This window comes from Arvicanthis niloticus, chromosome 15 (genome assembly GCF_011762505.2).
Source record: "Arvicanthis niloticus isolate mArvNil1 chromosome 15, mArvNil1.pat.X, whole genome shotgun sequence".
NCBI lineage: Eukaryota > Metazoa > Chordata > Mammalia > Rodentia > Muridae > Arvicanthis > Arvicanthis niloticus.
This window is the reverse complement of record NC_047672.1, coordinates 55,869,291-55,941,379: the sequence shown is the minus strand read 5'-3', so window position 1 is coordinate 55,941,379 and position 72,089 is coordinate 55,869,291.

Below are 72,089 nucleotides of genomic sequence, written 5' to 3'. Positions count from 1 at the left end.
AAGGTTCAAAAGGGCACAGACATACTGATCAGCAATGGCTTCATAGAAATCAAAAAGCCTTTCCTCCTGGAAGTCTTTTTGTTCAAGAAAGAAAGCCCATCCATCTTTTCTCCAGTACAGGGCTCATCTTTCACTAAGAAAAGCTGAGGTACATTGATTGACAGTTCCACCAAGCCTGATGGTCCCAGAGACTTCCTAAAAAAGAAAAGGCCTAGCGTTACCACTCACAGAGAGAATGTGGATCTGGAAGAAGAGAAGCCTACAGACAGAATAGTGCAGGGTGGCATTCCGACTGTACTGATTCATTTCACTTGGAAAGTTGCTCTCACCTTAGAATAACAGCAAAGATAAGCTTAAAAATATAACTCTTGCTGTAAACGTATTCAAATTCATAATGTATCATGTTATGCACATTGAATTAACTAAAAGCTAATATTTAATATAAATATTTAAGATGGTAAGATAAAACTCATTACATGAAATAATGTTCATTTGAAAGGCTAATTTATTCATGTACAGTGGATATTTTGGTGTCCACTTTCAAAAGCAGCGAGGGTAGTAATAAACATGTTGGCAACACTATTAATTCACTGAAAGAAATAGCCAGCAAATATTTACTACAGCCCTCAACATTTTCATATTATTTTCATTAATATTTCACTTAATAGTTTTCCTCTACTATAATAAATTCAGTGTCTTCATGCTTAATATTTTAATTGGTTTTCAATTTGAAGAGATGAAATAGGAATTTAAACTTGGGATATAAAATTATAACTACAAGCCAAAGAAGAAGGTAAAATATGTAAAGCCCTCAAGAAATGGAAAATTATCTTAAAATGCATGCCATAAATTTTATAATAAATGAACAATGAATCACAAATGTTACTTCTTTCAAATCTTTAATATTCAACAATTGTGTCTCTCCGTAATACTTTTTGGCATGAAATTTAATTGAGCCTGGTTGTGTCAATTAGAAGCAGTTATATTATCTATGGAATTTATATGAATTATCTTCATCAGGTCTGTGGAGCCTCAGGGCACTTTCTCCTTCACCATCAGCATCATCAAAGCCCCATCTTAAACTTCTGGAATTTCCAAATCACTGTAATCCAGTGAAACATCTATCCTTGAGGGTTACTGGGGATGGAGAAGGCTGTGCTCACGTGGAGAAGGAGAGCACGGAAATTTCTATCTTGTTCTCTAAAAGTGCTTTGCCAAATAAGGTCTCGAATAAAGTATTTGACCCTATTTTCTAATACAGGTGAGAATATTTTAAGCTAAGATGCATGTTATACACATTGTGGACCAACGTGGCATGTGGCGTCTCTGGTTTTATCTTTTCCTTTATGATTAACCAAATACACTATTTGTTAATAATAGTTAAAGGGAGAACAAGTTACAGGCTATATTTGGTTCATGGAATTGGCTTGCCTCTCCCTTAACATGTCATTCTACATGATAAGCTATCACAAATACTAAAGCTTTAAGGCATATGAAAACATCTCAGTAGTAATTCAGAAGCAAACACACCAGGCATCATTGAACTTCAGAAGTTAAAGGACATCTGTGGGGTCCTCTTGTTTGTTTTCTCAATTTAAAACAAACTAGAGTCACAGGGAAGAGGGATGCTCAGCTGATGAATGATTTCTATCATACTTCCTTGGGCATATCGTAGTACATTTCTTTAAATGAAGATTACTAGAGAAGGAGCAAAGCTCTCTATAGTCAGCGCTTGTCTGGGCAGGTGGTTGTGGATTGTATAAGACAGCAAAGAGAGTGAGCCAGTAAGCAGTGTTCTCTCATGGTCTCTGATTCAGTTCTTGACAGGTTTCTGCACAATTTCCTACCTAACTTTTCTCAGTGATAGACTGTGATCTTGGAGTTGTAACAAGAAATAAACCCTTTGCCCTCTAATTTGGTTTTGGTCAGTGTTTTATCACAACACAAAACAAACTAAGACATCCTGCAAGCTCCCCTGTTTCAACTTCCAGAGTCGCATCTTTAGATATTATTTTCCAAGGAAAAATTTACTAACATAACTCCTTTATAATCTAATAAATTTGTCAAAAGGCATGCGTTTAAAATGCCTTATGTTCCAAATAATTTTTGAGATTCCCAAAGGTTTAGGTTAGTGGCATAAATAAATACCAACATTGGTTGCTAGGCAGGTGGGATGAAAATAATATGGCAATATTTGGTGTATATGTTAAAAAATCACATCATCTAAAACTTGATGAATAAAAGTCTTAAAGTATGTTAGATTAGGGAAAGGGATTGGGGTATGAACAATGCTCAGTGAGTAAAGGTGATTTCTGTCAAGACTCATGTCCTGAGTTGCCTCCTCTAGGACTCACATGATTGTAGAAGAGAATGGGTTCTTGCAAAGTGTCCTTAGGCCTCAATATGTGTGCCACAGCATGCACATGTCTGTAGCCACATATTTTCCCCGAAAGTTGGGAGGAGCTAAGGTGGGAGGACTAAGGAGAGGAAGAGGAGGAGTAAGGAGAGGAAGAGGAGGAGTAAGGAAAGGAAGAGGAGGAGTAAGGAGAGGAAGAGGAGAAGAAAGAGGAGGAGCTAGGGAGGAGCAGAGCTGTAGAAGCTATGGATGACGACGCATGTACCAAGAGCAGTCCTGGGTAACAACTTATATCTAGGTTACTTAATTGGTTAACACTTCCAATTGTGTGGGCATCTTGTTTATTGAGCATTATCGAGGTTGTAAAGCCTTTGGATAATCTAAGCATTAGAGTCTCATTTCTACCGGGTATCACATGGATGGCAGTATGGTCTGGGCCCAGCCCAACCTTGTGGAGTCAGCGTGGAAAATTGGCAGAGCCATCTCCCATACTGGCATCTCGTGAGTGGCAGGGCCAGTGTCTCTGGCTGCCTGAGCTGGCGGCCTGAGCTGCAGCAGCAAGAACACGGTGCTGCTCACAACCTCAGGCCTAGACTAGTCAGGAACATGAAGGCTGATTAAGAACAAGCAAGATCCGGTGCCGCCATTTAAAATATTACCACAACACATGTTCAACATACATACACACATGTGCACATGCACCCCACACACACAAACACATACACACACATATACATACTTCCAAGCACCCATATGCATACACAAATAAATTTAATATGTAACTTAAAAAACAAGGAAATATCAAAGATGACTGAACTGCTGTATCATTTACTGTTGCGATGAAGATTTTGTGACAAGTTTCAGGAATGATTTTTAGTTGTGTTAAGGATTATGTTTACTGTATGTCCTCATGGAAATGTAGGCAGATGAATGCTCAGGACTGGAAACATTCAGACCCTCAGGGTCAGTTGTGCTCTGCCAAAGAATCCCTGGAGAGCAAGAGTAGATCATGAGAAGGGGAGGACCAGAAGCAACCCCTGGAGTGATGAAACCAGCAGAAGTCTCATGGAATATGAAATGTCACAGAAAGACACAAAGACTGTATCTAGTCATGTCCTATAAAACAAAACCACACACACACATACATACACACACACACACACACACACACACACACACATATACACACACACACACAACAGATTTGAGGCTAAGTGATGGTTCTTAATGATGAGTGGTAAAACAGAGCAAGAAGGAAAGAATAGTCAGGAAAGATGAAAACAAAACCAAAAGAGAAACAAATCTCAAACTGACCCAGCTAAACAGCTAAACAAGGGTGCGGAAGATGGCCTATAATGTCTGTAGTAATGGCTGTGGAGTGGTAAGTACAAAAATCCAAACTAAGCTTAGCATAGGCTGAGAAGAATGACAGACTTGCTCTTCAAAGGACCTTACAGGAAAGGGGACTGAGAAAGAAGGTTACCTTGAAAGAAGGTTATATTGAGACAGGTGTGAATTCAAAGGAATGGTCCCCCCTTAAGCTTCAATCAGCATGCAAATTATTAGTTACCATCAGAGCATTGTCATGAAAAAGTTGTTTTCATCATTTCTCCCATCTTGCCCATCATCTTTCCTCCTGCCTGCATCCTTTCCTCTGTGCAGCCTCTTTTCCCCTGTCAGATTGCTCATACAATTTTGCCTTTCTACACCCATCCTTCCCCTGTCATCTGTTTTCCTCCCTCTTGGTCTCCTTTCTAGTTTTTTTTTTTTTAAGTGTTTACACCCAGGTTTATTTCTGCTCTATTTACAATGGCAAGCAAATAGACCCAGCTCAGATGAATAAGATGTCTATCGGCTAAAGAGTATATGATGAAAACGTGGCTTGTGTACATAATGGAATTTTACTCCGCACTTAACAAAAACTAAATTAAACTATGAAATTATTAGAAAGATGGATGGATCTGGAAAGTATTACATTAAGCAAGATGTATTTTTTTAAAAATTGGTAATGGTATGTAAATTTGAGAAGAATTAAAAATGTAAAGGTCCTAGAAATATTCTATTGATGTTTCCCTGACTGTGTAGACATAATCTAAACCTGTCTAACAAAGGTTGCAATAGTTCTCCGTCTAAAAGGAACTCTTGTTACATTCATAGAATATAGGGGCCGGAATTCTGGGTAAGATGAATAGAATATAACCGTGCATGATGGAAGCCACCACAAGGAAAAGGCACAGAAAAGCAGGCCTTCAGTGAAAAAGATACAAGAAATGAGAAACCTGGGATATGATTTCTATGGCCTGCAGGGTAGAAGCAGCAGGTGTCCCTCGGTACTTGAGTCAGCCACACTGGCCAGTGGATGCTCCAGTGTGCTGTTCATTCATTCATTCATTCATTCATTCGTCATGAGCAGTGAACTGCCTTCTATCCCCAGCGCTCAGGATGGAGCAGAATTGTTCCTGACAAACATACATGAAAGGGCAAGTCTTGTGGAATATCACCATTAATTTTAATTAAATGGGAATACATAAAATAGCTAACTACTAGTTAGAATTGTCTGTGGATATTTTTACATGAGAAGCTAATAAAAGGCTCAGAATTCAGGCAGATACTGTTCAGGCGCTTTGTGTCTAGGCATCTTACTAAAACTTCACATGTCTTGGTTGCCTTTTTGCTAGAAGAGATAAAGCAAATACTCTAGAACACAGATGCTGGAACAGAAGTTCTCAGGTTTGAGTCCTGGATTCACTATTCATTCATTTGGGGGTCAACTCAATATCTCTGCACCTCAACTCTCTCATCTGCAGAACAGGCAGCAATGTTATCTGCCTCATCTGGATCTCCCAATAAAGTGATAAGTTAGCAAGACTGTCTTTCCACTCCTTGTAAGCCCTCTGGTAGTGATTTGATTGAGTCAAAGGATCACAAACTTTCTTCGACCCTTGAAGTTGCTAAGAAAGGACATCAACCCTCTGCAAGTGGCTGAATTTTTTCAGGTGATGACATTTTCTGGCCTATTATTCTCTCTGCTTACTTTTCCAGAATCCCCATGGTGATTTTCTACTTACCAACCAACAAACAAAGCCAGCACTCCCCCTGTGAAGGCCTTGCAAAGCCACAAGCTGCAAATAAGTGTTAGCAGGGACATGGCCGTGAGGGCCCGACAGCCTGTGAGTGAGAAGAGAGTTCATAGACATGATGGGAAATGACGTGGGTCCCCTCCACTTCTAAATCACTTCAAAACCTTACAGCCTGGGGACATGCTGTGCATGTGAGTCACAGCTATTACCTTAGGCTGAAGAGGTGAGAAGCATACTGGCTTTTGCCTGTTGAAGTCCAGATCTAGTCCTAACAATATTTGTAACAGGCAAACAAATCAAACTTTCTTAATCTAAATGCAAGACAGTTTCACTGGATCTTATGTGTATGTAGGCATGTATACACACATATATCTGTATACATATATGCATACATACAACCATTCTTTGCAGTCTAATTATGTAGCAAGTCATACTTATGCTTGGTTACATAGCAGACTGTGATAGGAGTACTGCCAGACCAGATATAAATGGATATGCTTTTAGTAGGGAATAGAATCAGGGCTACACCAAACCTATCTTCTTGAGCTTCTACTGACTCAACGTTCTACCTTCTATTTCTTCTTTTGGAAATCAAGACCATTTAGTCATTTCTTCTGGCAAATCAAGCATATTATAACATAAACAAAATAAATATTTTCTAATATTTCCAAAGAATGTAGATGTATAACATATAAAGGACTGGTGGCATGGCATGGATAAGAAGATATTGAGAAATGATTTCACATTGAGCCAGAACCTAACAGGAGAAGCACTGCAGTAACTGGTAGAACCAGAGACAGGTATCATATATGAAAGAACAGATGCTGTGACAGACTTAGAGAGCCATTGGAAAATAAAGAATAAATTGTCAAAATGGCTCATCAGGAAAGACAAAAAAGACTAGAGACATAAAGAAAGTTCTAGAGAGAGGTTAAATATACCATGTTGTAAAAAAAAAAAAAAAAAAAAATCAGTCAAGGTGGTAGTCTAGACTTGATTACATTTGCAACCACAGACAGATTATTAAGGATCCACATTTCATGGAGACAAAACTCAAAAGGTTGAACTTCACTTTACAAGAAAAGAAATATGATTTGCTAGTTAAAGTAAGTCTAGCTTACTTAAGCAAAGACTGTAAGTCACTCACTTAAAGATATACTTTATAAACATCAATATATCAGAATAAAATAAACAAAGCTAAAGAAGGGTTTGAAAATGTGCTCTATTTTAAAAAATAACTTTAAAAAAATATCTTACATGGTGTGTGTGAGTGTGTGTGTATGTGTGTGTGTATGTGTGATTGTGTGTGAGTATGTATGTATAAATGTGTGTGTATGTGTGTGTGAGTGTATGTATGTGTGTGTGTGTGTATGAATGGGTGTGTGTGTGTGTGTGTGTGTGTGTGTGTGTGTGTGTGTATGTGTGTGCCTCAGAGAGTATGTTAAGGTCACAGAACAGCTTTGTAGAGCCCATTCTCTCCTTTTTTCTCTTTTCACCATTATGTGGGCTCTGGGAATCAAACCTAGGTTGTCAGGTTTGCATTGTCAGGTAGCAAGTGTCTCTCCCCAATGAGTCTCACTCTTCCCAAGCCTTGATAGCAGTAGCTTCAGATAAACCAAAATCACTTTAAACTTTTGCATTCCAAGTTACTGATAGACTTCAATACAAGCTTATGTATCTGCATGGAATGTTATTAATTTAGTATGGTTACCTTTACCAGAGATGCCACAAGCTGAGAACTTTCTAATTCTTTTTAAAGTCACAAATGTCTACATGTCAAGTTCAAGTCTACCATTGACAATATTACTAGTGGAGATCAATTGTGCAGGTACAACTGGTATGCTCACCATATTTCTTTCCTTAATAATGGCACGATTATTTTTTGAGATGCTGACAAGAAAGATTATGACAAATCACCCAACAAAATGCTCATTTCTTTCCTTAATGTCTTGGTGTTTGATGATTTTTTTCATTGTCATTTTTCTATAGAAAATAGATGAAATTCACTTATCGAAATCTAGTGGATGGTGTGATTTTATGAAGAATCATTAGACATGCTATAAAAATGGGAAGGTGTTCAAAGGCAGGGCAACATTTGTTTCTACTTACTCTGTCAGATCCCAGTCATACTTATGTCCCTTTCGTTTTAACTAACAGTTTAATAGTATTTTACAGAGATAATTTTTTTGAACATGATATAATTCATCATTATTCCTGATGATTCCTGTCTGCCACATTACACTGCACACTTCTCTAATATCTTATTCTAGAAAAACAGCCAGGTAGCTGCACTCACCTCCGCCTGGTAGGTATTTCTTAGGCACATACTTGTTGTACCAACTTTTAGATAGAACTGGGCTGTAAGGTAAAATGAATAATATTCATTGTAAGCCTAACCGGATTTAGAATCTTTGGATATGTCTATGAAGATGTTTCTAGAAATGTTTAACCAAAGAAAGAAGATTCATTGGCATTTGTGATGGAATCTTAAACTGAATATGAAGACAAAAGGAGGCTGAGTATCAGAACTTATCTCTCTGTTTCCTCATTGAGGATGCATGTGATTGACTGCATCCTCCCATCCTGCTACCATAGAGATGGCCACCACCTCCCCACAATGATTATATCCCTTGAAACTGTAAGCTAAGATAAACTCTTCTTCTCTTAAGATATTTTTGTTAGAAATTTCATCACAGCACTAAGATAGGTAACTAATGTAGGAAGATTCAACAATGAATGTGATTTAGTCCCTGTTTTTAAAATATTGGTTTTTAATAATATATTAAGACATATAGACTGATAATATAGTATGCCTCAGATAATAAAATTAATTGAACTATAAGAAGGATTGCTAAATCAATGCATTGTCATGGGTTATACATTATTTTATCCATAAGTTCTTAAATGGATAGTGGGATTCTCTCTGTGTGTGTCTCTCTCTGTCTCTCTGTGTTTCTCTGTCTCTCTCTCTCCCCCTTTGTGTGTGTGTAATTGTGTGTCCTTCTCTCTTGCTTATTCTTTTCTCTCCTCTTCCTCCCTCCCTCTCCCATGGGTTCAACATCAGGTATACGTAGTTTAGGAAGTAAGACACTTAATGCTCACATAAGTGATCACACAGTCTATTAAGCCAGATATGTAAGTTTTCTTTTCTACTCAGGATTGGATTAAACCATAGAACATTAAGGATCAAAGAGCATACCTAATTGATTCATTTTGTAAGTGAAGAAAATAAGACCCAGAAAACTTTAGGGCCTGCCTTAGCCTTTGTAGGGATAGAATAACACGGTTTCTCCCCTTGGGACAGGGTCGACAGGCATGGGCTTCCATGAGTATCACTGGCTGCTGTGAGAGTAAGGCTTGTTTGTATAATGGTGTACATATTTTTCTGTTTTTCCTCCAAGGAATCTCCTCCTTGATAATGTTAATGACTTCATGATAATCAGAGATAGCATAAGTCTAGGAGGTGAAGGTGTGGCTGATGTCTCAGCAAATTGGTAAATGCTGGGACCTTCCGGACAGCCCAGAAGGCCGTGGAAAAGAACTCTAAAAACATGAGTTCAAAAATATGTAATTTCTCTATTACGCAAAATATAAGGATGCCATATGAATTATGAGGGGCTTCATGAATGTAAAGGAACAGACTCAGCTGTGCTGTGAGTTAACTTGTCAGAAAAATACTAAGGAAGGAGACAGAGATTTAGGAAGTGGTGATCACAGGAGATCCCACCCAGCTAAAGTTTTTGTTTATGTTTACAAGGGCAGGCTGATTTCAGAGTTCAGTGTTGACCTGGGACAGAGCAAAATTAGGCCCATGTGTGGTAGGAATGGTAATTTCAGGGCAAGGTCCTACCTAGCTAGTTTATAGGCTGTGTTTAACAGAGGGAGGCAGATCTCTGACTTCTTTTGCAAAAATTTAAAAAAAAAAAAAAAAAAAAAAAGATGTGCTTACTCTCTCCTAAGAATAAAGGAACTGGTGTCTTGGGAAGCTGATTGATAAGATAATCAAAAGGGAACCTGAAGCAAATGACTGGATTGATATGTAAAATAAATAACTGGGCTTATGATCTGCAAGGCATGAGCTATCCAGAGAATTTGTTTAGAATAGCAAGAGAGAACTGTGTGGAGAGCTGTCTGGAGCAGAACATAGAGAGAAGGGGCAGTCTGTGGATCTCCAGAGAAAGAACAGACAGAAAGCAGTCTGGAAAGCTGTCTTGAAAAGAACATAGGATGCCGGGTTGGACCTACAATTTGACTTCGAGTTGTTTGTTTTGCCTCTTCCAGACGCCCCTTCCTCAGAACCCCTCCCTAAGCTGAGGCTGATCCTCCTCAGCACTAAAACTACATAGATGTAAAAGGCCATTACAAACGAATGCTGATTTGAGTTCTCCTAATCCGTGACACATCATCATCTTTTCTCACAAAGGAGAAATCTATTGGGTTTTGCCTGACCGGATCTATGTCCAGGCTCAGGGCTCAGAACTGATTTTCTGGCATCTGATGTGCTGCTGTGTCTAGGCCAACAGTCTAGTTGATGCTCCCTTAGAAGACAGAAAGGAATCTGCACTTCCCTACAGTGTCTTGCATCTCATTTTCAAAGTGTAGCCATTAGCTTGATGTCAACACTTGCTGGGCAGGAATCTGTCTTTCTTATTCTGGTCCACAGAAAGTGGGCTTGTCTTCTAAAGTTCCAGTAATGCATTATCAAACATGTTAGGTTAAATCTACTGAAATTATTCTCTCACAGTTCTTGAGGCCAGAAGTTCAGTTTTATGATAAAATTGGGGTATTAGGAACAAGGCTACAGGGGGAAATCTATTCTCTGTTTTTTCTAAATCCTGGTGGTTGCTGGCACTCCTTGACTTGTGGCCCTGTCCCTTAATGTCTTTCTCTGAGACAATGTCATCTTCTTCTCCAGTTTTTGTTGCCCTTGTATTACTTGTGCTTGTATTTTGAGTTCACCAAAATAATGCAGGATGATCTTCCCTTTTCTAGACCCTTAAGCACATCTTTGTTGTCTTCTACCAACAAGAAACAATCAGAGTTTAGGATTTAGGGTGGGTTTTTTTTTGTTTTGTTTTTCTTTGTTTTGTTTTGTTTTGTTTTGTTTGGGGTGAGGTACTGTGTTTAGCCTAATACTTGGACATAGGTAACTGGTTATCTTACTCTTAACTCAGAGACAGTGGCACATAGTTAAGTCCTGTCCTCAGGTCATCTGTTTAGTACATAAAGAATATGTCTTGAAATCACAGAGAATTTTATTAGATTTCCTTTTGCCACATCTCTTATGTATAAAAAGGAAATGTTTTACAATTTTTCTCATGGATTGTTAATTTATGTTTTTCTATGCATGTTTATCTGTCAGTTTTGCTCGGAGCTCTGGAGTACACACAATAATGGAGGACATGACAGAAAACTCAGAAGAGAAGTCATCATCAGACCATCATGTTCGTCTTTGCAGAGCTGAGATGCTCATTCTGTCTGATTTTAGAGTCCAAGGAAATGTGCTGACAGTTATTGCCATGGTCAAAGAATCTTCTCAGCTATGTAGTCAGACAAGGTGGCTGGGGGATCTGATAATCACCATTGATTATCTGTCAGATGTGTCCAGGTTTATGACATCTTTTCAATATTACAGACTTTGCCAAAGAAACAGGCATCTTGAATTTCTGTGTTCAGAAGAAATAATGATGGCCAGAAACCCTGTGGCAGAAAGATAAATATGAATGTAGCCTTCTGAGAATCGCTGTGCTAGAGTTGGTGTCTTCAAGGCATGTAGTCTGATTCTGATTCCGCTGATATTTAGACAGTCAAGGCAGCTTTGAGGTGGAGCCGGAGGGTTCCACAATGTTATGTTTGAAATTTAGCATTAAGCAGTGAAGCCACACGGGAATGACTCTTAGTATTGGTCCGGGGAGTAGGAGATCTAAACATTCCTGGACTAGCTTTCTAAGTAGAGTGGCTGGGTTCCATCCCCACAGGCAAGCTCTGTCCTAGTTATCTGCAAGTAGCAGCCCTAGAGACTGAGTGGAAAGGACAGAAGCCCTGCACTTTCTTACTGAATGAGTCCCCACAGCTGTGTTCCTCAATACGCAGTTGACAGATTCTAACAAGTGAGCTGCATTCCTCACTAACAGAAACTAGAGCAAATTTGTCTTCTTTGGTGGCTGTGAAACCTATTTGTTAAAATCTACAGAACTACTCTTTGAATCTCTGACATTCTTATCAAATGTGGCTAGAATTCTATTCATTAAAGGAAATGAATAGTTCTGAATATTAATTAGTATTTTTCCTGATGATGGAGAGTAAATGAAAAAAAATCATTTGGAGTCTATCTTCCATGACTCACAGATATGATTGTTAACATCTTTCCTGCATTATAATTATGCTTATTAATTATATAATTTATACATATATAATATACATAAGTAATAACATATACTTATATAAGTATAATTATATTATAATTATACTTAACCTTTTCTTTAAAGATAGAAATTTAATCATATTCTCTTCTTCCATTTCAAAGGTAATCACATTATCCTTAGATTATAGGTTATAAGTGGTTTTTATACTTAACAGCCTTGCACAGAATTGTGAAAGACAAGTATTTTTATTTTGTACCATGATAATCTCTCAAGATTAGCAAATAATTATTTGAACATTAGATCTGCAAAGAGTTTTAATATGCAAAAAACATCCTCAAAGGCTCAGATCAAATGGATGACTAAAAGTTTAAATGGGCATCAGTATCTCCATCAGCAAATGTAAAATAGAACCTAACTTGCTGCATTGTGAAGACAGTATCTATTGCAATCCGGAAAACCTATGTTAGGCGATCTTATTCACTTGGCTATTACAACCCAGAGGCATGGTTCAGTTGCATCCAAAATTCCTACACATGAGTCAACTAAATTAACATTTACATTCAGGTTCTAGCGTGTCCATTTCTTTTCCTGGTTCTCTTTCCAATTCAAATGTGGCAGTGGTTGTAACTGAGTCAGTAACTTCTCAGATAAGCACACTTCTGTTGGTTTGCTCCGGTCACCTTTCTAAGACTAAATGTCACAATCATTTATCTTCTTCAGCATTGGTGGCCACTCCAGAATACTTCCTGGACTTGAAGAAGATAGCAAATCACAACAACCCTCAGAAGGCTTCAAGGCCGGCCCACTGACATAAAGCTATCAAGCTAAGGACTGGGAATAAAAGCCTTTAGTCCTACTCCTTCTCTGCCTTTTGTCTTATTCCAAGAGGTAAGAAACCTTACACCCACTGTTAGGACCTCCCTCACATCCCATAGCAGATTTTTAAACCTAGATTTTGTATAGTACACAAGGCCTTTCTGACCACTAAAGTACAGACCTTCTCCTAGAGTGGTGCGCAAATAACTTCTGCCTCATAGACTGAATGACAGCTGGTGGCAGTTCCATTTACGGTGGTCCCATCCTCACATCCAGCAAGGGAAGGAGGTTGTTCTGACACAGCAGGATATGCTAGCTGCTCAGTGCTTGCTTTGTTGCTGAGGGATGATTTGATCCTCTCTTAACTGTGTCTCATTTGAGTCTCAGGGTAATGGAGAAGATAGACTGTTTTTACCTGAAAATCTTTCAGTTATATTCAAGAATTTAAGAGTGATCAATAATTTCCTATGTCCCATATATAATTCTAGGAATTAGTGTATTAATGATTGTTTGGATTCCCATTTTGTAGATATTGCAGGAGAGCTCAACTCAGGAAGCCTTGCTTTAAAGAAGAAAATTTTCACAAGCTAATCAGGAATGCTTTTTTAAAAAAAAAAAAAAAAAACCCTTTATAGCATGTTAGAAGTCAGGGGCCAGCTTTTCTTTGGAGCTTAATTCTTCATCCATGAAATCATACTTTATATGACTGTTTTTGAGAAAAATATCTTTTGTTAGTTTAAAATTTGCATATCATAGAGGCTTTTTAAGTCTTATTTCAAGGAAAAACACACACACAAAAAAATCTCTCTCCTCAGCGTCATATTTGCCTCCTTGCAGCACTGAATTTATGAACAATGAATACTTCTTAATACTGTATTGCACGTCAGAGGACAACCCGTGAATCTCCAGATGCCACAAAATATGCAAGTATACTGTGAGGTCTCTGATAAGAATTGTATGTGGTGTTCAGCTAATTGGTGTGCTGTTAAGAGAATCCCCAGTAGAATACAAATTAAATAGGCTTTCTGTCCATAAACAACGGGGCTGTAATCTCAACTTTCTGAAACCCACAGGCAAGAGAAAAGAGCTTTTTGACAATGAGTAGCTGTCGCCACAATGAGTCATGTTCTTTTCTGTTTGTTCTAAGATTGAAAAAAAAAATCTTAGGAGAAAAGAATGCTTTGAAAAGCTGTAGAAAGCAGCTGAGCCCAAGTCCTTAGAGACATCATCTTAAGATCATTGTGTTGTTATGGGGGTGTGGGGAGACGGATGAGTAAAGAAGGCTCTGTGAAAAGGAGAGGAAAGACAGAGGGGAGGGAAATGGGGGCCAAAGCCCTGGACAAGGAAGAGGCATGGCAGCAGAATGAGAGTGTCCACGCAGTAAGTCCCAGGCAGTATGACTCATCTTGCTGAGCAAAAGCTATGGAAAAAACCCACACATTCCTCATGCTTTCATTTACCTGCCTGTCAAGACATTACAAAACAGCTTTGAATGTTTCATCTCTTTCTGTCAGCCCACCTAGGCTGTGTGTTTGTGACACATACTTCCGGCCATGTCACTTCTCACAGAGACCCTTTGGTACCAGTGAGCAGAGTGCTTTCCTGTCCCCATGGTCCCTCTCAGAGTAGCCAGTAGGTCTCTTTGGTGAGAAAGCCACTTGTGGGTACAGGAAGCCTGTTGCTCTAGTTTTAAAGGGATTGTTGAACTTATGTTGGGTTTCCAGGCTAGCCCAAGACAAAGAGGGGTGGCTAACTCTCTGTTGGATGTTTTTCAAACCACAACGTGGATTGTTGGAGTCTAATAACTCTTACAAGTGATGTAATTGTCCAAATGGGATGTGGGGTAAGAAGTTGCTTAGAGCTAGAGTTGAGAGATACATTTGTATCTCAAGGTGCCATTCTAGTGGTTCTAGTAAAGTAATAAAACTGGTTCTGGTAAAGTTGTGTGAGGCTGAAAATGTATGTAGACATAGATTTTCAACATTATGACAAACAATTATAAGACTTAAAGACTCATTAAGGATTTGCAATCACAAGCTCATGGCAGATATCTAGGGGCTTTCAGACACAGATGTTCTTATCCTGGTGGAATTTTGAAAAAAAAAAAATCTTCTTTTATGATTATGACTGCTGAGCTCAGCCCGATTGAGATAGTCTAACTGACTTACCAATTCTGTGTCAGTAGATGCCACAAAGAGGATCTGATTCAGGTGACTTGTATGGCAAATGAAGAAAAAGAGGTGCTTAATATGTCCCATTGTTTTCACATTTTTGTTTTCGTCCATGTGTTTGTCTCTGTGGCAGAATTGGCACCAGAAGCTACAGTCCCAGTGAAAACATAGCTTGAAATTAGTGTTTAGAAGTACGGTAAAGATGTCAAAAGGAGATTGGCCTGGCACTCTCATCAACCCATGAGACATTCTCAAAGGCATGATTAAAAGAGCTTAGGAGTCACATTGATCACCAAGGAAAGAACACCCCCAGGAAAATTTCTATTGTGGAGAAAGATCCAAAAAGAAAGACAGGGTGGTTTTGTATAGTCAGCATCATATGTGTTAGAACTACAAAATAATGCTAGTAGGAACTGTTTGTAGAAATCTAGTGAGAGGAGATTGGGAAGAACCAATATGGGGGTACAGATAGTGATTAAATAGCATTATCAGCAACAAGTACCTTCAACTTGGCTTTGTGGGGAATTATGGGGGTTGCAGAGGAAATAGATTATTCTTCTCCAGTGACTTGGACTATCATAGCAGGAAACCCAGTTAGCCTTCTCCATGCTACCATTGTTTTTTCTTTAAAAGGAAAACAGTTCTTTGTGTCTGAAACACCAAATGAATTACCTCATTTGATATATACAATATTCTCTGTATATATTTTAGGGGAAAAAGATCCTTTGAAAGGAACATGAAGAAGGAAAAAGCTTATTTAATTAAAACCCTTATAAAAACTAAAGTCAGCAAATAATACTTTAAGAAATATACCAGTAAATGTTTCATTTAGACATGCCAGATAGAACCTTCCGTCAATAAAAAAAAAAAAAAGTAGCTAAATAGAATATATCAATTTATTGTTCACATTTCATTTTTCAAAAATCATTTTGAAATTCTCTTTGTATTTCATGGTTAGCTGCTTGTCATGGAGAGACACAATGCCTTTAGAGCTGTCAGTGTGCTAAGGTGGAAACCAGAGTTCAAATCAAGCCGCCCAAGCATTTGAATCATCCTTAATATCCTCAACCTGTCCTCTGTGCTGCTGACGGCTGTCTTTCATTCCGTGAACAGAGAAAAAGGAGATTCAATAGGCTCCACTCTTGAATACTTGTCAATTGAACAGGGATGCTTCCTCCTGCCAGACAAGCATACAGATTCAAAAAGAAATCACAGAATGTATCTCAGAAAAAGTTATTATCACTGTGACCTTTTGTAACAGGCAAGAACTTCACTCAGACTTCAGTAGCAGTTGGTCAATACCTGCTCAAATGGGCCACTGCATTCATGTGGCTCAAGTCGTTTTTTTTTTCTACAAGCAAGTATCACAAAACCACTTGCAGTTCAGACTTCTGTTGAAAATGCCCAAATTTCACTCAGTCAGAACTTGTGAAAATGGCTCCTGGAAACTCAGCATGCCGCCGGGTGGTCCACAAGCTCACCGAAGCTTTAGAACTTCTATACTAATTTTTCTACTGCTCAGCTGATAACATTTTAGGAACGTGAAAGGCATTGACCAGCAGTCTTGTCTTCCCTGGTAACGTGGTACAACATAGGAGCAAACAGTTTTCTGTGTCACAAATACATGGATATAAGTGTGGGCTTTATTTAACACAAGCCGTAAGTTTAATGTCCCTATGAGAAAAAGCATACTTTCCCCTGTAGTGAGTCGTGCTCTGCAAACAATAATCGTTCGTGATAGTAGTGGTTATGGCTTCCTCCTTCTTTTAGCCTTGACATCATAACTATTGTGTATGCTAGGAGGAGATAGACTAAAATGGAGGGAGGAAAGAGAAAGAGAGAGAGAGTGAGGGAGAGAACCACCAATAATAAATCCTTATCCCTTGTTTTCTGGTAGTTATTTGAATCAACACTATCTGCCTTTGAGACAAGAGTTCCTTCTCTAATTCTCTAATGTACTGGCCAGTACTGCATGTGTCCACCCTGGTCTCATACTCATGGCAACCATCATACCTCAGCCTGGGCTTATAGATATGAGCCAACATGCTCAGTTTCCCCACTGTTTTCAAAGAGAAAAGGTCATGTCCTGAATATTCCAGATTGTAATATGGCTAGCTTCTTCACTTCTTGTATTGCTTTTCTATTAGTTTTGTTTTCATGTCTTTATTGTGCTATACTGGATATTAAGAATATTTCTAAAATTTTCTGACTCATCTCATAAAAACGTATCTTTCCCCTTGAATAAAAAGTGAGAGGCTAAGAGGCTTGTTGACAGAAACAAACAACAGTCATACACTGGCCATGTGACCATGGAATTAGCATATACACAGGACATCCAGCTGGAGAGTCCAGATTTCCTTTTGAAGTCAACAAAGCACCAGCCTTTCACTGATGCTCTGTGAGTATAGAGGACACTGTCAATCAGTGCTTTCAGAAGCCTTTGAGCTTTTAACAGACAAATTTTGTGTACACCGAGACCAGTGATAGAAAAGGAAGATCTATACTCCCAGGGACACACTGGACAAAGCAATGTACCTCATCTTCTCTGGACTTTCTGTTTTGGCTTAGAGGTGTTAGATTCTATACAATTAATATATCCACCAGAAATGCAAAGGAGTCCTTTCAAAAACCTAAGTATAACAAAAGCCTAACAAGCTAGGAAGGGAATGGCTATCACTGGAAACAAATGACCTTGGTAATCAGGTGAAAGGAGATTTCCAACAGGAACATGAAGGCCTACAGGGAAGTGATCCCTGGAGCATTTCTTATAGTTCCATGCAATTTTGATAGTTAGTGCATGAGTAGAAGAGAATAATCTGGAAAGATGTCATGACCAGAGACTCAGATCTATTATGGATGAAAGAGTTTATGGAGATCCAAAGGAAATATCAATTGGTTTCCTTAGGTTAACATCAGCAATGAGGTTAGTGTTTTATGCCAGTAATCCTCTTGTAAATTCCTGTAGCAAAGGAGATTAGCCAGAATCCTAGAGTGTGTGTATGCATGTGTGTGTGTGTGTGTGTGTGTGTGTGTGTGTGTGTGTGTGTGTGTGTAGCAGGGCAGTTTTTACATAAACAACTGAGTAGCACAAAGACTGGACTCTAGTGGACACTGCTGTATGAAGATCTCCCTTCCAGATGGAGCCATTGACTACTGTCTAGTCTCTGCTTTTACTAAAGTTGTTAACTAGAAATTTCTTTCAGTCAAGAATTCTGTCCCAAAGTATATATCCCCTGTACTCCAAAGCTACCTGCCTTCAGTGACTATGCAGTTCAGAATAAAAGGAATGCAAAGCTGGCTACTTTGCATTGGTTGGAACAAGTTTAAAAGGTTATCCCAGGTTATAGCTAAGGCTCTGTGATGACTACATACTTAACAGTTCAAATTCTTCCTTCACTTCATCTTTCTTCAGTTATCAAAGATACTGTTCTTTTTTAAAAAAAAATTTTATTGGATATTTTATTTACAATACAAATGTCATCCCCTTTCTCCATTTTCCCCTCCTAGAACACACATCCCATCCCCCTCCTCCTTTTTGCTTTTATACCATTTTAATTACATGCATGTATTAAGGTCAGCTCTAGGTAAAGTGTCTAGCAATACAATAGATGCGAATAGTCAAGGATCAAGCAAGACAATAAACACAAATAGTCAAAGAACAAGCAAGGCAATAAACAAAATTCTGTGAACACTCCCATGATCACAATTTCTAAGGGGTTATCAGGATGACCAAAGAAAGATACCATTCTTTAAGACATGAAGACCACCAAATATCTATTTCAAAATCTGCTCCCAAAGAACTTAAGGTAATAGGATGTATCTATGATACTCCAAAGTGGGCTTCATTTATGTTCACAAGAAGACATTTAAAAAGCAACAAAATACATAGCTACTCTTCCAGTGTGACACAATAGATTGTGGAAAGCCTTAAATTATGTAAAAGGCTCCTTTGACAAGATGTGCTGAAGAAATCAACATAATGCTACTTGCAGTTGTCATTTACAGAAGTTTTTTATAAAAATTTCATTAATAGGTAAACTTTGAAAAGAACCAGTCTCTCATTGGATCCCGTATGATTCAAATAGCCCTCAGACTGTTCCTGCAAGATTATCTTAATTTTCCCCAAATGATAGAGTCTGAAACTCTCACTGTTGTATGGAGAAGTCCACAGTAGGGAAAACTCACTTCTCAAAGTATCTAAAAGTATGTATGTGACGGAAGTTAAATTTAGGGCTTTTTATAAAAATATCCAGGATTGTTTGTAGTTTCAAAACGATAAATGGATAAATCTCACAGTGTGCAATGTTTAACATATATTCCACACTGTCTTTCAAATTGACTGCAGATACAAACACAAAACCTTAAAAGCTACTGTAAGCTGAGTCTTGGTGACTCTTTTTAAACATAATACATACAGACAGTGATAGCTTTTTAAATATCTGGGACAATTTGAAATATTTCAAGGGGGAAATTGGAAAGATACTTTATACCTTTAGGCAAGAGTGAATTATTTCAAACACCAAGTGGTTCCAAACCCCACTGAGATCAAGAGGCTGAATTTTCAGAGATTTCCAGTGGGCACAGCACTTGGCATAATAAACTTTCTCTTCTTCCTTCCCTCTACCTCAAATAGCCACATGCCCTCTAACCAGCCCTTGAGACAAACCTCAGTGTTGAATGATGGATAATAGTCATTTTCCCAAATTCACTTTAAGGACTATGTTTAGTTTCCAAATACGAAAGCTATGGGAACTATTCCCTTAGGAAAACAGTAAAAATACAATCAACACAGTTGAAATTTCAAAGGTCAAATTCATAATTCTACACTGCAGCCTAGTTTCTCCCTCTGGGCACTGTGGTATTACATACGGCATAAAGGGCTACATTGGCATGTAAGGATTAGTCTAAGGCTATGAAAGCCGGACGGACCTTGGAGATAAACCATTTTCTTTCTTTTATGGATGAGACAAAAGGCTCTGGTAAGTGATTGTAGAACAAAAAAGAGAGGAAATACAAAGGCAGAGCCATAAAGTTCCTAAGATTATTTTAGCAATCTTATGAGCAGCCCAGTCACACAGAGCACTGGTTTCTCTCCAAACTCTTCATTAAGACTCCACATTGCCTCCTATACCTCTACCAAACACTCTTATCAGGAAGCTGACACTGCTGTAAAGGTTAAGGATGAAAAATCTGTCTTAGAGTGACCACATTTACATTGGCCCTTTGCGTATGTCTCTTTTACATAAAATGGGTGAAAAGAACATGCAGCTAACACTAATGAGCCCAGAGATAGAGAAGCAGAAAGCTGGTCCTGTGTTCCCTTTAATAGTCACTATGTGTCAGGGACTCACACCCAACCCCTTCCTTGTGAAGGATTAAAAAAGATCTGCTATTATTTTGTGCCCAAACACTAGCTCTGCCTAATCTAATTTGTCGTGGAATATTTCTTGCTCTTCTTAAGAATTCTTAAGATTTCAATATCTACTTCAACTTTCCATCCCCTGCTGTCTTGTCACCATGAACTAATTTGTGTTCTTATATTTGTGCAGTGTTTAGATTTTTTTTTTTACTTAGTTTAGAGAAATTTTATACAAAGATATCCCACAATCCCAGGTAAAGAACCATGGCTGGGGAGATGGTTAAGCAAGCAGTAAAGTGCTTCCTGAAGTGCTCACTTTGCAAGCCCCCCACTGAACGCATTACAAAAGCTAGGTACACTGATACATGCTAGGAATCCTAACCCTTGAGAGACAGAGACAAGTGGATCCCTACTGGTCAAATAGCCAGCTTAGTTTATCCTAATTGGCCCTAGGACCCAGCCCAATGTGAAACTGTCTTAACACACACATTTAAGTTTTCAGAATTCTGAAAAGAAAAGACAACCAGGGAATCATGGCTTATATAAGACGTCTTGTGATCTGATCTTTTGCAAGGAAGTCTCAAAGTTCTAGAGTCCTTTTTAGTCTCTCATAACACACACACACACACCAAACAAAAATTCAAGACAGCTAGTTTCTAAGAGGCAATACCTGTAGGTGCTATTAGACTCCACAAACACAAGCACACATATACATACACGTGTACCCACATAACACAAATGCGCACACACATACCCTCACACATACAAATGACTCAAACATACAAGCGCGCGCGCACGCACACACACACACACATATACACACACACAAATAATTTAAGGTCTGGATATGAGGAGCCAGGATCTACTGTGAGAGACTAAAGGGGACTCTAGAACTTTGAGACTTTCTTGCAAAAGATCAGATCACAAGATGTCTTACATAAGCCGTGATTCCCTGGATCTCTTTTCTTTTCAAAATGCTGAAAACTTTTAAATCCTTTGAAGCTGTGACTTCTCCACAAGAGACAATTTTCCACCAGGCATTTCCTACAGAGCAAATAGAGAGATGCATGAGTCATCCCCGAGATGGATTTCACATGTTCTCTTAATGATGTGAGTTTTGTAGTGTACAAAAGATAGACTATTTGGCATTGGTATTTGCGTAATAACAGAGCTGCTCTCAGTGGTCAGCACCATCCATAACCATCTAGGTGGGAGGTAATGACAGAAAAGCTGTACTCCAAAGGCTCAGCCAGTGGGAGCAAGTAGAGGGGTAAAAAAACAGAAGCTTTAGAGGCTAAAAAATCCAGGCACCAAAGTCACATTTTACAGAAACTTTCTCTAGCTGCAAGATGTTTTCACAAAACATGAATAAGCTGACAGTAAAGATTCCATAAGAACTTTCTACAAATACGCAGCATAATATGTTATCTGACTGCAAAACAGCTAATAAATCACAGCAGTCATTTTAACCATCACATACATTTTGCAATATTTGTTTCTTTTGGTTTTTTTAGGCAAAGTCTCACTATGAGACAGCTCTGGCTATCCTAGAACTCATTAGGAAAACTTGAACTGCCTCTGCCTCCCAAGTGCTGGGATTAAGGGTGGGTACCATCATGATTGGTCATCACATAAAAATGTAAACATTCAAGTTAACATATCTGTTGAATGTCCTTCTACATACAACTGAAAAACAGTCTTACAAGAGACTTTTGAATTTTGTTTTTGTTCATTATTTTATGAATGGGGTTTTTTGCCTGCATGTATGTTTGTGTACCAGATGCATGTCTGGTACTCTCATAGACCATAAGAGAGTATTAGATCCTCTGGACCTGGAGTTAAAGACAGTCATTAGCCACAATGTTGATGCTGGTAATCAAACCCAGGTCCTCTGCAGGAGCATCCAGTGCCTTTAATTGCTGATTCACCTCTCCTGCCCAATAACATCAATTCACAAGATCCCATTCCATTCCCTTTGTTTTTCTACCAAAGTCAAGTAAAGTTGTTTCTTTTTTTCATTTCTCCATCACTTCCCCAAAGTACTCCTAACAGTAAATACACAAAGAGAAGAGTTTGTATATAGAACACTCACACTGTATAATTAGATCATGCATTTTGACAGTTAGATAAATAAGTGTTAAATTTTTAATGACAGCAGAGGTTGAAATAGCATCTCTCAATCTGATGAGAATACCTTTCTAAAAGAAATATGATTTCCACTAAAGTTTGAAGAAAATTTAGACAGATGCTTTCTTCTTATAGATGAGAGACATAATACTGGAGGAGACTGGGTGATTTGTTCAGAATAGAAAAGTGTTTTCATGACATGGAAATGCAATGATAGCAGTTACTTGGGTTTTGGGTAAAAAAAAAAATTGAACTAAAATTTATCTACAGATCTTAAGTGTTCAGCTCTGACACACTGTATACAGTCATATTTGTACTTGTATCTGTCAAAAATAGAACATTGCCAGAGCACAGAAGACCCTATTAGCTTCTTCTAGCCACCACCACAGTGGTAAGCAGCATCCTGCTCCTGTCACCAGTGAAGAGTTTCACATGTTTTAAAATTCATCTTTATTGATATGAATGTTTTTTTTTTACATCTTCTGTCTTTTGTTCAACAATTACTCCCTGACATTCAGCTATTGCTGCTGCATCACTAATCATTTCTTCAGTCAGATTCACGGTTGGGTAAGTACACATCTTTTGGGACCATTCGCATGTCGTTTGCAGGTTGAGGGTGAGCATCTCTGTGTACTTATTTGGATATATGGACCTACACAATTTCTGCCAAGTATATGTAACTAAAAAGTCTGGCTTATAACTCATAATGCACATATAAAAGAAACCCAACTTTTTGACTCTGATATCAACCTTGACATGTAAATTCTTCACCTTGACTGGACTTCAGCTCATACACTCAACAGTGGAATGACAAAATGCAGAGAGAGTTAAAAGGGACTGGGAGCCTTTCCAACAGTATTGGTAGGGAATAGCACTACACTCCAGGTGCCTTGACAAGTCACTCAGCCACCACTCTAAAATCTGGGGTCAATTACTGCTCTCTCTTTTATATTAGGCATTTAATCTCCAAATTTGTTCAAAATCCAAGTCCTGTTCAACTTTCCTTTTTGTCCTAACACTACCCATCCTTCCACTTTCTCTAGCAGAGCCTTTTCTTTTAAAATTTGAAAATTATTAAATTAATTATTAATCAGCACACAAAAGGTTTTATTTAAACTTTTAAATTTTACTTATTTAGTTAGTGTATGCATGCATGTACCTCTCTCTCTCTCTCTCTCTCTCTCTCTCTCTCTCTCTCTCTCTGTGTGTGTGTGTGTGTGTGTGTGTGTGTCTGTATATACATGAACACAGTTGCACATCAAGTTACACGTGTGGTAGTCACAGGATGACTTGTTGGAATAGGTTGTCTCCATGTGAGTCCTGGGGATTGAACTCAGACTTCAGGTTTGGCAGCGAGCAGTTTTTCCTCAGTAAACTATCCTGGTTAGACCAAGTAATGGTTTCTCTTACAGTATTTTTATATACTTTCTTTTTTGATATTCTCAACTCCCAGTCTCCTCTGTTCCTCCTGCTAGCCCTCCTTCCACTTTCAGTAGTTTCCTCTGTGCTCAGACCACATGTATTACATTGCCCTATTGTCTCTTTTCTCTGATTCCCTTGCCCTTATTATCTCTTTATCTCCTCTCTTAGGTCCCTGTCTAATTTCACAACACAAACTCCTACACACACACACACACACACACACACACACACAACCTCAGCTTAATCGTCAATTTACAAAAAGTAAGTTTCTTGTTGTTTCATGAGCTACATCATTAAGTGGTAAGTTATGTGAAGGCTGATATATGTCTTCTTTCTTCCCATATATATTAAGGGTTTCTGAAGTTACTCTAAAGTTTGCTAGAGTGCTAAGAGGGATCAGAAGACCCTGCAATGATTTTGTGCATAGTTGTGGCTTGTTACTGTAAAAAGACACACCCAGAAAAGGGAAAAGGCTCATGGGCAGAGTTTAAGGAAATCAAAGATAAGCTTCCAAGGGTTCCCTCCCAGAGAAGTCACAGGGCTACTGCTAATTTTTTGGACATGTCTTGTGCTGACAACACATCTTTAAGTATAACTGTTTGGGAGACTGGTGGATTTCTGAGATATAGAAGCCAGTCTGGTTTACATGACAGATTCGGACTATCCAGGTTACAGAGTAAGATTCTGCTGTAAAGAAAGACAAGAAAACGGAAGGAAGGAGGGGAAAAAAAGAAGAAAGCAAAGCAAAGAAAAAAGAAATAGTATGTCAGAAAATCTGTAGAAAATGATGTTTTAACTTCATGTAAACACTCTTCCATTAGGGCCTAGGGTAGAAGATTTCAAAGACTCTCTTCCAGTCTTTATGAAACATGTTAGGCCTCCTGTCATTTAGCCTATTGGTTATTTACTTTCACGTAAGCAAGAGTACTTAGATCACAACGTCATAATATACATAGGTGATTCAGAATCACAGATGAAGGCGAAGCAACCAGGTTAGGCATATATTTGCACTGATACTAAAACTGGTTTTACTCAATAGCTAATCTTAATGTTTCCCAACTTTTGTTTCTCGACAGAATTTCACAAAAGTAACTTAGTTTGGCAATAGTAGCTTACCTGAACCTCTTTAGCATTTCACTGACCACGCATGCACGGTGGGGAGTACAGGCATTTAACCACAGGTGTATCTGAAAAATCTGCATTCTACTTCTTTTCTGTTTCCTTCCTAGTGTATGGGATTAAGACGACTGAGGTAACAGCTGTGTCGAAAAGGTCATTAAATATAATTCATTTATAGAACTCTGATTTCTTTTTTAGGCTAAGGCCATTAATTTCTGATAAAACATTCCGTGTATCCATACAGGAGCTCATTTAGAAAAATGGTTTTCATTTAAACACTGGAGGAACACCTTATTTTTCTTCCTGGGCTTAATTGAACAATTTTAATACAGAGCAAATTAAGTAAAATAGGGTCTAAGCATCTCTACAAAGCAATTGTTCACTGTGTTTTGTAAGTTGTATGCTTAATGAAAACCATATTTTTTCCATAGGTGTAGAAAATAAGACAGCGGTAGTTTGTCAAGTCTTTCAGGCCATATTTTCAGATTTCTCAGCCACCTCTGAAGATTGTGGTAAATTAGCTTGCGTCACATCTTAGATACAAGCAATTAATGCCAATAATTAATGTCTCCAGAGCTGGCAAATTTAAAGTAGAGATAACTAGGTGCCTGGTTTCATCCATTTCAGAGGGGAAAAAAATGTCTCATGGTACCTTTGTTTCATGATCAATCTATGCTAAGGAAATCCTGCTTGGGAATTAATAATAAACACTTACTCCTCTGTAGAAACATAATAAACCAAACTAAGTGAAGCAAATCACACGGAGCACTGGAATTCAGTACCCGGCTCGTTCCTTATATCCTGTCATGCTGCCTTTGGAAACTAGCAGTGTTTAATGTGGGTCTTCATCATGGCAACCTTACAAGAATGATGCCCATTCATGGCAACCGCTGTGAAGGGATATCATAAAGAACTGCTTAGCCAAATTCCGTAACAGGCTGAGAAGCTGTACTTCTGAGAGAGAGGGCCTCGGTTGCAAGCAGGTGAAATTGTTTCTCATGGTATTATCCGCAGTGAGTGTCACAGAAAGAGAGAAGCTGCTTTGTATGTCTGAGGGAACATGAGGTGAACTTGGTAGTGCAGAAGACACTGAAGTCCGAAATATTAACTCAAACTGTATTTTAATGAGAAGCCAAGATTTTCTTTCAAATGGTGTTCAAATAGAATTCAAAAGCAGGCAAAAGCATTTCAAATCAAGAGGTTAAAAATAATATGATCTATTATTGATGTTTTATATATGGGAGGGAAAACTTTTAAAATAGCAGCTAGGAAAGGCATATATGCTCAATTAAAACATTTAATTTTAAATAAAAACTGAAATCTTTGGGAAACTGCATTGCCTTGCATTTATGATATATGAAGCATTGTGTCTTCCAGCATGTTCATATAACAGGCCCAACCAGGCATGGAACACCTCATTGTCCAGGAAGTTGGGTTTGAACACAGTGAGATAGGCCTCTCCCAAAGTCTGCTTCTTCCTTGGTTCTGAAGTGCTTTTCTGTCTAGCAGTACCTGTGTTCACGCAGGCCACTTTTCTTAGTCCATGTTTTGAGGAAGCCTGAACTGCTCATGGAAAAACAGCTGATATTTGAAGATTCAGCAGATAAGTATAAGTTATATGAGTATGGTAATGTTATTAAACTCCAGTAGACTTCAATTTTCTGTGATGGATGGGGAGTAGGACTGGAAAATTAAGAAAGTTTAACTCTGTGCTAGGAACTGAGTGGGTAGGTATCCAAGTCCAGTCTGGAATACAGATAAACATATATATACACATACAAATGCATATATATATACATATATATATGTAAATACACATGTTAACATTTGTCATAATATATTATATTACTATACATTATTTATTATATTTATTACTATTTAGATATACTATTTATTATAATGTTATATATTATATATGTATGTGTATATACATGTCAATAATAGGGTGAATTTATGCATTGTGTATACTTGCATATTCAACAGAAAAGCATATTCAACTGTAAAGCACCTACCCGAGAGTCACCATAAACCTACATTTTGATTGTCATGGGTCTATAAAAGAAGCCATATGTTGCTAGCTGTAGGATGGACGAGACATCGGATTTATTCTGGCCCCTGAAGCCATCTGGGAATGGGAAATGGACTGGAAGAGATATACTGAGCTAGCCAATGTTCTTCCTGTGTCTTGTAATCTGACTTCCGTTGGTCTGGCAGATTAGGACACAAATGCAAACCTGAATGTCCTCCTAACATTTGTGATAAGCTCCCTCTGATGATAATAAGAATTTTATATACATAACAAGTTTACATTATATGTTGGCCATAGGAAGGAGAACTTGAATATCCAAGCCTGGATGAACAGGTGACTTCATAGTTCTGGACCTTTTGTTGCCTAAACAGAAGGCACAGGGTTAAGCAAGACAAAGTAGCTGGAATGGCTTGCAGGCCTCCATTGGTAGGCCTAATATGATAGCCTTTGGTCATTCTTGAACTAAGCATTTTCAGAGTACCATAGAAACTAAAATGTCACTGAAATGTGGAGTTGGGATCTGGACACTTAGATTCTACAGAGGTGTGCAGGTATCCCTGCATTTAGAGGGAAAGACTGTCTGCTGTGTTGGCCTGTTTCCCTGGTGACATGGTCCCATTGTGATAGATTACAAGCTATAAGCCTGACATCTCTCAGTACCAACTGAGAGAAGAAAAGAGCTAAACCTTGTGAACTGGCATTAGCCACCATACCATGGGAGTCCCTCCAGAGCAACCCTGTCAGTTGTGACATATAGTTTTCTTTTTTTAAGGCTCAATAAATATTTATTAAAAACATAAAGTTTGGTACAGTATTTCATAATTAATAAAAGCAGTAAAGTTCATAGATGGGGGAAGAGTGGTGGGAGGGAGTGACTGGGAAGGGGCAGTGTGTGGGGATGTAAAGTGAATATGTAAAAAAATTAAAATGAGATGTCAAACGTTACTTCCTGAATTTTTGTTTTTGCGTCGGTGCAATGAAGAAGTTATGTCAATGTTTACATGCTGAATGGTCACTAAAATATACATGTTCTTGGCAAAAAAAAAAAAAAAAAAAAAAAAAAAAAAAATCACAGACGAGGATGCTCATAGCCAACCATCAGACTGAGAACAGGGACCCTAATGGAAGAGTTAGGGGAGGACTGAAAGAACTGAAGGGGATGGCAACCCCATAGGAAGAACAATCATATCGACTAACGAACACCCCTCTGCCCCAGATCTCCCAAAGACTAAACCACCAACCAAAGAATACACATGTAGGGACTTATGGCTCCAGATGGCCTTATCTGGCATCAACAGGAGGGAAGGCCCTTGGTCCTATGGAGACTCAATGACCCAGCATAGGGGACACTAGAGTGGTGGGGTGGGAGTGGATGGATGGGTGAGGGAAGCACTCTCATAGAAGCAGGGGGAGGGGTGGAATAGGGGTTTGAAGAGGTGAAACCAAGAAGAGGGGCAACATTTGAACTGTAAATAAATAAAATACCCAATACAAAATAATAAATCCGAGCGAAAGTGGGGAGAGGAATATTAAAAGATTTGGAGGAAAGAAAGTAAGGAGGAACATTCTACTTAAATTATAGTCTCAAAAATAAACACATTTTTAAAAAAGCAAAAAATTAAAAACTCAAAATAAAAAGATGAACTTTCCATTAAACAAAAAGAAATAGGTGTGATTAGAGGGGAAGTTCTTGGAGACTTTAAAGTGACCCTAATGTCAGGACTCTAGTTAGCAGCAGTGTTGCTCGGCTTCTTTTGAGCACTGTGGAGAGGCACAGCTGCGGATGCCCTCCACTCACAGATGTACTTCTGAAAGTCCAACACATTCGAGGAGAACAGACCAAAATTTCAGTTACCTGCTCTCCCATCCACTTTGATATATCTCTCTCTCTCTCCCTCCTCCTCCTCCTCCTCCTCCTCCTCCTCCTCCTCCTCCTCCTCCTCCTCTTCTTCTTCTCTCTCTCTCTCTCTCTCTCTCTCTCTCTCTCTCTCTCTCTCTCTCTCTCTCTCTCTCTCTGTTCTTGTGCATTCACTTGTTCCTGTGTTCATATGTGTTTAAATACAGGTATGTGTGGAGGCCATTATCAACATCTGGATTCTTTCTCAGTCATTTTCCACTTCATTTTTTGAAACAGGCTATTGTCACATTGAGCTCTGAACTTTGCAGATGCATTCAGCTAGACTAACTTGCCAATGGTCAGGCAATGTTCTACCCCCACAGCACTAGAATTATGGCTTTGAACCCAGGTTTGTACGTGGGTGCTGGGGTTCTGGACTCAGTTATATGGGTGCTGAGGATCCAAATTCAAGTTCTCACCCTTGCATGGAAAAATGTTCTACAAACTGAGCCATCTTGTCAGCCTGCCTGTGATTCAATTTTGTACATTGAGGGGGTTAATCTTTGTAAAACCTAGATAAATCATTGTTTCCTAATTTAAAGCTGACAATTGTTTAGTAGACCAGAAATTGCTCTTTTTTACGATCTCCGGGTAAGGAATCTGAGTCTTACCTGAGAGATGAGCTGGTGTTACTCTGTTAGAAGAGGAGACAACACGTAATGATGCTCAAAACGTGCCTCTCTGGAGGAGCCTATTAAAAAAAATAAGAAAATCCAAATTACACTTGCATAATCAGAGTAGGTCCTGTTGATAAAGAACCACATTAGCAGAAGTGACACTTGGTGACTGTGTCTACTTTGTTGTACCCAGAAGGGCTAAAGAATAGACTTATTAGGCAAGTCACAAAAAGCAGTGAGCCCTAAACTAGGCAGAGAGAGAGAGAGAGTTCTGAGACTTACTATCTTGTAAGTTTGTCCTTTCAAAGATCAGTGCAAGATGAAAGAATCTGAGCCCTCTGTTCTGGCTTCTGGCTCCTTCGCTCTCTGCTTTGATTCCTGTGATAAACTCAGAAACAAATAAGTTTGCATTAAGGTCCTACTCTGTCCTATCCAAAACCAAAACAGTACATTTTAAGTGTGTGGGTGACTCTTTGATACCATGAAAGACACTAATGGCCCTTAATTTCCAGGGAACTTTCAGGTTCTAGAAGGCCCTCTGTGTCCTTTCTCACCTTTCCCACCACACAGACATATGCTGCTTAATAAGATAGGGAAACAGACACCTTTATTTTTTCTTTTTTTTCCCTAAAACAGACAAAGTACTTTCTGGGTCCTTAGAAGATAAGAAAGCTCCTGTCAAATCACTGGAAAGGCCATCTGGAAAACAATCTTTCAGAGGTACAGGAGAAAACAGGCAAGCCAAAACTGAAGAACAAAGTGAACGTGAAGAGGGGAAGGAAAGGTACTAGCCATTTGTTATAAAACCAAGGCTGGATCCTGGATCCTCAGACTCTATATGATCCTCCAAATAGGCAGCCTTGGCAGATGGTACCAACTTAGATAAGGACAAGTGAATCATAGGCAGAGTCATAGAGACCTGTCCCCTGAACCTTCACCCAGCTGATACCCTGTTCTGGAAGATATATGTACTCCCCCTGAACACCTATGCTCCTGTGTCATCCCCTTCCCCACAGCCTACCTTTTTGTGTTTATAACCCCTGTGTTAAAAAGTAAAAATTATGATTTGATAATTAAAAAACCAAAACAAAACAAAACCAAAAAAGTTTCATCTGGGATCCATGAAAGCTGGGCATAAATACAATCTAAAGGATTTTAGGAAGGTTAGGGATCTAAGAATGGGAGGAAGGCAAAGAGGAAGATGGGTTTGTGAGCAATGACAAAGCATGTTCTCACTGAGTAAGTCTTATTTGCAACAGCTGCCTACAGAGAAATATACCTTCAGCGTTCCTGACTGGATGCACACGGCGTATGGGTGGGTAGGCAATGAGCAGTGGAAGTTGAGCACCGGAAGTTAGACATAGACTGTCTCAGGGCTGTACTTCATATTTTTTTTCAGATGGATTGTTCTCTAAAACCTGATCTGTGTCTCAAAACGCTACTTTTCTCCCTACTAGCATTGTGGCCCTTTTAGAGTCACACCTCTGCATATTGTTACTCAGTAATAGCTGTCAAACACCCCAAAGGTGCATGGCACATCTAGACAGGAACTCAATATCAAGTAATTTACTGATCTCACACACTTAGATCACTGGGATCTAATTCTCCTCCCAGTTCTCTTCATCTCTCTTACCATGCTTACTAATGTAACTGGAAAGAGTTGCTGGGTTACCAAGATGAGGATGACCCCACCCCTTGGTATCACATAGTCACTGAACACAACAGGTGACTTCCATGCTTAGAAGTATGACATAGATTGTGAAAATAGAACCTTCAGCTACTGCCTCCATTCTCAAAGGACCATATTCCTGAATTCTAGGACACGGGTTAAGTTTTTACTGCCTGGCCCATAGCTGGGAAGACTAGGGTTAGATCAGTGGAGAGACGTCATAGGAGAACCATCTGGGGGTGTACCATTGGAGAAATAGACAGATGACATCAAGCTTGTTAAGAGACAAGAAAAGAAAGAAACAAGAGCATCCATTGCAGGCAGGGTCCTGTCTGGTTTGAAGCAGAGTCTAAGCACTCCTTAATCTTCCTTAATCCATAGACCTACCACGCTGCTCTTGTTGGTGAGTCTACAAGCCACCACCCAACACCCTAAGATCTAAAGAGTAATTTGTCTCTATCAAGTGTGTAGAGCCAGTAATAAGGCAGCGCATGATAACTTAATTAACACATTTACTGATAAGACAGCCTTATTTTAAAACAACAAAAAGAGGTGTGTGGGGGAAGTGTTAATAACTCATCCCTGGGAAACGAAGCTCCTGTAACAAAACAACCAAGCTACCCTTCAGAGCTGTCAGGATGCTGTTGTCTCTTCAGCAGGGATGGTGGAGAGACTCACTGAGCAGCAGCTAGACCACCTACCCAGTGGTCACTGATGTCCCTTAGTCCTCCATGAAGGACAGTGTTTGATGGTGGCATTTTCCGATACCCTGCTCTAAAACCAGTATCCTTGATTCCCCCACTAGAAAAGGGAAACTGATAAAGACTGATTTCCTCTTCATCTCTGTAGTCGTTCCCTTCCTTCCTTTCTTCGTCCAGTTTTTCCTTTCCTCTGCATTTTAGATTGAGAATGAAGAGACAGAGATTAGCAAGAAAACCTAAACTTCTTTCAGAACATCCGCCATTGTCTACAGGGCCAGAAAAAGTGGTCAGTCTCTTTAGTTCTTTGGGGGAATCCATTTCCTTTTAAAGGGTAAAGCTCCTTTATAGTAAAAAGCCATCTAGGCTGGACATGGTGATGCTTGCCTGTAATACCAGCTGCTTAGAGGATTAAGGAGGAGGATCTACAGTTGAAGGCCATCAGGGCTACATAGTGTTTCGTGTCTCAAAAGAGTAAGGGATAGAAATATGCTCCATCATCTCCAGCTGCTTGGAGGAATTGGAAGTCATCCCAGCCTTGGCATTGATTTGTCCAGCTGACCCACTATAGATATAGATGCTCAGCCTTGCCATTCTAAGACTCTCATGGGTGTCTCTTGTGGTCTTGTGCCATTTTAATTGGTGTTTATGACCCTTCCAAACTAGAGTTATGTACTTTTCCACTTTCATGTGTCCCAAAGGGCTATTTCTATGTCTCATTTACTTCTGCTCATAAATTATTACTGCAAATTATAAATATCCACTAGAAAATGAGAGTCCTAAAGAATAATACAAGAAGTAAGAAATAAAACTCACTGATCATACCACTAATTGCTAAGCTACCAATGTTTCTGCATTTGACTCTTTGTCCCTGTTTCTTTGAATTGGAAAGCCTATCTTATCCACTCTCTGTCTGATAGGGATTATCTAAACTAGACTGACTGAGACAGAGAAATAGGTTCTTGAACACTTTCACAAAATTAGATCCCCTGCCCCATTCCTCCCCTAAGCCTCAAAATCTCCACCATGGACTGAGTTCTGAGAAGTCAATACTAAATGCAGGTTACATGCAGGACTTTCTTTCTAGGCTAACATTACCTCACATTGGCATCTTTAATCCAACATACAGGTTGACAGGAGACAAACATGATGACCTAACAAAATGAGAGTTTATCAAAAAATCCTGCCTCTTCATGTGAGAGGTGCAGTCCATTTCTCCTTCCAGGGAATGTGTGGCCAAAAGATTTCTTTTTCAACTATTTATTTTAAGATAAGGAGCAATGAGAGGGACCTCAGTAAGCATTTTATTTGGAATGGTGTCTTGAAGGTTACTTTAGTGTATTTGCATACTTCAAACACAAAGCAGCCATTCATCAGCTCACAATACAAAAATGTAAATGATAGGTAGTTTCTAGCACAGAAATAATTCAGCCACAAAAAAAGAAGATGTTCAGAAGTAAACCAAGGAGGATACCGAGTAACAGGGAGAGGGAGGGTGGCTTCTCCTAACGGAAACAGAGAGAAAGAAGGGGGAAAATGGAGCAATTTCAAAACCTTAAAAAAAAGTTTGTGAAGCTTACAAAGTGATGTACCATTCCCTGTATTTCATGAGGGAAATTATGAATGTAGAGCTGATTAATCTCTTGAAAATCCACAGTAGGGTTGGATGATTGAGGTAGCATAGGAAGGAATTGTTTATGGAGCTGAGATTCTGAGGCTGACAGGAATAACATTGAGTCCCATGGTTGAACGTACCTACTTGGTCCAGGCTTCTTTCAACAGAGTCAGACTCCTTCCTCGTAATTGAGTACTATTGCCATCTTAGACTATAATCTTATCTAAACTAAATTTGTACAGTTGCATCTAGCAATTAGAGCCTGTGAAATCTTTCTAATAAAAGCAGAAACATCACATGAACTCTTCTGCAGTTAGTCAGATTTCATTCCAGAGTGCCAAGGGTTGCCACAGCTATTGAACGAAGTTGTGCATATGGAGACTTCCTTTTTAAGAACTTCAATACAACAGTAAATAAGAAACAGTACAACCTTGAAAAAAAAAACTAAACACAAACTGAATCACATAACTGAACTTGGACGAACACAGCTTGTTCACTCACCCTAACTTAGATATTTCAATCCAGTCCTTGTCTTCTTAGGGTCCATAAAACTTACAGCTGGATTTTTGGATTCCTTTCTAGCTATCTTTAAGCATTATTCTAAAAACTTACCATAAAATAAATCATTTGAAAATGTAATAACCTGTATCTTTCAGATTAAAACAAAGATGGAAAAAAGTCTCTATTTTGTCCAAGGAAATGTTAGATCTTTAGGACCAATGTGATGGTCTTTCAGACATTGAAAATTATGAGGCTTCCGGAGCCATCCTGGTACCTGTGTTCTACAGTGTCTAAAGCACAGGTGAGAGAAAGCAGGAATGAGGGCATCTCCAGCCAGCATAGAAGTCAGGTGATATGAAACCACATTCTCTGTGGAGAAGAGAGAATAGATGTGTTTAGCCATCAGTTCATACAGAACAAACCTTACAGATATCTAAGTTATTTGCATTAGGTGTTGATATGTACAGAACTCATGAAATGCATCATGACATATGTATCAAGTTTAGTGGCTACAAGACACTAGATCTTAAATCACAGTTGCAAATTCAAAGATGCATTTATTTTCCTTCCTGTTTCATCTCGGAACGTCTAGGACACAGCATATTTTTATTTCTGGGAATTGCTTTTTGTTTTTTTGTGGGTTTTTTCTCTTAATTGGCCTCTCTGGATAATTCTACAGTATAAAAAAGAAACAGATTCTGGAATTAGTAGCACTGAACAGGTGCAACAAGATACCATTGAAAAGCTAGTTAAACCTCCAAGGTGGATGCTGTAACCATAAATGAAATGAGAGACATGCAGCCTCATCAGGGCCCATATGTTGGCCAAGCAGCTCTTATCAGAGCAATCGTTATAACTGTAACAAGCTTATTTCAATGCTACCCACAGCATGAGGCTGATTTCTAGTTTGCATTGTAATAGATTACACAGCTTCAATTTCCAGTGGACATGCTCTAACATATTGGATCTCTCAAGAGACACAGCAGTGGCATTGGCAAGCAGGGCCAGAGGGCTAAGTAATATCGTGCAGTATTTAAAGGTTTTTTTTTTTTTTTTCCTTTCTTGACAACCAGCAAACTGTGATTACCAAGTAGGATGATTCACCTCTTCCAGCCACCAGGAAAATAATAACATCCATTACATGTCCTCCCGGCAGCACGACCAAATAATGTCTGGTTTCTGAAAGACTTGTGTGTCCACGTATGCATTATTAGATAACCATTTAACTTTTTATATAGAAAACATGTTGCATGCCTTTACTTTTTGAAGTGAGAAATAGGGGTGAGGGAGAGTTCAGGAGTTAGGATGCAGATGCAGAAAACCCTCAAGAAAGAGTACCTAAGAATGCCTTTAGCCACAATGGTCCCCAAGCAGGCACTGAGCTGAACTTCCAAAGACACTGGTCTACATTGCTGGTTTATTCTGAAATCCAGAACTGTCATTACAGACACTAGGAAAGCGCAACACATACCAAAGCCAGTCCGTTAACTAAATGCAGGCTTTGTAGACATTTCCTGCTCATTTATATTTGAATATAAAGTAGTACACAAATTAAATATTTGCTGATTATAACTCATAAGAAAACTCTTTTAAAAAATAAATTCACATAATTTTATTGTGTTCAGCATGTCTTGAAATATATTTTATGTTTCAATGACAAGAATGAAAAACATGTAACTGTCCAAAAATATGACCATGTAAAAGTATCTTCGTAGGTCTTATATCATAAGTCACAATTCCGTGCTAGCCTGTGTCAACCAATGCTAAAGCTTCAGGCAGAAAATAAAACTAATTATAAAACTCAATTTTCCAGCAATTATTTAGAATATCTATAATGTTACCATTTGTTAAAGATGAAAGTGAATTTTCATCCACGAGGTAACATGTGTTTGTTTACTCTAGACACTGAAGAAGATAAAGCACACCCTGAGCATCTGGCTGACCAAACCTCCAGAAGAGCGAGGTACCTCAGGACCAATAAAGTGGCAGAGGGGGGAGATTCATTTCTAAACAAAAATCCCAAATAACTACCAAATTTATTTTTGACTTGGAATATGGTTATTGCTATAAACACTACCAGGCAAATGTAGGTGAAATCGAAAATTGTTGCAAAAAATTCAGGAAGCAAAAGGTCTACTCCTGACATTTTTTGCATAACTCCAATAAATAAAACTTTGGAAAATAAATAATTTGCTCTTCTCTATGGGATGGATCCTGCAGCCTGCCTTCTAAAACACCCTCCCACTGGGCACTCTGAACTCCAGCCACACAGAATCACTTGACAGATTTAATCAAGACCTGGTGTTCACATAGTATGGAGGGCTTCTCTTACTACCTGTATTACCACCAGTCACCTGTTTACTCCTGACATGGACCGCGAGCTCCCTAAGGACGGACGGGAACCACAATCATTCCTTCTCATCTTCCCAGCACCTGGAACGGTATCTGCATAATATTTGCTCAATTAGAGTTAACCGAATGAGTGTAAACTACTTCTATTTTCAATGGCCTTTTAATTATGTGAAGCAGTACAGCAATAATGAATTCCAGAGTACTAAATGTAACACCACAGTGTGTCTTTCTGCTTTAGAAATGCCTTTTCAAAAAAGAAATTAATTTCGGCAAAGTACTTCCTTCTTAAAGAAACAAAAATGCCTTTAACTTGCTCCCTGCTCTAATAACTTTTTTTATGTGCCTCTGTGGGAAACACAACCTCCTGTTATCTTTTGTTAGTTCTCTTTGCTTTTAATTGGCATTGTGGGCACAGGCTGGAATACATGAACATAAGAAACATCTGTACAATTTTAGTTTTCATTCTTTATTTTCATATTTGGACACATATAGCGTCTTGGTGTATAAATATTTATTACTTGTCACCAGAAAACAAATGTATAGGGAGGTGCCAGTGGCTTTGATAAAAGCTGATTCTAAAGTCTAAGAGTGACTGCATTTCAAATGGATGTTTACGCTTTTGGAACAAGGCTTACCTGGAGCCAACATTAAACACAGCAATGACAAACTTCCTGACTGCATCTTTCTGAATAATGAAAAAGTTGACCCTCACAAAGTATAAGCGCTAACTCTGTGTTCCCAAACTCTGCCTTTGTCCAGTTCCTTTACCTAGTAACGGGTAGCTGTGTTTTGTTTTGTTTTTTATGGATCAGTTACACATGTTGTCAAGTATAAAATATCCAAGATATATTACTGCTGATAATCGTAGCTAGATTGTCAAGCCAGAAAACAAGCTCCAAGGCAGGTAAATTGGCAGAAGAGATCTAAGACTTTGGATCGCAGTGACTTTTCTGACTGATCTGTTAAAATGTCTTGCAATTTGGTGAAAAATATTTAAGGATTCAATTAATTTTTAAACATTAACCAAGTCTTATTAAAGTTATAATCTACTCTATGTCCATGAATAAAAGAGCTAGTTTGCAATTCACATATTTAAGTCTGACTCCTGCATATGCAATCAATAGAAGAAGAAGAAGAAGAAGAAGAAGAAGAAGAAGAAGAAGAAGAAGAAGAAGAAGAAGAAGAAGAAGAAGAAGAAGAAGAAGAAGAAGAAGAAAGCAAGCATGAGCTACTGTGGTTCTCAAATTCCTCCAGGAATTTTGGCAATGTGGAAAGACATTTTTGATTGATAATTTATAGGCCGTAATAAAATTTAGTGGCTGTAGAGTTTCATCTCAGATCAGATCTGTCCATGATTTTTGGTTCCCCTCCACCTTTTTTAACCAACTGCCATGCTATTGTAAGAGAGTGAGTGGAATAGTGTGTAGGGACCAGAACTTCCTGCAGTTAATGACCATTCAATTCAGAAGGTGTTAAAAGACTAACGAGTTATACAAAGATGCTGAAGGTGAAAATGAAAAGTCTCTTTTCACAGACACACTGTAGGGATTGAACAGCGAAGGGTGATTGCCAGAAAAGTCATTGAAAGAAGAAATGGCTTATAGGAACTAGAAAAGGCTCTTTTTAACTCTAAGTAAGCAAAAAAATTTAACCAGTGCATTTAAGTGGAGTCTCAGCCATCGGATGTAATGTGTTTCTTCTGGACTAGAAGAAGAAATTGATGAAGCTGTATCATTTATGAACTACCAACTGTTGAGGCTTCTCTAGTTTCATTTTATGCAAGAAAAGCACAGGATGTCTGCCAGCATTCTTGTTGATCTGAGAGATGGAAGGAAAGTTCACAACCATTCTTGTTGGTTTGGGGAGGTGGCAGTCTTTTTATTGTCTACATACGATTTTAAATAACAGGTTTCTGTCATGTGTGCTGTATGAAAATGTTCTTTTACAACCATTTTGGAAAAATCCAAACAGTAGCAGCATGAGACACAGAAGAAAGAGATGCAGAGGCAGGAGGCAATCAGTTTCTTGCTGAGAAAAATGATTTAGCTCGTGCTTAAACATTATGAACATATTAAATTACATCTTGTTTAATTAGAAATAACTACAGCAAGAATAATAGTCATTTAAATGTAACTACATTTAAAAAAGAGAGATTTCAAGAGCAAAACCATTACCAGCAGGGCTGCAGGGGTAGGTGGGTTATGGAAGGTAAGCACATTGAAAGTGTGTGATATGACACCATGAAAATAAGTCCATGATTGTGTACAGTATTTATACTCACAGTAAAATACAAAGATCATATTGACAATATTTTGTCAATAGCATGAAAAGATGTATAGGAGACACTCAAAAATAAATGATTCAAAACTAGGACACCATAACTAGAATCCTGAACCGATAGCATAATCATTCAGGAAACAATATGAAACTTCAATTAAAGTCATTCTTCAGCTGCCAAAGCTACTTAGCTCTAAGTTCTTCATAGGTGATGCCTATTGAACCTTCAAGGAACATAAAGTTCTAAACTTACACATGCTATTTCAGAGTATAGGACAGGTAGGAAGAGGCTAACTGAAGATTTCAAGATTTCAGTTAGAGCAAATTAGAGCAAACAAGAAGACTTTTATGTATAAAACTGATGAGTCATAAAGAGTTTTGCAAGATCAATTATAAGGTAAACTAAAAGTGTCTTTTCTTCTAGACAAAAATTTAAAAATGCTTTGTAACTATAACTGTTCATATGTTTTTCATTCATGGAAAAATACAGAATGTCAATGAAAAATGTAAGAGGTTACAGGAAATAATATATTATATTAATATATAATTAATTATAATGATAAATTATATTGATTAATTAAATAATTATAATTATTAATATATTAATATATAAACACAATATGTTGGCAGTCATTTTTCACCCTACTAACTTAGTAATTCAATCAATTTTAAAATAATCTTAATGTGAATTTATGGCACTTAAAAATTTAATTTTAAAATTAGTGTATAGTAGTAAACATATAATGATGGCTAAGGAGACTTCTTATTAATTATTTTATTTATTTACCTCCCAAATGTTTCCCCATTCCAATCCTCCCTCTCAGAATTCTGCCCTAAAGCAACTTCTAAAAATACAAGGAAATGAATTTTCCATGCTGAAAGTTTAAATATCTTATAGTGTATAATTGGAATTTTGTAGAGCTGGATAAGAAATAAGCAAATCCATCAGTGGAATTAAGTAAATAATAGAGAATCTGGTTTGAGGATATTTGGGAAATTAGACCATGACAAAGAAGCATCTCATATCAATGAAGAAATGACAGATTATGCAATAAATGCTTTTCAAAAATTATCTAACCATTTTGGGGGGAAAGTAGTTACATTCATCTGTGTGACACTAATAATATTAAATTCTGATTGATTGAATGTCTAAATGTAAAATACATTGCAATGAAGATAATAGAAGAAAATATGAATGATTGTGTTTATGTCCTTGAAATAGACATACTGAGTAAATTTGGCTGCAGCAAATATTAGGACTTCTAATTTATGAGTTATAATGATGAGAGAATAAAAGAATGTGGGCAGTCTGAAATATCTGGAATATAATTACAAAGGATTTCATCAGTTATATCTAAATTCCTAAAAATCCACCAGAAAATGACAAACATTGTGATAAACAGCAAAAGGAAGGGGTGAGAGAATTGTACACGTGGAGTAAAAGCAGACAACACAGACCTAAGATTTCATTCAACCTCAGCAGTATTCAGGGAAATAAAAATGTAAATAATATATTCATGTCAGACTGACAAATATTAAACATTTTAGTGACAGCAAATGTTGATGAAAGTGTAATGAATATATTATCCTCATGTCACTTAAAACTTAAGGTGCATGAAATGCATTTCTCAGAGATAATGTGGCATCTACCCAACAGGTGCTGTGCTTGGCACAAAAGTGGTGTGAGTAAAAGTGTTTGTTACCAGAGGAGCGGCTCTGTTTTCACTGTGATTATGCATCAGAGTCTCTTACGCGCACTTTATCTTGAAATAACATGTCCTCTTTCCAACATCCCTTTCCTGCAATCACTCAGTGGGTATAGAAAAACTGACCACATAGAAGATTATGCGGTTCTCTTAAATGTCACTAAAGTAAGGTCTTCCCTTGCACCTCGCTCTCTGGCCGGCCATTTCAAGTTTCGGACAGAATGCTTATTTTGCTGCTCACTGTGTTTTATTGTGGCGGTTGCTGTTGCTGGTACTCTTGTTGTGGTTCAAGAATCATTCAAGTGTGGAAAAAAAATCCAAGCAATGTGTGTATGATCTCTTTTCAAACGCATCAAGTTAAATGCAAAAACAAGAAAGAAAATAAATAACACTTTCATTTGCGGTTGTTCCTGCAGGGATTACTGTTTCCCACCTGGGAAGTGCTCCATGATTTCAGCTGGAATTGGTTTCAGTTCTATTCCCACAACTGTTAACTCTTAGGCCAGTATGTGACTGAGCATCTTCTACTTTAATTGATCTAATTTGCACGCATAATTCTGATGGAATTATTCATTTTAAAGTGTGCCTTTGAGCCTTCCAATGCTCCACAGTTTGACTTGAATGCGTCGCATCAATTTACCTGCAAATTTCCCCCTTCCTCCAGAGGCTTCTTTTGGTTATGTAAATACTTTGTACAAATTTTCTTTTTCAAAATGTTGTTGAATACCGGGCTCTCTTTTTTCTTTTCTGCTTTCATTAGTAAACAGGTCTTAGAACCTTCAAAGCTGTGGGTTATAATGATTACGTTTTCTGGTAGATCAGAGATGCTTGTCATGACTCTTTACTCATTAACAGAAAAAAAAAAAGTTAAACATCAAAATGATCAATACTCTAACTCTCAAAGATTATAACTTCATCGTCAACATCATTCAGTCTTTGCAAGGTATCAATAGAACAGATGTGGTTTCAAGATCATTTAACCCTGATTTAGTGTACTACAGTGGTCAGAATAATAATTGAGTGTAGCGAACACGGACAGGTAATGACAACACAACTTCATTATTCTAATTCTCTGGGTGGCATTGGCATCTTCTTATTCGCAGCTGCTTTATGATGCTTGAACTGTGCCCATATAACACTATCCTCAGGCTAACGTATGTGAGGATGATCAAAACATATTCAGCCTCTCCACACCTCTAGCCAACTTTATTACGTTATTCATTAATTGTTTTTTCATGTTTCTGTCTTTCATATGCTGTATGCCCCAGAGGTTGAGCAGTTGCCTGAAGTGACTGAAGTACAATAGATGTCCAATCCATAGGCAAAGAAGGAAGGCAGGAACAGAAGAGGAGAGAGACGGGAAGAGGGACACAAAACTAAACACATACATATATACAACTATAGTCATAGTCACTGAACACACAAACATATGCACAACTACAGTAACAGTTACAGAAGATATAGACAATAATTATAAATTAGTAATATTACATATATGGTAGCTAGATTTAATTGTGTGAAATTTTACGAATGATGAATGAGGACCAGTCATAATACAGTACCTTGATGTAGTTACCCAGAGTCTAGCAGGCTCAGTCATGAAATAGGGGGCACAAAGACAACGTGGGGGTAGCTAATTACCTGTTGACTTTATCTGGAATCATCTGTACACCATCAGTCTTATCCAAACAACAGGGAGATTTTTTAAATCTTTAATGTTTAACTCTATTTCCTATGGCTCATGTAGAAATAGTTTACTTTGCCTTTCTGTGATTCCTCCTTCCTCTCTCCCTCTCTTTCTTCCTCTCTCCCTCTCTCCCTGCATCTCTTTCTCTGCTTCTGTTTCTTCCCCTCCTTTCCTCCCTTCTTTTATTCTTTCCTTCCCACCTTCCTCCTTTCTTTCACCTTTCCTTCATTTCCTTTCCCTTCCCTTCTCTTCCCTTCCTCCCTGCCTTCTCTTCTTTTTCATTCTTTCCTTCTATCCAAATAAGGTCTGGTATATTTAGAGTTTAGAGTTTAGGTCTAATATATTTATATTGGTAGGATATTCTTGCATTCCTCTTTTTTTCATTCTGCCATTTTCTACACATACACACCAAGATACATATATAATATATATGTAATTATACTTATATATATAATTATATACTTATATATATAATATATATAATTATACTTCATATGTTAATTTGTGTACTTCATGTTCAAACTATTTATGATTTGATCCATATTACAGAATTGTCATAATTTTATATACAGCTAAACAAGACTTGAACACACAAGATGGGTTCATTTCAATAATTTCTGATCTAAGGAGAAAGTGCCATAGTGCACTATTGCAGTTTGATACAAAGTACCTGTAATGAATAAATAGGAAAGTATAAATTGGTGAATTGTTCTAGCTGAGCTTTCTGATCTATTCAATTAAACCTTGAAATATTAATAATCTGGCTGACTATATATGTGGTATATATATGTGGTATGACTCATATAGGCAAATTGAATATGGATAAGTTTTATTAGGGAATTGAATGATTTGTGGCCAATAAATAGCATCATAAATGCTGGTGATTATTCTTGGGGCAGATGTAATCATCATGAGGAGATAAAGGCAATTGTGTTTTGGGAAGGAGTTAGTTTGAGGCATCCATTGATGGGTGCTGGCTATTAAATTCATCTAGCGATTTGATGTCAATCTCCAAAGAAAGGCAAAGATCTAAAGTAAAAGTCGTTATGATGCTAATGTTGATTGATTCGAACATATCCTTCATATTAAAAAATGTGTTATCTTGCTATCTATTATAAAGCAAACTTGGGACAATTTTTTTCTATATGGCGATATGTATTGGATTTTATATAACAGACCCCCTTGAATATATAGTCAGTGATAGAAATGGGGGGGGGTTCATTTTATGGCATTACTTTTAGATCATATATCTCTGCCAATACCCACAAAACTGCCACATCAGACCCTATATTATAACTAGCACGCAATGAAAATGAATGTAGTAGCTGTTCCTTTTATATTAGCTTTCTTCTCTTTGAGTAAATGGTTTTCTTTTTTTTTTTTTCCTGTATTTAGTGATTAATGCAATAAGCCAGAGGCGTATCTCTTCCTGCACGCCCACCCCTGTGGATTCTACACCCTTGCTGCTTTCCAGCTCTGTTCCTTCATCCAGGGACCTCCAAATGCCAGAAGAACAGTCTTACTTCCTCTACCATTGGCTAATTTTAACTCTGCCTCTCATCTCTGCTGCTTCCACAGCTCCCTCGCCTAAACCTAGCTGCCGTATTTCTGGAAGTATTGCTCCAGAGACCTGATGGGCTTAAGAAGTCTAGCCAACAGACATCCCAAGTTTGCTGCTGGAGAGAATGATTTAGACAATGCCTATCCCCGCCCCCAACGCCCCCCCCCCCATCTGAATGGTATAATGACCACACTCCCTGATCACATCATGAAAAGTTTGATTTGAAATTTTTTTCTCTGCTCTTTTATTTTCTCTTCACTTGATTATTTAGCTATTGAATTTGTAAATACTCCACAAGGAAATAACAAAGAGTGTTTAACATTTCCATCAAGTTCCTTCTTCAAATTTAGCATACATAATTCTTTTTCATGCTATGGCCCCTATAGGCCTGCCAGCAATAAAAGAGGTTATTCGGAAGGATGTTTTTATTCCTTAAAATTTTTTTCTTATTTCTTTTTTATTATTACTCAAGTTATTTATTTACATTATATCTCAACTGCAGTTTCCCCTCCCTCCTCTCCTCCCATTGCCTCCCACTCCCCTCCCCTTTCTTCTTCCTCCCTTCCTCCCTTTCTTCTCAGAGAAGGAGATGCCTCCTGTGGATATCAACCAGAATTAGCCTGTCAAGTTTAAGTAAGACTAGGCACATCTTCTTCTATTGAGGCTAGCCAAGGCAGCCCAAGTAGAAAACAGAGATCAAAAGGCAGGCATTGGAGTCAGATACAGCCCTTGCTTTAGCTTTAGGCGTCCCACAGGAAGAGCCAGCTGCACAACTTTTACATGTGTACAGAGGAACTAGGTCCTTCCCACGAATGCTTTCTAGTTGGCAGTTCGGTCTCTGTGAACCCCTATGAGTTCAGGTTAGCTGATTCTGTAGGTTTTCTTTGTAGTGTCCTTGACCCTTCTGGCTGAGATGGGTAACATTTTAAACCACAGAAAACTTGCAAAAAAAAAAATGTCAGCTACCTAAGAACTGGTAATGTTCATAATGTTGCCTATGATTTGATTATAGAGGACATCTGTGTAAGTCATTAATTCTAGAACATTACCCTTGGCTTGAGGTAATGTTTTATTTTTATTAAAGGTTAAAAATGCTGTCTAGTGGCATTCCAAGGTATATGAGCTGTATGCTGGATCCAAGCTATAATTTATTACTTCAAGAGCTGACAAAATTTTAAAACATGGGATTTTTCTACAGCCATTGGCCAGGTTAAACACATGCGAATTAAACATGATGACAATATAAGTATTTACTGATTTTGCCTAGTAGAGAAAGTGACAAGGGCAAGGTGGTAAGAATGAATCCTAAATCCTGAGACATAGGTGCTTGTTTGTCTTAAAAATGAGAAATAAACATGTATGAAATTATCTTTAATTTGTTTTTTAATTGATGGATTTATGATGAAGAAAATAGTTGCAGTCCAAGGGGAGCAGAGTAAGATTATGTAAGTAAAACTCCTTGCCTAACTTAACTGACTTGTGTTCTTTAAAAACTGGGGGTGCACAGGAAGGGGGCAGCGATTGAGATGTAAAGTAAATTAATTAATTAACTAATTAATGAATGAATGAAAAAAGAGATTGGGATTGCTGTCAGGGACTTCAAAAAAAATTAAGCAAAAGGGAAAGAATCCCACAAGTGAAAGAAACATTGGGCCTCTTACATAGACTCATGGCTCAGAGAATTTGGGATGATTCCAGTAATGTTATGTTAAAGGTGCTGCTTGGTGAATCCTTACTCCCCATCAGGTTCAGCTAACTCATGTAATCTTCACTGGGACTCACTGAAATAGTTGGTACTAATTGCACTGTTGTGTCTATGTAACACATGCAACAACTGAGACGTGTGTGTGTGTGTGGGGGGAACTTTGGAACTAATATTTCTCTTCAAAGGCTATAATGTCTAACAGTTGTGCAACTACATCTGTAGAAAATCATGAGAACAAAAACAAAAATTAAAGCCTTTCCACTCTGCAACTAAATCATGTTGCTATTCTTATAAGCTATATTCTTGAGCATTTATAATTCAACATTTATGTCAAATTTTACACTCAACAGAGTCCTGTAACTACTAAAATCAGTTCCCAAGGAACAACTGTAAGGGCGTTTTAATCACCTGCTGACAAGACAAACATCCCTGAGATGATATCTCTGGGGATGAATGTACTAAGTTGATTGATTCTGTCTAGTATTTGGATGCAAAAAGCTACATGACCTTTTAGAGATAATTTTTTAACAATTATAAATGATAAACACCAGCTGCCCAGCATATTTAAAAGCCAACTCTAAAAGAATCATGGGGAATCATACTATGAACTATCTATCTAAAAATATGTATAATACATGTAAGTGGGTATATAAATATATAGTTTAAATAAAACTTTATTTTCTTGGCTAATAATCCTTATCCCAAGAGTAATAGACTAACAAAACCCCTAAACCAGGCATGAGAAGCTATCTTTTAAGTTGTTGGTCAGAGCTGTCCAAGAGACTGAAAACATTATAGTGTATTGCTATTGCCCTTGGTTGACCCCCACCACCACCCCCAGAGATGACAAAATATATGTTCTTATTGCTGAAGGCACCACACACTTCAAACACAAGACACAGAAACCCCACGATGTATCTGACCTGCAAGCTTCATCCAAGAAGACTAGCTTTCATGGTGCCAGAAGAGGCCATAAAGGCTTTCAGTTGTGGGAAACAATACTTCTAACCTGCTATTATGCCTCTCAACTACAACAACAACTAGCATGGCACAATAACTCTAGGAGTGCAATATTGGCATTCATACTTATGTGGTAACCATAGTTGAACTTCAGGTTATTCAACGACAAATGAAATCGTGCCTTGGAAATGAAAACTTACTAACTACCCAGGGCTAGTGAAGTTATGGATCTTGGAGGAGAACCTGTAAATGTCATTTCATTAAATGAACCCAATCCATAACAACAATCTAAACATTGATTTTTATATTCACAGGTAACCACAATCCTCACCATTCGTTAAAAAAAAAAAAAAAAACACATCTTTGCAACAGATAAAGACCATTACAGAAAAGTACAGCATATCAAAATGCAGAGTTGTGTAGCTCTCTCCCAACTAATACATCTGCTACACAATTCCTGAAGTCTCAGGAAACACTGTGGAAGTGGGATGAGGAGGCAGAGAGATTGTAAGAGCCAGAGGAACAGGGAGTTTATTGTGAGACTGAAGTCTCATCACTTTAACTGCCTCACTATGACCCCAAAAAAGCAGACATGCAAAAGTGTAATGGGGAAAGCTCAGGAGTCCTCAACCGTAGACAAATACTTAAGGCAACCAAGGAAGGCCCAGGGTGGGAGAAATAGTATTTCCCTGGGATGGGCTCACCAACTAGTTATCCAATATCAAATGGTCAGTCCTGTTGAGTCATTGCTTATATACATACAGAAAACATTGTACAAACTGAGGGGGTTGTATTTATATATTTAGAAAAATTATATATGTAACAATAATTAAAGAAAAAGAAGCCATGATTTTGGAAGAGAGCAAGCGTAGATGGGGCTTTGGAAGTAGAAAAGGAAAGTGATAAATGATAGAATCACAATAAAAAAGAATTTAAAAAATATTTTAAAGTGGACCAATAAATAAAAGCAGAATAAAAACAAAAGTTGGTTATTAAGTCCTCAATTAAAAAATGTCAACTCTAAATGCACCAAAACTTAATTTATGAAGAAACAAAAGTTTTAGAAGATAGTACAGAAAGTTAATGCAATGCAACTTTTAAAGCTTTGTTCAGAGGACCATTTGTTTAGAAAAACTTTGAATTTGAAATAACCACAAATTATGGAAACCAGGAATTGATAAATTGGGTTACAGCAAAATTATTTCAACATTTCCTGAACTTCTAAATAAAATTAATAAGCATATGCCAGGTTTATAAAGGAATAAACATGTTAAGGATTTCAGTGGGAGGTAAAGGAAATGAGTAAAAAATTAATTGATTAATTAATTAATTAAAATAAAAATAAAACCTAGAATCGGTTTCTGATTCTGAAATTCCTGAAAATTTGCTAACTAAGTGACAGACAGACCAGTAAAAGAAACAGGCAAAGAGCATAAACAGGCAGTGCTAAAGGAAGTATCAATCACAATGATTTGTATGTACATAAAAAAAGTTTCAAACCTTAAAAATAAAAACTCCAGTTTCTGGCTATTATAAATAAGGCTGCTGTGAACATGGTGGAGCGTGTGTCCTTGTTATATGTGGGAGCAGCTTCTGGGTATATGCCCAGGAGTGTTATAGCTGGGTCTTCACATAGAACTATTTCCAATTTTCTCAGGAACCTGCCAGATTGATTTCTAAAGTGCTTTTTACAAGTTTGCAGTCCCACCATTGCAGTCCCACCAGCAATGGACGAGTGTTCCTTTTTCTCCACATTCTTGCCAGCATCTGCTGTCAATTACATTTTTGGTCTTGGCCATAGCCATTCTGATTGGTGTGAGGAAGAATCTCAGAGTAGTTTTGATTTGCATTTCCCTCATGACTAAGGATGTTGGAAACTTCTTTAAGTGCTTCTCAGCCATTCAAAATTCCTTAGTTGAGAATTGTCAGTTTAGGTCTATACCCCATTTTTAATACTGTATTTGGTTCTCTAGAGTCTAACTTCTTGAGTTCTTTGTATATTTTTTGTATTAGCCCTTTATCAGACGTATGGTTGGTAAAGGTCTTTTCCCAATCTATGGGTTGCCATTTTGTCCTATTGACAGTGTCCTTTGCCTTACAGAGCGTTTCAATTTTATGAGGTCCCATTTGTCAGTTGTTGATCTTTGAGCATAAGTTATTAATGTTCTGTTCCCCCTGTGCCAGTGTGTTCGAGTCTCTTTCCCACTTTCTCTTCTATTAGATTCAGCATATCTATCTGGTTTTACTGGACTCGAGCTTTGTACAAGGAGATGAGAATGATTTGATTTGTATTCTTCTACATGCTGACGGCCAGAAGCTGGTTACAACCCAAATGTGCCTCAATAGAAAATGGGTACAGAAATTGTAGTACATTTACACAGTGGAGTGCTACTCAGCTATTAAAAACAATGACTTCATGAAATTCTCAGGCAAATGGACAGAACTAGAAAATATCATCTAGCGTGAGAAGACCCATATACAAAAGAACACACATGGTATGTACTTGCTGATAAGTGGCTATTAGCCCACAAGCTCACAATGCCCACAATACAACCCACAGACCATGTGGAGCTTAGGAGAAAGGAAGACAAGGGTGTGGATACTTCAGTTCTACATTGAGCGGGGAACAGAATGATTGTGTGAGGTGGAGGGAGAAGGGACCTAGGAGGGAGAGAAGAGGGGGAAAAAATAAAGAGAGGCAGTATCAGGTACTGGAAAGGATTGGAAAGGGTCAGGAAATTGAATAAAAATATGTAGCAGTGGGGGATGAGGAACTGGGGATAGCCACTGGAGGGTTCCAGATGCCAGGGACAGGGGAGGCTCCCAGAACCCAACATGGATGACTTTAGCCAAATTGCAAAAAAGGGGAGATAGAACCTGTAGAGACTACCTTCAGTAGTGGATAAGCATGCCCCCTGGTTGAGGGATAGGGCCACCCACCCACCTCAAACTTTTTAACCCAGAAATTTTCCTGTCCAAAGGAAAGACAGGGACAAAAGATGGAGCAGAGACTCATCTTGTCTGCAGACACCAAACCCTGACACTGTTGCTGTTGCCAAGAGGCTCTTGCTGACAGGAACCTGGTGTGGCTGTTCCTTGGGAGGTTCTGCCGGCAACTGACCAATGCAAATGTGGATGCTTGGATCCAACCATTAGACTGAGCTTGAGGACCCTAGTGGGAGAGCTGGCAGAAAGAGTTGAAGAGCAAAGGGAAATTGCAACCCCATAAGAAGAACAATGTCAGCTGGCCAGACTACCCAGTGCCTCAAAGAGACTAGATCACCAAACAAGGAGTGTACAGGGAGGGATCCTTGGCTCCAGATACATATGAAGCAGAGGATGGCTTTGTCTGACATCCATAGTAGGGAAGGCCCTTGGTCCCGTGGAGGTTTGATGCCTCAGCATAGGGGGATGCTGAAGTCATGGACAGGAGAGAATCGGTGGGTGGGGGAGCACCCTCATAGAGGCAAAGGGGAGGGAGAGATGTCAGATGTGAGATGGTGGATTTGTGAAGGTGTAAGTGGGAAGTGGGATATAAATTCAGATGTAAAAGAATTGGAATATTAATAAATACAAATAAAAATAAATAAAAACTCAAAATGAGTTACCATCATGTGACTTTACACTACAAAGCTTATGAAATCTGACAGTATGGGCAGTGTGACAGGCAAGGGTGTAACAGGGAGGACCTTGTTTAACAACATGCTTGCTTATCTCCACCAGTCAGCTTTTGCACCTTTGGAATTGACCACAAAACCCTGGGGTTTCGTTTCCACCATCTTTGTTTCCTTGGCACAGTGTATTTGTTAGGGCAGATCTACTCATCTCTGTGGACTGTTTGGGAATATATCACTGAGACCCAGCCATCTAACCTAGCCTGATGAACAGTGGTCAACTTCCAGAAGCAAGTTAATGTACCTGGGTTCTTCCCTTGTATCTCTTAGTCTCGTTGTGCAGGAGGAATATGTTCTCATCACCAGCACAGAGACAAAAATAATGCAAGAGGGTTATCTTCATTCCCAGACTTGAAAGTGTCATCTTGTCAACTCTTTCTACACTATGGTGGCCTTGGTAGTTGGCATGCACTACACTTTAAGTAAGCAGAGTTTGCCAAGTTGTAGGGAAAGAGCTGAGACATAAGGAACAGTGAAAAATCAGAGCCAGGAATTTCATTTAGCACTGTGGCCAACTATTCAACCACCATACAAATATTTAATTCATTTATAGAAATCAGATAGTGCCTATACCTATCTATAAAACATATACATATGTGTATATATTTCATTTCCATATATGCTTATAAGTACACAATATTTAATACAGCATTGTTTTGATAGTAAGTATAACTTAGAAGATCATTTTTTTTTTAAAGAAACAACTAACTCAGATGTGATATTTGCCATCTGTGGCATCCATTTGAGTGGGCTGATGTGATTTGTTTGATGTGTACATAGCTATGTGAACAAATATTAATGCTTAATATCATTTTTAAAAAGGAATCAATAACCCAAAATTCATTCTACAATGCCTGTTATACCCTATCCATATAACAAGACTATGTATTTTTCTAAGGCACGTACATCTGTCAAATGAATTCCACTAAGTGCTAAGTACTTAGTAATAAGTGCTAAAGATGCTGTAAAAAGTAGAATTGCAAGCAGGGAAAAGGGGATTATGGCAATATCATAAAATGATAAAGCAGAAAATGTGGCTTTGCAATGGATTAAGAATTTAATCATATTGGTTTTATATTCTTGTGATTTTTATACCTTAAGAGTGATAAGAGAAAGGTCCCAAGGAGAGGGAAACAAGCATGTTACATTCAGAAGACATGGTAAAGGAACAAAACCTGAAGCAAGGCTTTGTAGTCACAGAGGTTCTGACTTGAAAAGAGAAGTAGATGTGTCCGGAAAGGACAGGTCATGGGCAAAGCTTTGAAGCAGAGATGGTAGGCGGATGGAGAATGTTATATGGGACTTGTACTGACAGGAATTTAATAAAGTCTTGACATGCTGTGACAGAAGACAGTAGTATAGGGCAAATTTTTTGTCATCTGTCACTGAACTTTTACACGCATCTGTCCATAATTCTGGCAGTCCTAAGAACTGCTGGATACAACTGCGTGGAACTTTATTATAAACAAACAGGCACACAAGCAAACAAGCAGTGAGGAAGGGGACATTTAGACACTCATCGGAAGGCACTGTCCTTCAGAAACCTGCGGCTGTCAGAGGGTCTGTGACATAGCAATGGCTGAAAAACTGGAAATAGAATAAGATATTTTCCCAGAAAATTAAGAATCCATCTTCCTATGAAATATACAATAAGATGGAATGAAGCGAGGAAGAGGGAGAAATAAAGGGAAGGGAGGGAAGGGAAGGGAAAGAAAGGGAAAGGAAGGGAAGAGCAAAAGATAAAATAAACTTAAGACTATTGATTATCATCAACCATGCAGTGGTCATCAAGAGCCATCATCAAAACAGCACAGGAACTCAGTGTGAGTGTGACATATGAGTAGGTAAACAACAACCTGTAATGAAAAAATATCAAAGAATTGTGCACTTCTGCTTGCTGAAGTAGAAAAGTCACTTAATAAAACCTAACTAAAATAATGTGTAAAGATGCAGTCTGTAAGTATATACCAAAATTGGGAAAAATAAAATCAAATATTCAATGCTTGTCTCTGAGTGGGAATTGAATATAACTTTAGTCCTTTTTTCATATCTTTTTGTTACTTGTTTTCTTATTGTACAGAAAAATGAGAAAATATATGTTATTTAAAACCATAGCACTATATTTACAATGCCTAAATAGTGTTGATACTGGAGACTCCAATAATATATAATTATTTATTTGTTATAATGCATATTTAGATTCTGACAAGCAACCTTCAGACATGGAAGGTGAAAACATGTATTCAATGATACCTGAAACTTCTTAGGAATCTCTGAGGTATCTGTCACTGTTACTCAGGCAAAAGTGACTGAATTAAAGAAAAACAGCTATGTTAGTTATGTATTTACATTGCAAAGTATTGAAGGACCTTTAAAAGGAAAAGATGAAAGTTTTCCCAACCAGCTCATGACTCTCAAAAAAAGGCACCAATTCTAATTCTAATTCAGACACCAAGCATTTGGTAGGTTCAAATTCTACTTCCTGGCTCACGGTAGCCAAGACCCTTCTCTGGCTCCATGTGGTGTTTCCTAAAAATACTGTAAGGCAGAAGCAGAGAGACTTAGAAATTAGATAAAGACCGGAAGGGTCTCCACTCACCACAGTTAGAATCTGGAGATAATTTAGGGACTCACAATTTTCTCCTTCTCCCTCTTTTTTGGTAAATTACTTTTCATTTGTTTATGAAAAATTAAGGTTCATTGCAGTATTATCCAAATAAAACGTGCCTGTTCTCTCTCCCTGGTTTTCTTTGGTCCTGCCACCCTGATAGCCTCCTTTCTCCCTACAGGCCTCTCAGAACCTATGTTTCCACTGCTTATCCCTCATTTCCCACCCCACTCTGACTTTCAGCTCCTCTGACTCTTACTCTGATGGTCCTCTGTTTAGTTTCATAGTGGATCCACCTCACAAGACTTTATTCACAGGCATGCAATATTAAAAGTTTACATATGCACAGGAGAGCAGGCATTAGATCTTTATGTTTCTGACAGACGCGATATTTTCAGTTTCATCTTTTCTTTTGAAAATTTCACAACTTTATTCTTTGGAACACTTGAATAAAAATCCCACCGTGTGTACACACCACATTTTCATTATCCACAAAATTAGATGTTCCTTGACATTTTTCAACCAAGGAGGAAAAGTCAACACAATGTTTGTTTTGGGTCTGTCATAGTTTGCAGCTCATTTTCAACTCTGGGGATTAAAGGATTGCTTCCTGTTAATGAAAATATACTATGATTCTTCCCTACCTACCAGAGTACTGCAGAGGTTAACTGGCTGCATGGAATATCAATCTATCCTTACAGCTACTTTGTTCAAAACCCCAGGGTGGAGATGAGAAATGAAAATAAGTGACCAGCATCTGCCAGCTGATTCAGAGCCTTCAAATTCAGTTCTAAATCCCCATCTGAATGTCAGCTCCTAGATGCTTCCTCAATTCACCATGGGTGATGAGAAGCTTGGAGCTCCCTCCTAGGCTTGAGACGAGTTCTGGATACTGTAAAATTGTGCATATCAGATGAATACTCCTTATCCTGAAGCAGAAGGAACTGTTTGCCTTTTAGCTTTGTCTTCAGAACATATCATCACTCAGAAATCACAAGGGTTGAGGTGGCATGGCTTTCTTCCTAAAGTTTGCAAACCAGCTAAGAAGAAAACCAATCCACAGAATAGAAACACTTGCTTTGCATTTTCACACAGCTTTCTCAAGTTCCAATGCCTCTGCCACAGAGGAAACAATTTTTCCAAGGGCTCAGAGGCCTGGAATGCTTGATGGCCCATTCAAACCAGTGAACAGTCATATCGGTGGTTTCAAGTAATGCTAAGTCAGACTAGAAGGTATAAAATTTTCTCTGAGAAAGGTCATCTAGCTGATGCCAACATCTATGTGCCAAGTCCATCCTGATTGTGGCTTGACATGCTTCTGACATCTTTATCACCGTATCTGACTTCTGCTTTTGATGATTAAAAAAAAGTAACATCCGCACACCTGTTCATCTGTTTTGATAAGTTGTCCCCAGGGATGTCTACATTTGAACACTTGGCCCTGAAATGATGACAGTGGGTTTTGAGAGGTTACAGAACCTTCTAGACTAGACAAGGAGCTTAGCTTAGCAGACTGAGGAGCACAGGAGATTATAGCTGGCTCCAGTTGTAGACAGATTTCTCTGTTTCCTGATCCATGGAGCTTGAGGAAGCTGTCAGCAAGCTCCTAGTCCTAGATCAAGCTAGTCCCGGCTGCCATGCCTTCTCTGATGCAATTGACTGTATGTCTTTAAACCTTGAGCCAAAGTAAACCCTTCTACAATGAAGTTGTTTTAGATAGGTATTTTATCAAATCATGAAAAATGTAACTCACCTCACATTTCTTCTATGGTAAAGTCCTTGAGGAAAGAAACATAAAATTTGATGACTTCTTCAGTGCTTTGCACATAAAAGGCAATCAAAAATATTAAACTAAGCACCAGATAAATCTCAGCTAAAGCCAGGGCGCTTTCAATGGTGTACATATTCAGTGGATTGCTTCAGCATTAACATGGCAGTACAATTTACTTGCTAGCAATATTTTCTTCTGCCTCCTCCCTTGTGTCTACTCAGAGACTCATAATTTTTAATTTGAATAAGAACCAGTGGGGTATTTGGTTTTGATTTGTGGAGGAAAGGGAAAGATACAATTATTCAAACTTTACTCTTCCACCACAGACAGTTAACAGCATCACTGTCAGCATCCAGAGCATGTTCGAAAGATTCCATGCATCTTTTCCTTGATTTTTAACGTTACATTTTATCTTCCTCCTCAGGAGTAAAAAGTAACAGTTACTTTGTCACGTGTGTGTGCCTTTACTACTTTGATATAAAAATAGAGTTTGTACATATGCTCCAAGAAGATATTGTGAAGTCAAGTTGTCTAGACTTACGACACAAAGAGCTGACTTCTGCTTCAGAACCATCAAGTAAAAACATAAAATATTGAAATGAGACACTCTTGACCTATCGCCTTAGCCTACAAAAAAAAAATCAAAAATCAAATTAGCTAGCAAACATTGAATTTAAAATGCTTTCATGGGCTATGGATGTAGCTCAGATGGTAGATTATATACTAGTATCCATGATCCCCTGGGTCATATCCTTATCACCACATAAAATCTGACATAGTGCCTACACCTGTATTCACAACACTGAAGAAATGAATGCAGAAGTGTCAGAAGTTCAGGATTAACATACCGACTTGTGCAGACCAGTCCCAACCAATAAATACATCTGCATCATAATAACCAAACTTAAGTCTCAGGGATCACTGTGGAAAGAGGAGCAGAAAGATTGTAAAAGCCAGAGGAATAGGGAGTTTGTTGTGAGATTGTTTTGCTAGAAATGTCAGAAGCTACACCCATGAAATCTTATCAACATAGCTTTGTAAATACGGCCAGAACAAGGACTATATTGCCAAAAGTCAGGCTAACACAGTAGTGGGAAAGAACTTTGGGAGAGTATGGATGGGGAAAGCTGGAGAATTTGTCTTCCCCAGGGAAGAACACACCAACTATTCAATGCTAAGTAGCCCTGAAAACATTCAACAAACAAGAAACTTTATACAGACTGAGAAGTTTGTCTTTATATATTTAGGAACACACACACGCACACGCACACGCACACACGCGCGTGCGCGCGCACACACACACACACACACACACACACACACACACACACACACGAGAAGCAATTAAAGAAAAAGAGGCCATGTGTTTGAGATAGAGCAATGGGGTGAGAAATTGGAGGTTTTGTAGGGAGGAAAGGGAAGAGGAGAGATAATCTACTTATATAATAATCTCAAAAGGTACAAACAGAGTTCGAGACCAATCTGGTCTACATGAAAGCTTATTTCATTAAAATAATATATAAAATAGCAGTGCTGAAATTCGAAATCTTGTTGGTGGACCCACACCCAGGAGTATATGAGCAGTACATGTTATCCTGTGTTATAAAGTGAGAAGACAGGAAGTTGAAGACAGGAGGTAAGGAGGTAGAGGCAGATCTGAGATTAGTTAAGGGAAGGGAAGAGGTGAATATAATCAAAATACATTGCAAGAAATTCTCAAAGAAGTAATAAAAATGTTTTAGTATAAAACCACAAACTCTCAGCTATTATTAAATTACACACTCCTAAGCCAGGGAGACCCAGGTGATCATTCAGTTCCGTTGGAAACTGAGAAGGGATTTACTACAGCAAGCTTCTACCCCAAATTATTGAGGGAACTTACTCTTATAGGATATGTACAGTTACTCTTGCACAAGACTAAATATCAGCCGCCTTGAATGATACAGTAAGAGCATGTAATCCTATCTACATTCACACAGGAGGGGGGATTCCTTTTACTTAGAGAAGAAATTCCTGTTGGGAACAGAACCAAAACACCCCACTTTTCAAACAGCACACTACAAACATCATGTAAAGAATATCTCTATCTGCTTTGCATAGCTAAGTGTTTCCAAAAGTTAGTTAGGTGATTCTAGCAATTAATTAGCCAGGTTAACATGCTTTGTATTGATCAGGCCAGTGGTAGTAATGGCAGCATTGATTCAACTGCTCATTTATCAGAAAACCTCGGTGTAGGAAGCCAAAGGGCCCTAGAAACAGTCAAGGGTAAGAACAACCATTTGTGTTCTTCAGGCTGAGGCAATTGTGTTTCCTGCTATCAGGGTGAGCATAACCGAGTTAAGGGCTAACGTTTTCTCTTGTATGTAATGAAAGTGCATAGAAGGAAGGGGTAGTCTCCGATTTTAGGTCTCTGACTCCACTTTGTTGCTATGATTATAACCACAGTAAGAGATAACTCATAACAAATTTTGAACATATTAAAAGTAAAAAGTTTGACATATTAAAGCTTCACAGATCTATTTAACATCATTTTGGTTTGTTTCTTTATGGTCTCCTGAGAAAGCTCAGTCCAAAGAAAAAGGAGAACTAAGTTACTTATCTTTGATTTCCTAAGTTCAAAAAAGGGAATGGAGCAGTAGGAACATTTATCCACACTGTTATTTTAAGATTGCTCTCTCATAAATAAAGTTTCCTAATGTGAGCTGCAGGCAAATTATTTACTATTTATAGAGGATAACTATAATTTTTTTACTTCTATGTTTACTTTACCACATATCTATCATCTTCTGTCTGTTTCTTATATGTCTTCTCTTCAAATCTGATTATTGCAAGTATACTCCTCTTTTGGACAGTCCCTATAGACAATGTCTTCATCACAAATATTTGATTAAGTTTCCCATTGTGAATAATAGAGAGTAAATTTTATTAACAATTTATCATAATTTAGTTATATTTATACATTGTTTGTAGAAGTTTTCATGTGCCTCTCTGATAGCAACTTAATCCTTCTGACATCATTCTTGTATTAATATTTTATTATTCGTCATGAAAAAATGATAATATCTCTATAAGAAAAACTTTAGCTTGCTAACAGCATTTGTAGGATTTTCCCCATTTGCCATTAAACCACTGATTTGAACAATTTTCTGCTAAATACTCAAGCTAACGAGACAGAAAGTTGTTTCTGGCTAAACACTTTTGAGAGACAGATCTTTCTGAACATCTGATGGCTTTATAGATTGTCTCTCCAAAAAAATCTATAAAACTGTTATGTGTGAACTTGAAAACTAAATATTGAATTTCAGTGGTTTTGTAAACTCTCCAAACATACACCCATCTAGTGGTTTTTAGTTAAGAATCTCTTCTTATTAGGAGTGATACAGTGGTCTGTAAACTTAAGTGTTCATCAGTAAATCTTATCCTCTGAGCCTTTTGCAAAGAGGAGGTGAAAAAAAAGTTACTCATGTATCTCCAAATAAAGATGGGGGTTCAAGGCACATAGCACCAGGTTCCTAAAATATAAGTAGCAAAAATACAGCTCTGTGACCCATGGGACAATTCTCACAGAAAAGAAACAAATAAGCAAACAACTCCTGTCTTTTAGGCTTTATTATTAAGTGACTCTGGGCAAAAGGCATTGATTTACACACACACACACACACACACACACACACACAGAGAGAGAGAGAGAGAGAGAGAGAGAGAGAGAGAGAGAGAGAGAGAGAGAGAGAGAGAGAGAGAGAGAGGCATGTGCACTCACACCTATGTCAGTGAATGCCACCTTGATACCATTGAACACTTCTTCTTTAGACATGGAGACATGAGTAAAACTGTGTTGAGGGATGGATGAGAGGCACAGTGCCTGTTGATTATTACAGTCTCTGTGTCAGGATTCTAATCTTAATCACCAATAAATATATGCTCTTAAGCAAGTCACTGTATGCCCTTTAGCCTAGAAATTTCTAATCTGTTAAGGTTGTGCAATGGTTGTGTGACTTTTCATAACTCACCAAGTACTTTGAGTGCAAAAAATAATAGGTAGTGAAAAGTGTTTTGGAAAAGTATCCATATATTCTCGTAAAAGTCATATATTTTCTTTTCAAAAGTTCCACCAAAGCCTCTTTAATTCTTTCCACTGGCTTACTTACTATTATTATTCTTACTGTAAATAGCACTCATTGAATATTGTCAGGAAATTGTTTCATTCGCCTTCATTTTTAAGCTTCTCTGTTTAAATCAAGAATGCTATCTGGTCTACCTTTGGCATGCCAGACCTGTGAAGTCTTCAGAGGGAAGTCCTTGTGTTTTCAGTCCTAAGTGCTCATTTATCACTGAGATTCTAAAAGGCTGCCCAAATAGGTCAAACTAATTTAGAGGGAATCTGAAGATAATATTGAATGTATAATTCATTCTGATTAATAAATAATATAGAAAGTTTCTCTTCAACTAGATTCTTTGATTGCTAAAAGACTTTAAAACTTCAAATGCAAGTTCATCATTCCATCTTAGAAAAAGAAATTTTCAGAGATGTACTTTTTGCTTCAAAGTACCGCTCTGCTGATAGGCAAGTAACATTGTTCGGTTTCCATGGTTTTTTTTTTTTTTTTTTTTTTTTTAAACTGTATCTTAGTGGAGATAGAAAATTCTTATTATGTTACCTTAATCTAGTAGAGAATTCTTAAAAGGTAATGACTGTCACAAAGCCTGTTTTTCCGATTCAAAGTCTTCTTGGATAATTCCTCTAGTTTTAGATTCTCTGTAATTAGACTGCATTTAGATTCCCTGCTCAGTGAACTCGCACTGCTTTTCTATCGATTGCCAGAATTCTTCAGGGCAGAATACGTTGAGCCCTTATTGTCCTTTAGTGCTTCCCTGCTAATTGTCCCAAAAGCACTATGGAGAGCCTCTTTTAATTCCTCTCACACTGAGGAAAGCCTCTATAAAGGCAGGCAGAATGCAGAAAGCAGAGACTTGTGCTAAGAATGAATGACATTGTTTCATAAAAAGAAAATGTCTGTGATTATTAACTCGTAGAAGATTTGTGAGGCAAGTGGAGAGGCCTGAGAAGGCTCATTTCCTTGGCCATATTCATTTTTACCCTGGAATATAAATTTTGCTAATTGCAGATAAAATTGCATTTGCTGTTTGCCCAGTCACAACAGCGTTCCCTTTAATTAGTTCAAGTTTGTGGCACATAAAATGTTTTTTTATTCATCAAAATGTTACTAGAGTCATACTGTCCTGATAACTTGAAATTAGCTCTCCATAGCAGATTAAACGACATTTTCCCAAGCTCACGTGCCTAAAAAAACCCAAATTATATACATCGACAAAAAGAACTCATTCCAGAAACACTTCTTCCTGAAACTTCAGAGAGAAATGATTGTATTAACCTATCCTGCACTCTCAATTTGTTCCAATAAGCCACCAGGAATAGAGAGTTCCTGTTTTAATATGGAACCATGTTAACATAAAGCATAGTTCACCTGCCAAATCTGTTTCTCTCCACTATCCGATTTTAACTGCTTGTTTTTGATTGCCTGGAATATCCTCCAAGGCTCCCTTGTGCCTCCAAAGGTCAGGCAACTGACATTTTAATAAGAGCAACATAACTTTGGAAGCTAGCAGAAAGATCAACACAGTGAGTGGCTTATCCAATCTTGACAAGTTATATGGTTCATGCCATCTGAGGATCCCCAGTGGAAACAGCAGATGTTGGTAAGCCTTGGGTAAGAGACCGGGGCAGGTCAGACTCAGAATTAGGGCTGAGCATCTCAAACTCATTTAAAAAATATATAGAGAGAGTTAAAGGGGAAATCTAAATCTAGAAATTGATTCTGCTCTCAAAATACATATAATGAACTCTGAGAGTAAACAGAATTAAGTGCCAGTCTGTGGGGAACAGTTCTAAATCATGGATATATTTTGTATGATTAAGTGCTGCAAGTAAGTTTCAAGTGGATTTGAAACAGGAGTGGAGCAGAAAATGTTTCCATGAGACTTCATTTTTTATTTATTTTTACTTTTATTCCCATTTTTAGAAGGAGGAGTTTCACATCTAACTTAATCAAAAAAAAAAAAAACCAAAAAACAAAAACAAAACAAAACAACAACAACAACAAAAAAAAAAAACCCTCACTCCTAACTCTTGCTGAGGGTTTCATTTAGAATGCACACTATTCAAATATATTTTTGTAACAGTTTTGATGCTTTTCTGGAAGAGTTTGGCTTATTCAGGAGGTACAAGTGCAATCTCTTGCCTAAAGAGGCTGTCAATTCCCATTGACTGAATGATTAAGCCTTTCAGCACTTCCTCTCTAAAAATTTAGAAGCCCCCCCGCAACCCCTTTCCTCCTGTTTAATTCCACTTGAAATTCTCCTCTGTCTTGTTTTCTATCCCTACTCTCGGACTTCTTTTTCCTCCTGTTTCCCCTCCTCTTCCTCCTCCTCCTCCTCCTCCTCCTCCTCCTCCTCCTCCTCCTCCTCCTCCTCCTCCTCCTCCTCTTCTTCCTCCTCCTCCTCTTCTTCCTCCTCTTCTTCCTCCTCCTCCTCCTCCTCCTCCTCCTCCTCCTCCTCCTCCTCCTCCTCTTCTTCTTCTTCCAACTTATTGACTTTACAACCTGCTCATTGCACCCTTCCTGGGCAATTTATCCCACAATCCTTCCCCCATGCCACCCTTCCCTTCTCTGAGTGGGCGGGGACACCCCTGGGTATCCTCTGAATCTGGCACTTCAAGTCTCTGTGAGACTAGCTGCTTCCTCTCCCACTGAGGCCAGAGAAGGCAACCCAGCTAGAAGAAGGTATCCCACATACAGAAACATGTTTTGGTATAGCTACCATTCCAGTTGTTCAGGATCCACATGAAGACCAAGCTGCTCATCGGTAACAAATGTGCAAAGAGGCCTAGGTCCAGCCTGTGTATGGTCTTTGGTTGGTGGTTCAGACTCTGAGAGCCTCAAGGGTCCAGGTTATTTGACACGTTGGTCTTCTTATGGGATTCCTATCTCCTTCAGGGCTACAATCCTTCCTCCTATTCTTCCATAAGAATGTCCAAGGTCCATCCATTGTTTGGCTGTGGGTGTCTGCATCTGTCTGAGTCAGCTGATGTATGGAGCATCTCAGAGGACAACGTTCTCCTGTCTGCAAGCATAACAGAGTATAGTGTCAAGGATAGGTGCTTACCCATGGGGTGGGTTTCAAGTTGGGCTGCTGTTCTGTGTATCCTTTTTTCTTTGATCTTATGTGTCTTATTCCTCCATAAAGTCCCAATTTAAACTTTACTTTGTGGATAACTTCCTCTTTATTCCTTAGCCTATAACACCTTCTGTGAGGTTGTTTTGCTTCTAGAATCCTGTTGATTGAGATTTGAGTCCTCTTCAATCGCCAAGTACATACAAATCAGTTCCATGCAAGTATCTTGAAGTGAAGATTATGCCTGTGGTGTCGTCTCTCTCTGATGCTAGAATACTTTGAAAGATGAATGTAGGATATGATAGGCTTCTGATGCCTGACTTCAGAAATCGTTATAGAGTAGGGATTTTATGATTAATTTGAAACTGAGTCCACTTTTGCTAATAGACCAGGTTTATATTCAGGTTTATGCCATGAGAGCTAAACACATGACCCCTAAATAAGATACACATATATTTTCTTTGTAAACTTTTAATAACATATGACCACAAGCTAATAGAGATTTTTAGTGAAAGTTCTTCATCTCCCTCCACCCCATTCTCTTCCGCCCTCTCTCTCTTCATTCCCTCTCTCCCTCCCTCCCACTCTCCCTCTCTCAAAAACAGATGGCAATTGTATTGGAATAATGAGTTTAGACTAAGATTTAAATGTATGTTTTAAATGTATTAGGGACTATATGTGAATCATTTATTGAAATATGAGTTTTGTGTGGTTGAGATATCTGAATCGTATTTTGAGCTGCCCTCCAGCATACCTGTGACTCAAAAAATCATAGCAGAAAGAACCATGAATTGACCTGTTTCTACTTTTTTTCCCCATAGGCTCACTAATCTAAATTTTCATTGGGACACCTATCCAATTTAGCTCATACCTAGAGAGAAAGAGCTCACCAAAGGAAGAAGAAAACCTTTATACAGCAACATATAAAGTGATAATTTATAAACTTAAAATTAATAATAAACGCAAAGGGAGCCAGAAAAAAAAAGGAAGAAAGAGGAAAGAGAAGAAAATGCAAGTCCCAAGCATTTGATGTGGGTCTGAAATCAGCTCTAAAGTGATGCTAACATATGACTCCATGGAACATTTTCCTTTCTCTTGTTAATAGAGAGTACTATGCAATCCTCCCTAAAAACAAGCTATAAAATGCAGACTTTCCCAAATTGTTCCAAAAACGTATTCATTCCACAGTTTTTGGTATGTTGCTACTATGGGCCAAGACCTGTCAATGATTCATCAGCAAATAAAACCAAGCCTCTAAGAGTCTCATTGGCATTCTACTGAATGACCAGTATGTAAATGTCAAGTACCATGACTATGTGTGTTAACTGAGTAACTACTTAGTAGTTAGCTCAGTGCTCGAGTGCTCGGAATGTCTTATCGAACTTACTTCTGCAAAGAACCATTGGTTATAGTTAATGAACATAAAGAGAGAGCCAAGTCACTTCCATAGTGTTATATGCCTAGAAAGAATTGGAGCTTGGATCTGAAACCCCCAGTAAGCAGGGCACTCCAACTACTATGTCAGAGGCTACCTTAAGTGAACAAGAATATCTTTCACTTCACAAAAGTTTTGTGTTATAGTATAAAATTAGGACTAGAAAATAATTAACTATTTTTAACACCTCATTCTCATTATTTATTTTAGTTTTGATTGTGTGTGTATGTGCATGTGTGTGAGATTGTACATGTGAGAACAGTGGAGAATGGAGGTCAAAGTCATTGGACCCTCTTGGGGTAAAAGTTGCAGGAGCTTGTAAGCCACCTTATGTGGGTTCTGGGTGACAAACTCAGTTCCTGTGAAAAGGCAGTGTGCCCCTTTTTATAAAATGTATTTTCTTTTTAATTAATCATTTCATTACTCCCACCTCCTCACGCCAACCCCTCATGCATCCTCCTCCTGTTTGTCTCTCAAATTCATGTCCTCTTTTTCTTTAAATTGATATAGATACACATGTAAATGCATGTGTGTATACATGTGAACAAATGTATAAATACAAACTTTAGAGTTCATTTATTATTTTATTTCAAATCATCCAGAACCCATTTATTGCTACATATATAATAAATACATTATATGTGTGTGTGAAATAAATTTATTTATTTATTTATTTATTTATTTATTTTATTTTATTTATTTATTTCAGGACTCTGACCACTGGTATTGAATAAGCTGTTATGGAGCTCAGCCCTGGGGAGTACTAATCTTCCTCTCTTAGTCGTCATTTATTGCCAATATTCTTTATTTAGGCCAGTATGCACAAATCATAACCTCTCATGTACCTCTAGAGCGCTATGGTTTTTATAAAACTAAATAGAGTTTATAACAATGAATTTTGTTTTCTGTAGCATGATTAAGATAGTAAACGGCATCATTATCATTTTTAATACCAAATTTTTTATCTATTCTGTTTCCTACCTTGTACCACCTCCTGTAGTATTCTTATTTGTCTCTATGCACATCTTGTTTGTACATAAAATACATAAAAAACATTTCCAAAAAATCCAAAAAGTAAAGCATCCTCCTGGCCAAGAATGTCTATGCCATGCTTTCTTCCTTCAGACCTATCTTGCCGGTTTTCATCAAGCTCGAGATTTATCCAAACCTTGGCCTTGTCAACTCATTGGCTGTGGTAGGAGGCACAGTTGGCAGTACCAGCTCTGTACCAAGCAGGAGGCTAGCAGCGGCAGATGCCATCATTTCAAAAGTTTCCAGAATTAAGTTCCATGGTTCCTTTACATGTGTTTTGCTGCTTTGGAAGAAATAACATAAAGGGATGCAATGTTCCAAATTGCTGGCCACTTATATCCTCAGGTTCTATGACTTTTAGAAGCCCTGTAGAGAAATAAAAGACAGAGAAGGCAGACAGTAAGACTCATCTGTAATGTCCCAAAAGTTTCACTCAACATAATGAAAACAATACACATTGTCTCTGGTCCTCATGATTTCCTGTTCTAAAATAGGAAAAGCAGACATTTCTAGATATTCGAGTTAGTCTGTGTGTATACACGGAGTTGGAGCTATGTACGCCATGGAGAAAGATTACAATTGCAGAAAGATTACAACTCATCCTTACTCAGGTTAGTTTCATTCCAGAAACCACATCACGGGGCTGTTGGAAGCAGCATTCATAATTAACTTACTAAGTTAGAATTCTGCCTGTCAGCTGGCTACTTATGTGATGCCAGCTAGGCCATGTGACCTCTTGTATCATAGTTTCCTTATGGACAAGGGGAACATGACATCAGTGTCTCCATAGCCTTAATGGGAGTGTTACATGAGGGCACACATGTTATGTTTATGTTAAATTAATATTAAATGAGCTTCTCTATATACAATATTTGTAATAGTGTTTAGGTAGGGACAGATGCTGCAGTAAGCACCACACTCTGTTTAAGAGAACTCTGAAGACCCAGTGAGCCATTTCTCTATATGAGGGGTAATGAATTTTCATTTGAACTCTGGGTTTAATATGAACATGGAGCATGTCCTATATTATTCAATTCTCAAGAATATTTTGTGAAATAGAGGCAGTATTGAACTATTTCAATACAGTGGCAACAAAGTTTACAGAGGCTTAAATACCTTAATTACTAACTCAAGTCTGCCAATTTTTTTTCTAGAATCAATTTCTTCTCATAATCTCTTGTATCTTTGACCATCCACAAGACTGCAGATTGGAAGTCCACTCACCCTGTGTGTGTTTGTGTGTGTGCGCACGCGCGTGCGCGCGTGTGTGTGTGTGTGTGTGTGTGTGTGTGTGTGTGTGTGTATGTGTGTGTGTGTTTCCTGAAGTTTACTTTTCTAGTATTTAGGATAAGGAAAGCAAAGAGAGATGAGAATGCAATGTCCTCAGAACACAGGTACTGACGTCTTCATCAGATTTTTAACAAGAAAAATAGCAAGGCTAATGGAGTCGTCACCAACCTGTTTATGGATAAGAAGAGGGAAGAAAAAGGACCTACATCCTTGCCAGATACTCCAGGATGCCTCAAAGCAGCAGGTTACCTTTTGAAATTACTGACCACATTCACCATGATCAGTCCAACTTACTCTTTAAAATGTCTGCAGTGGGAGGAAAGATAAGAGGGCTGGTCTGTGACTCACCAGGAAAATGTCAGAGTTTCATTAAATCCTTTGGGGAGCAGACTGAAAAAATAATAAGTTTATTAAAATTACCTATGCAATCCTGCTAAGAAAACTTTTACAAGGACGCACATATGGGCTTCAATTTGGACAGCTCTGTTGCTGCATATTAAAGGCCTTTGATTTTAATATCCAGTAATGAATAAAACCACTCGTGGGTGTCCTGAGTCATAATGTAATCAGAGGAGAATGGCTGAGCCTGGCTCTCATTTCTTTTCAGTATTGAATATTTGCTCTCAGCCAGATGTACCTACGCTGAGAACACAACAGTGAGTCATTGTGTATGTGGCAAGGAGCCCAAGGGGATTTTTGCCAGAAGTGAAGTAAAAATTGATGGGAGAGGACAAAATGGTGGTTTTTGGTTTTTTTTATTATTGTTATTGGGATTACCAGGTTTTCTTAAAGAGATTAAGGCTGGGCACCCATGTACCTTCAAGTAAGCAAAACGTTCTGTGCAGTAAAATTGTTTGTTGAAAACTGCATGCAGATGCTCGCAGCCAAACATTGGACTATACACACGGGCTCCCCAATGGAGGAGTTAGAGGAAGGACTGAAGGAGCTGAAGGGGTTTGCAACCCCATAGAAAGAACAACAATATTAACTAACCAGATTCCCCCAGAGCTCCCAGGGACTAAACCACCAACCAGCCACATAGAGGGACCTATGGCTCCAGCTGCATATATAGCAGAGGATTGCCTTATTGGGCATTACTGGGAGGGGATGCCCTTGGTAATGTGGAGGTTCTGTGCCCCAGTGTAGGAGAACGTTAGGGAAGTCAGATGGGAGAGGGTGGGTGGGGAGCACTCTTCTAGAAGCAGGGGGAGGGGAGATGGGATAGGGAGTTTGCGGAGGGGAAACCTAAAAAGGGGATAACATTTGAAATGTAAATTAATCAAGTAAATAATAATAATAATAATAATAATAATAATAATAATAATAATAATAAATCCCCCCATCTTCACTCTCTAGCCTAAGGCATAGTCTGCCCTGACCACTAAAGCCAGGGCTTAACAGAAGCTTTCAGCAGTATCTGACTTCTCAGGAAGCTCAGTGCTCCCTGAGATGAGCCCCACTCTTTGCTGAGTTACAACTTCTGTTTATAATGTCAAGGCTTTCATGCCCAAATGGTAGGTGAGAGCGTGATGTTCCTTTTTTTCCTGTAGTTTTTCATCTTAGCAAACTGTAATATTTTAGTTGAGTTGAACTGAAGGTGAATTCTGGTCTCTATTTTTCATCTTGTCCCCAAGTAAAACCAGTATTTGGCCCAAGTTTCCCATTTTTCTCTGCCATGGTCTTGTTGATATGAATCTATAGCTGCTCCCTTCGATTTATTTCTTCACCCTGTAACGTGACGTGACTATGCGCTCACTCATTTATGCCAGTGTGATGTAAAAGAAGTAGAGTATAGAGCATATGAGCTTAAGGGACACCTGGGATTTTCTGACTTGATATTAAGGACAAACACTGGCCATTGGTATTTAAAATGAAACACAGATCACAGTGGTGGAGCCAAGAAAGCCATTATCCCCCTCACAGTGGCATGGGGAGTCAACCCAAAGTCACCTAAGCCACCTAAATAAGTTGAAACTGGAATGACTCCATGCTACTCAGAAATACAAAATAAATGAATGAATAAATAAATAAGCAAACAAATAACAAATAAATAGCCTTCTAAATAACACCAGGGGTTATTGATCATTGTTTTAAGTCACTAGCTTGTGCAGTCACTTTTAACATGATATCTAACAGAACAGATGCAGCCACCAGAGACTGTGTTCTTATGTGTACCCTGAAGCAAGCTGGAATTTTCATCTATTAAGTCACTGTTTAACACTCAATGCTTCTCCAACTGTGTTAGTATAATAAAAGTTACCACAGAATTCATTATCAGTGAGTACTTAGATGGTTCCTTCACTTAAAATGAGATCTGGTTAAACAGAGGAATCTGCATTTTGGAATTTACTTATATAAGTCTAAAACATGGGAGCCTGAGATGAGAGGAGGATAAGTTCAAAACCACTGTGGGTTATATAGTTGGACTCCGTCTCAAAATCAACAACCAAACAACCCCAGACCAAAGAGACATAGTTATAACCATCATGCTTCCCCCCCCCCGCCACCGTCGCTTTTATACTCTTAATTTAATATTTTTTCTTTCCACTTTATGTTTTATTTAGGCACAAATAATAAATAAATTTGAGAGGTTAAGCTTTCTATACTATTTTGGGGGAAGAATTGCTAAGGCACAGGACTTAGTGAGGAGTAAGACACATAATTCTAATGTGAATTAGAATGAAAAGGGTTTTTTTTGATGGTATGGATCTGACAATAAAACTGGAATCACAAAATAACTGTTACAGGTATTATTATATAAGACTTTGTGTGTGTTTGCACACGTGTGTGTGTGCATATCTGCTCATGAGTGAGTGTGCACATGTGCATCTGTGTATATATGACATGCCTTGCCTTATGATTTAAACCTTTGCATTTCAGGGGAGACACGACATTTCCCATAATTTTTACTTTCAGATAAAATTTATCAACTTTTAATTATTCAATGAAAGCTATGTGGTAAGGCTATGAGTATGTTTGGGTTTGGATAACTGACTCGTCTGTACATCTGAAGTGATAAGCATGATGCTGGATTCAGAAAGCTATTATATGCTATATAGATGATGTAGATGTTGTTCACTTCAGGATTATCTACTCACATCCATATTGTAGAGATGTATGAACTTTAGAAGATCATAAATATTTATCTTACTTAGTTTGCAACACTATGAAGAGAAATGATGAACAAGACAACTCTTATAAATGAAAACATTTAATTGAGGCTGACTTACAATTTCAGAGGTTTAGTCTATTATCATCATGGTGGGAAACATGGCAGTGTTCAGGCAGACATGGTACTGGAGATGGAGCTACTAGTTCTATATCTTAATTTTCTGGTAGCAGAAGGGAACTATGTACCACATTGGGCGTAGCTTGAGCATAAAAGACCTCAAAACCCATCCCCACAATAACAAACTCCCTCCAACAAGGCAATACCTACTCCAGGGCTAAACTTCATAGCAGTGCCACTCCCTGTGGTCAGGCGCTCAAACACATGAGTCTATGGGGACCATATCTACTCAAATCACAACAATATCCTTCTAGGTGGGATCAGTTTGGAGAAAATACTAAAGGGGAGACACAATACACTAATGTCAAAGAAATAAAAGTATAAACAATGGCCTGGAAAACTAAGAATTGGCAGAGGAAAGGAAAAATATACTTGAATGATTCACCATTGGTTGTCTTCAACAACTTATTAAACTCTACGTCTCTATTTTGTACACTTTTCTCTAAATTTATTATGGTTGCATGTAAAATGTTAATAAAGTAGAGATATATTAGGAATGCTGCAAAAAGAGAAAACAGTACAGATAGTTATCAAAAAATGATTAGATGCTGTTAGGAAGCTGAGAACAATTAAGTTTCAGAAAGACAATTAAATTGTTATTTCATTTCAGAACAAATTAGACTAACAGGAAAAAAAGTAAAAGATGTTCAGGTATGATTTTATTCTTCTCACCAGAGGATAAAAAAACCTGGTCTGTATGTAGATGTTACCAATTAACTTTCTCTTTTACTCTACACTAAATGTACTCTACAGTTTATTAAATTTTATACTGCCCAAGTTTACACAATCAAGATATACTACTTTCTTTAATATAAAAATAGGAAATCCTATTCAACTTTTAAAATGCCTGCATCTAGGTCTTTATGGTAGCCATACATAGAATTTTTAAATGCATATTTCCAGTCTATCAAAATTATTTTTAGTCTATTTTCATTGATTATGTATTCTTACAAAAATTAGTTACTTGTTGAATCATTCAACAAATATTTACTGGATATTTCCTGGGTGTTAAATATCATTTTAAGTAGTGGGGCTATCACAGTAATTAATAGACACAGTTTTCTGTCCTCGTTTAAGTTAGGTTATAAAGGAGGTTTACAATAAAAAGTAGACAGAGAAACAGAAAGGGTGTCAGGTGATAAACAGAGAGAGGCTAAAAGAGGATATGTGGAAGAAAAAAATCAATGTCCTGTAGACACTGACATCAGCTCTGGGTTGAGAGAGAACAGATAAAGAGCTCAGTTGATGTCGCAGTGAGAGAGGAAGTGAGAAGTGGGTATGAAGACATGGAGAGAAGACCCAGACCCTGGGGAGTGTTCTAGAATACAGAAAGACTTGAGCTTTTACTAAGTGCACAGTGAAAAGCTTTTGGAAAGATTGAACCTGGCTGACATATAAACTAAACTACATTGAAAAGAAATCACTCTAGTTTCTGTACTGATTGTAGTGGTGAAGTAATCAGAGCTTGTTGCAATCAGGAAAGAGTTCATACTGACTCAGACTTAGAGGTAGTGGTAGAGAGATGTGGTTAGATTCTGACAATATATCTCAGAGGTATGGTCTACAACTTACTATTTGGATATGAGGTATGAAAGAAAGAGAATCCTAATTCTATGGTTGTGGACCTGAGCAAGCAGGAGGCTCAAATGAATTACATGCATGTATGAAACTGTCCCAATGAGATCCACAATCTATAACTAATATATGGTGATAAAAAATTTAAAAATAGTCAACGATGCAGATCATTCAGTTTCCAATAATAACTGTAGACATTCATGCAACATCTTTATGCAAAATGTGTGTGGTGTTTTGGGTTTTTTTGTTTGTTTGTTTTTACCATGGAAGTGGAATTACTCATGACAGCATATCTTCAGCTTTCACCCTTTTACAAAATCACAAAACTGTCCTTTGAAATGGTTGTGTAAACTTCTTTTGGAGCAGTGTCTCAGGATTTACTTCTCTGGAATTGTTGGTACTGCTTAAATCTGATGGGATGAAAGCAACATCTCCTTATTGTTTTACTACTCCGTTCGGAATTACTCATAAAACTAGCACATCTCCCAGATGATAGTTAACCTTTGAGGTTCTTCTTCAGGAAATGACCACACCATGCATTTGCCTACTTTGTTACTTTGTTTGTTAATGATTTTCACATCAAATCTTGGGTTAAAAGATTCATCAATAGTAGCCAACGTTTTCACTAGGGAACTCTTGAAGTAAGTACACAATTTTAGCTTGCCAAAGTCCCAGTTACTCCTTACCACACGTAGCAAATATGCTTAATTTGTTATCTACCAAACCAGTAGAGACATATTTGAAATGGGGGTGGGGGGTTCTAGACTTTGGGCTGTCTAGATTCTGTTGTCTGCCTTTGGATCCCTTTCCCTTAGCTAGGCTGTCTTGTCTGGCCTAAGTGGGAAAAGATGTGCATAGTCCTGCTGTGATTTGATATGCCAGGGCAAGTTGGTACCCATGGGGGGAGGGGGTTCCCCTTCTCCTCAGAGAAGAGGAGGGAATATTGAGGGAAGGAGCATGTGAGGATGGAACTGGATGGAGAGAAAAGAAGGGAGGCTGTGGTTATGGTGTAAAGTGAGTAAGTAAATAAATAAACAATACAACAACAACACCGGAACCAAGGTGGAAATGCAAAATTTACCTGGGTTTCTCCTGAAAATTTTTATTACTTGTTTAAGTATTTATTTTAACTGGACACATGATGAGATTTTTCTTCTTTAATAAAGAACAAAACAACACCAGGCTAGGACAACTTATCAACAGATGGATGGATACAGAGCATGTGGTACATATACTAATAGAATTCTCTCTGGTCAAATCATGCACATAAAATCTTGTCTTTTGTGGCAACATTGGTAGACCAAGAGATCATTAAATTCAATGAAATAATCCACACACAGAAAAATAAAATATGCAAGATCTTTTGGTACATAACTTCTTAAAACATTAAATTTATAGACATTGACACTACACCAGTTATTGCCAAAAAAAAAAAAAAAAAAAAAAAAAAAAAGAAAAAAAAAAGACAGTGGGTAATTTAGTCAGCAGCCACACTATTTTCCTTATAAAAGAGAAATGATCTAGTGCTCTGTGACACACTGAAGTGAATATAATTAACATTAAAATGTCAAGTATTTCAAAATACATAGGAGTGGATTTTGAATGTGTTTACTCTACAGAAACCATAAAAAGTAGAGGTCACTGAAAAGCTGAAAATAAAAGACGCATTCAATATGTTCAAATAAGTTTCTTAGTTTATACACAGTTACTGTTTGGGTGATCCAAAAAGGCGTGATGTAGATTGTTAAAAGCAGAGGTCATTTATTCGCTTCATTCACATAATTACTTCTCTGGGTGGTCCTCTTATCAAGATTCATTGGCTGCCTTTTACTAATCAACTTTCCTCACCTCATTCAAAAACATACATTACTGTTCTGCCAACTTAGGTTTACCAGCCTGCCATCACAACAGGCTTTCAACAAACTTTCTAAAAACATCTACTTCCTAAAAGATATTTATTACATGTGCATTTGGTTGATTATAACATTTTCACCTGCTTAGAAAAGAAAATAGCCCTTCAGGTCTGCACTTGCTTGGGGGCAGATCAGCCTGTCTCCCCCCCTCTCTCAAACCACACACAGTCTGCAGGACTCCCAGGAGATCTGATGCAGCCAGGGCAACAGGTGGGAGAGCCA